The 72,089-nt window shown below is 33.4% G+C and overlaps 1 protein-coding gene, 4 long non-coding RNA genes and 1 pseudogene across 8 annotated transcripts in view; 4 read left to right on the top strand and 2 right to left on the bottom strand.

The window, feature by feature from the left end:
* Nucleotides 1-10,399: 10,399 nt before the first annotated feature.
* LOC128292852 (uncharacterized) lies at nt 10,400-12,615 on the top strand. The gene is made up of 3 exons (XR_008282807.1): nt 10,400-10,528; nt 11,446-11,487; nt 12,371-12,615. It is a non-coding gene; the product is annotated as an uncharacterized LOC128292852 (long non-coding RNA).
* Nucleotides 12,616-19,039: 6,424 nt separating this feature from the next.
* Nucleotides 19,040-25,826, top strand: LOC108451667 (tabersonine 16-hydroxylase 2-like; annotated as a pseudogene).
* An 8,203-nt stretch (nt 25,827-34,029) lies between these two features.
* LOC108450719 (uncharacterized) lies at nt 34,030-36,276 on the top strand. The gene is made up of 2 exons (XR_008282806.1): nt 34,030-34,126; nt 35,682-36,276. It is a non-coding gene; the product is annotated as an uncharacterized LOC108450719 (long non-coding RNA).
* A 3,667-nt stretch (nt 36,277-39,943) lies between these two features.
* LOC128292853 (uncharacterized) lies at nt 39,944-41,432 on the bottom strand. Its single transcript, XR_008282808.1, has 2 exons — nt 41,035-41,432; nt 39,944-40,032 (listed from the first exon to the last, which is right to left on the bottom strand). It is a non-coding gene; the product is annotated as an uncharacterized LOC128292853 (long non-coding RNA).
* A 1,381-nt stretch (nt 41,433-42,813) lies between these two features.
* Nucleotides 42,814-44,639, bottom strand: LOC108452828 (uncharacterized). The gene is made up of 3 exons (XR_001866456.2): nt 44,539-44,639; nt 43,984-44,068; nt 42,814-43,021 (listed from the first exon to the last, which is right to left on the bottom strand). It is a non-coding gene; the product is annotated as an uncharacterized LOC108452828 (long non-coding RNA).
* A 19,558-nt stretch (nt 44,640-64,197) lies between these two features.
* LOC108453688 (E3 ubiquitin-protein ligase DA2L-like) overlaps nt 64,198-72,089 on the top strand; it is an 8,081-nt gene continuing 189 nt past the window's right edge. The window contains exons 1-12 of one of the 4 annotated variants that reach the window (XR_008282803.1): nt 64,198-64,365; nt 64,558-64,618; nt 64,777-64,840; nt 64,934-65,254; nt 65,454-65,505; nt 65,589-65,634; nt 65,735-65,816; nt 65,906-66,050; nt 66,152-66,242; nt 68,042-68,108; nt 68,589-69,315; nt 70,569-70,690. Coding sequence is in view for 1 of the 4 variants with exons in the window: in XM_017751950.2 (XP_017607439.1) it covers nt 65,063-65,254; nt 65,454-65,505; nt 65,589-65,634; nt 65,735-65,816; nt 65,906-66,050; nt 66,152-66,242; nt 68,042-68,108; nt 68,589-69,185 (1,272 nt within the window). In the remaining 3 variants the exon portion in view is untranslated. Of the gene's footprint in view, nt 64,366-64,557; nt 64,619-64,776; nt 64,841-64,933; nt 65,255-65,453; nt 65,506-65,588; nt 65,635-65,734; nt 65,817-65,905; nt 66,051-66,151; nt 66,243-68,041; nt 68,109-68,588; nt 69,907-70,568; nt 70,833-72,089 lie in introns of those variants that run through there. The other 3 variants (XR_008282802.1, XR_008282801.1, XM_017751950.2) reach the window with 3 other exon arrangements.

Here is a 72,089-nt window from a genome sequence, read left to right on the forward strand (position 1 = left end):
ACACATCTTCTGACTTGCCATTCAATCTTCTTTCCCCACTGTGCTCACATTCCCTTCAGTATGGTTAGGTAACGGGTTCCCAGTTGCATTACTGGCACTATCAAATCGTAGGATACCCGCATCAATTAGTCCTTGAACTCTCCTCTTAAAGGCTAGGCAATTTTCCGCGGAATGTCCCTGGTTTCCCGCATTGTATGCACAACTAGCGTTTGGGTCGTACCATTTCGGGTATGGGGGCCTCAAGGGTGCCATATAATGCGGGGATATCAATTGCTTCTCCAAAAGTTTTGGGTACAGTTCCCCATATGACACAGGAATAGGGGTAAATTATGGTATCTCGGAATTGGGTTTTGCTGGCCTCTGCTCGTTTTTGGGTTGACCTTGGGTGGGTATTGTATTTTGTGGGAATGTGGCGGTTGGTCTCAGGCTACTTATGGCGTAAACAGGGTAAGAAGAGTCAGGAGGTGGTGTTTGGTTGTAAGGGGTTTGAGGAGGATAATAGAAATTTGGAGGTGGATAATTTCGAGGTCGGGGTTGGTTTGGATACGGATTAGGGGTATAACGGCTTCCCATTCCCACCATGTGGGCTTCTGGTTCTTTCTTCTTCATGGGCGCTACCCTTATTGAACTTTCTTGACCTTCTATTCTACCGCTCTTGACGGCGTTCTCTATAAGCTCACCGGATATTACAATATCCGCGAAGTCCTTTGTGGCGCTTCCCACTAGTTTGTCATAAAACAGCGTCTTTAAGGTGTTGATAAAAAGGACGGTTCTCTCCGTTTTCGTCAGTGGGGGTTCCACTTGGGCTGAGACGTCCCTCCATCTCTCACAAGATACTGCCTAAAAGTTTCTGACGGCTTTTTCTCCATCATTTGTAAAGTCATCCGATCAGGCACCATATCTGATACATGCTTGTACTGCTCACAGAATGCCGACGCCAAGTCTTTCCAAGATCGGATCCTTTCTCATCGAAATGGTTGTACCACCAAGAGCCGATCCTACTAGACTATCTTGAAAAAAATGTACAAGTAGCTTATCTTCGTTCACGTAACCGGTCATTTTTTGGCAAAACATGACAAGATGTGTTTTTGGACATCTTGTCCCATCGTACTTTTCGAAATTAGGTACCTTGAACTTCGGAGGCAGGATTAGGTCAGGTACCAAACTGAGTTCTTTAGCACCTAGTGTAGAGAAGACTTCAGTACCTTCTATTGCCTTAAGTCTTTTCTCCAAGCTCCTATACCTCTCTTGAGCCTCGTGATCATCTATTTTCAATTTGGCTATTTCGGCCGGATCATCTAAATCTGGAACTACAGGATTGGCAGGGGTTGCTCCGGGATTTGACATAAATGTTCCTTGCCCTAGATGAGCAAATGGCATAGGTCGTTGTTCCAAGCCTGTGGATTCCCCTTGAGTATACCCTCTTTGTGCTACGCGGGTATGCGGTGGAGCGAATCCTGGGGGATAGAGTGGATCCTGGTCATGATTAATTCTTGATTGAGGTTCCATACTATCAGGGTTCTGCATGGGTCCTTTTCCTTTGACCAAAACCGACATCATCTCCATCATTCTAGCAATTTGATCCTTCTGTTCAAGTGATTCCTCTCGAGATCTTACTATCAAATCCCTCATTTCTTGCTGTGACTTAGCCAGTTCTTCTTGTAATTCCCTCTGGATTCTTTCCATCCTTTCGATTCTTTCATTGAACTCAGCCTCCATTGCTCTAGCTTGTCGACGCGTTTTATACGAATGGCGTGGTTCCATATTTGAAGTGTAGCAACTGCGAATTATATGATTCTAACCTTAGTGAATGATTATGGGATATGTATATACAATGAATGAATGAATAAATGTTGAATGAATGTCAGTCACGAAAGAAATGTGAGAAATTGGTGTTGATCTCGAGATAGTCCCTATTAGGCATTTCATTCATCAAAAGAGTTCGTTACAAAACATTTCGCCATTTTTTATTCGGCCATTACACAAACTTCTTAGCTATATCTCTATATTTCTTTACTCGCTCTAAGAGCTCCGATATGCTCGATTGTTGGCTCGGCAGGAATTGGCAACTAAGATCCTCTGCTTCATCTAATAGTTGTACCCGAAGGGATAGCCTAAGAATTAGCTATAAATCCCTACTTCTATTAAAAGTTCATCAGAAAAAGGCTCTTTAACTAGGAGTGTTAGGCGCACAAGCAATGTGCACAGCCGCTTGATGGATTTTGTTGATCAAAAAGCCAAGCTGCATTTCTCTTTCTTGGAGGTCCGTTTTATAAGCATGAGTATTTCTATCATACTGATCATTCTTTTCTTCCAAGGCTTTTAAGAGAGTATCCAATTGTTGCTGACGGGCTCGCAATGCATCTTCTAGATCCCGTACTCTTTCTCTTAAGCTTTGACGTTTAGATTGACTGGTTGTCCATTTGGTAGACATAGCTTCGTATTCAGCGCTTTTCTTTCTCAATTATATCATAACCCGCGCAGCCTTTTCCTCCTCCTTCTCTGCCCTCTTTTTCCAAAATTCCATCCTGCCTTTAGCATTGTTTAATTCTTCTCTCCACTCTGTTGACGACTTACCCAACCCACTATTCTTGATAGTGACTCTTAACTTTTTATTTTCCAGATGAAGGTCCCTTAAGTCATTTCTTACGACTTCGACTTCTTTTTGTACTTTCTCAGTTTTAGACCTTTCGATCTGGACGTCGATCTTCAACTGGTAATTTTCTTCTTGAAGAATACTAATGTCCCGCAACATTTTGACCTTTTTGCGCTCAAATTCCTGTCTTGCTATTTCTAGCTCGGATGGCACTTCTGCCGAGAAAGGATTCTGGACGGTGTAATTTGTCGACGAGATTTGCTGGCTGTTCACCCGTTGCTTTCTCCATATGTCGTAATCTTGGGTGAGGGTATCAGCATACAGGGCCAATTCCATGCGATGAATTCTCTTCGAAGACTTTGCAGTATCTCGGACCCTCTTCATATATCCTTCACCCGCAAAAGCAAACTCTGATTGTGCTAATCCTCCGGTGGCGGGTACGAATTGTCGTGAAGAAAATTACCTTTGGACCATTAACGGAACATATCCAACTCCTCCCCATAACCCGAGTAGTGGCACCCAATCTTAATCTCTGACCTTGTATAGCAGAACTGACGGGCGTATCCATGGGGCTCTCCAAGTTACGTCATCGGTGCGAAGATTCTAAAAGACTGAGACCCAGTATTGTTCGGTGACCTCCTTCAGCCATTCTTTCTTGAGATAAGCTTCTAACGGGGAGAATGTTTTAGAAAACATATGGAATGGTGTGTGCTTTACTCTCCAGAAGTGGCTCAGAATCCAAACATTGAGTAACTACGCGCATCCGATAAAACGACCTTCCCCTTTCTTCCTACAGCTACTTAGTGATCTGAAGGTTTTGGCCAGGATAGTTGGGACGGGGTTGATTCCTTGTTTTAATCTTTCGAAAAAATCTACCACCGCAACTTCTATGTGTCCAAGGACCTTCGGGAAGATGATCAAACCGTAAATGGCCAGAGCGAATAGATTTACCTTTTTCAACATGTCGGGATAGTTCAGAACCAAGTCTCGTAGGGAAGACCATGAAATGCAAATGGTTTCATTCTTCTTCTTTATCTGTTTTTCAGCCACGCGTCAGTCATGTCTGTCAATCTCACTAACTTTTTCTTGAAGGTCATTGGCTTAAGTTCTTTCACATATATCTTATAGGGTTGTACGTTTTCGACACGAAGCAAAGCAGCGTACTCTTCTATAGTCGGGGTCATGTCTTCCTGATTGAAAGTAAAACATTGGTAGGCCGGATCCCAAAATTTGACCATGGCTTGGATCAATAGTTCGTCTATGTTGACAGTAATCAAGTTGGCTACGTCCCCATATCTTTCAGTGAAGATACCCCTAGTGTCCAAGTCCCACTGATTCCAAACCCGAACCAAATCTTCAAGGTTATTCTGGAGAACATTCACAGTTACGTGCTCGGGCAAATTGGTAATACATCCCTCCACTAGACTATCTCCTCTTTCTTTCTGAGTCTTTAGAGACCAGTCTCGAACCGTGGCATTCCTCTCGGTTGTTTGTATAATTGACTCTTCCATTAGAAACCCGTTTTTTGGCAACCGATCTCTAGTCAACACCTTCCTAATACGATGCCTATAACGCATGATGGAAGAAGAAATAAGGCAAAGACAAACAACCTTGATTAGTAATTAAGTATAGGTAGAAAAACATGGAAAATTTAACAAATCGAACTACCCAAATCTAGTTTATTAAACAGACCCAGTCCCCTTGTAAGTGAAAATGCAAAAGATAAGAGGCGTTCCTCACGTGCACTTATTTTGGTGACTACTAAACGGACGGAGGTTTGGCATGGCTCTAGTTAAGTGGCTCGTACGGTTCACTGTATGCAGTTTTGGTTCTAGATAGGTACTCGAATTGTCCGTATTGTCATCTGCTAAGATTAGTACGACGCTTCGGCCATAGCCCATCACAGGCTCACGAGTTCGATTCGAGGGGTTACATTTACTTATGCCTATGCGGAGGGACAAGTTAACTCACGAAAGCATAAGTCATATGTAACCCGAAAGTATTCACTAGCTCTGACGGAGGGACGAGTTAACTCACGAAGGCGTAGCGCTTATTTTCACTTAAACGGACGAGGCCCGGGTAGAGAGCTCATGTTATGCAAAATGCAAGTGCACGGTGTGTGGGAGAAACTCACAAACCTTTACGTTTTATTTAAAAAACTAGACCAAAACTAAAACCATAGAAATTTAATGCTGAATAACAATCGGATAAAACAAGTTGGGAGAATATATCCAACACTTCAAAAACCCAATTTTGGGATCACGACTAAATATTAATTCGAACAAGGAATTTTGAAAATTTTGACAACACGCATTTAATTCAACTCGACTCTCAAAAATCGTCCCCAGTGGAGTCGCCATCTGTAGCGACGTAAAAAATTTTAACTTGGTCGCTAATTGTGGCGATTTATTAAACATTTAAAAACCAATTTTTGATTTTATTAACAAAGGGAGTCGCCACCGATCCTTTTTATAGGTGTGATCGGACACCTAATAAATTTAGTTTTAAAACAAAAAGAAGGCCGAGTTTAGGTTTATGTTAAAATCCAGAGAAAATTTAGGGTTCGAGAGTCGGTTACGCGCGAGGAAGGTATTAGCACCCTCGCGAGGCCCAAAATTGGTATCTTATAAACAAGTGTTGTCTTAATTTTCAAAATTGCAAGTTCAAAGTAACATTGAATCGTGACCGAGTAAAACACGAGAAATTTCAAGTTTCGTTTTCTTTTGAGAAGGATATACCGTTTTAACACGAGTCGATTGATATTCACCCAACATAGCGATGAAATCGATGACATAGTGTTTAAATCGACGCGTTGCCTTGCTTATTGAAATAAATAAAACACGAATAAATATGTTCAAAACAATGTAAAGCAAATTAATAAATAAAAATAAGCAAAAAGATGATCTAGAAGCATATTGAAGCAAATATAAGTGTGACAATAATATTACAAACAATGAAGATACATGTAATACTAGAATAAAACATGAAATAGAAATAATGAATGTATACACATGATATTAAGAGTATGTATGTAAACTCTATATAATGTTTGGAGTATATACCTAAGATAGTAAAAATATAACTAGTAACAATAAAATATTTACATAATATATACACATATATATATATATAAAACAATATTTAAAAGGTATATATATATACGTATGATAAAATAAATGTATTAATATTAATAATAAATATAATAGGGTAAAAATAAATATATATACATAATATATAATGTAATATAGTACTAAGAATATATATATATATATACATATACAATATAGTATTTAAAATATATACATAATATTTACATATATATGAAATAAATATTGAAAAATGTATGCACATAAGAAATATATACACCAATATATAATAATATAAAAAGGAAACAAATAATACAAAATATTGGAATGAAATGATGAAAACTACTATATATACATATACACGTATATAATAATAGTATTAATAACAATAATAAGGATTATATAAAATACATACATGAGATAGCATGAGAAATGTACACATAAATTAGCATATAAAACTAACTAATAGAGTATAGACATATACATATATAATAATAAAAATGTATGTACATAACAAAATAAGAAAATTATACATTTATAATAAGTACATGAAAATATCTATACATATATGTAAATAATAACAATAATATTAAAAGTAAGTAATAATAGTGAAAATAATAAGAATAATATGGTATTAAGAATATAAGAATATAATATTGAGAGTATATATACATATAATAAAACACACTAATATTAATACTAATCATAAGGATAATATAGAAAATATATATATGAAATAGTACAAAATGTATAACTAATGGTATTAAAATATATACATAATAATAGTATTACAAAGTGTACACATAGCATTAAAAATATATACATAATATGGCAATGAAAATACATACATAATATAGTATTAAAATATTTACAAGCATGTACATATTAGAAATAATAATGTTAAAAGTACCTATTAATAATATTATATAAATATAATAAATAATAATAATAATAATAACAATAATAGAAATAATAATAATAATACAAAAGAAAATATTACATAATAATAAGGTAAGGAAAGTAAAATATAATATATTAAATATAATAAGTATAATGGTAAATATAATAATGTTAAAAATACCATACATAAGGAGTATATATATACATATATAATAAAATATACACTAATATTTATAAATGATAATCAAATAATATTTAAAATGAAATAAAATAACGAAAATACTACTAAAATAAACTAAAATCTAAAAAGGACTAAATTTTGAAAAAAAAAAACAAAGTTTTGGGGCAATTTTAAAGAGAAATAAAGAAAAAGGATCAAAATGTCATACGCGCATAACCTAGGAGGACTAAAGTAGCAAATATTCCTTCCCATTAAAACACAAAATTAGTGGGGACTAAATTGAAAAGCATGACAACTTCTTGGGGCAAATTTTAAAATAAAAAAACTTGATTGCAAAGGCTTGAAAAAGTGGAGGGGCTAAAAGTGCAATTAGCCCCTCCAATGAAAAACACGCGGATCCTTGGAGCGGGTCGGGTCAACAAACGGGTTAGGCCAAAACGACGCTGTTTTGGGGTTAAAGAGCAATTTCAAAACGACGCTGCTTACGGCTATATAAGGCCTAAAATTAACAAAAAATCATTTGGTAAGGAGAAAGAAAAAAAGAAGAGAGAAGGGAGAGAGAAAGGGGGGGAAGGAAACTTCCCATTAAGGGTTGGCCACCTATCCGATCGTCGGACCGTCATTACCACACACAAGACTGGCCTGAAAAGGTAATTTTTTTAATATTTTTTATTATTATATTTTTATATGTTTTAAAATATATAGGTGAGAAAACAAGCTTAAAAAAATGAAAATAAAATAGGAAAAAAAAAGAAATCACCTTCGTTCTTTGATTTCGATTTTTGTTCTCTGTTTCTCTGATTTTGTGTTTGATTTGGTGATTATTCTCTTCAATATTGATGGAATCGCTATCTTTTTGCTTAAAAAATGAATGCTTTTCTTTGTATCATTTTCGAGTTGCCGAAAATAGGAGAAGAAAAAAAAAGCCCCTTTTTACATTTGATTTCATGGCTCTTATAGCCTTACAATTTTATTTTCTATTACTTTCTGTCTCTTCATTGCTGCTTGCAGGGTACGGAGGTGCCAGGCATGCGGGGATGGTGTTGGCAAAAGCATGGGCGATGGCTAGGTATGGGGGTGACCAGGGATGGTGCTGGTGTCAGAGGAGTGGAGGAGACTGAAGAGGGGAGAGCGGCTGAAAACTTTGGTGGCTAGGGTTTGCTGCTGAAAATTTTTTTAGATAGTGGGCTTAGGTTGTTAGGGTTTGTAAATTGGGTTTGGGTATTGTATTATTGGGCTGATCTGGTTTGTAAAATGGACATTTATTTGGGTTATTTGGATTTTATTTTCTGCTTGTTTACTTGGGCCAAAAATTGGCCATTACATATATCAAATTTCAATAGCAAACCAACCAATTGATAATTTAAACATTTAAAACCACTATAACTCCATCTTACCATCTTACTATTCAAACATTTAGATTAAGTTCTTATAATTTATAAAGTTTATAAAGTTTACATTTTAGCCCTTCCTAATAAAAACACACACAAAATACCTATGTAGATTCCATTCTAACCAAAAATTTAAAAGTCTTACTCTTTTGGCCTCGGGATGTGATGGGACGAACAGGTCTTGAACCACTTCTAGCTTCCTTTTGATCTAACCTATGCGTTAAAAGAAAACATGTTAAGCTAAAATAGCTTAGTAAGTATTGCAAGAATTTAATCAGAAAACTACACATTATAATATAAATATTCATAAATAAATATCCATAAGGGTAATATTATTTGAAGAAATTGCACTTACTAATTATGATTTATTTACATGGCCCAAAGTAGATGAGATGAAATATATGAAACAAAAAAAAGTATGGGACATTGTCAAATTGCTAAAAGGTTCAAAACAAGTTGGATGTAAATGGATACATGACTCAAATGGCAATATTGAACAATATAAAGCTAGTCTTGTTACCAAAGGTTACACCTAGGAGGATTTTATTGATTATAAATGGATGTGAAAACAACTTTTCTAAATAAAGATATTGAGGAACAAGTTTACATGGACCAACTTGAAGGTTTTACAGTTGAGGAAAAGTCATATGGTGTATAAACTTAAGAAGTCAATATATGGACTTCAACAAGCTTCACAGCAATGATACATCAAGTTTAACGATACCATAAAGTTTTTTGGCTTTCAAGAAAACATTGTTGATCTATGTACATACCAACAGATCAATGGGAGCAAGCTTATTTTCTTAGATAATATTTTGCTTGCTGCAAATGATTGTGTATACTGCATGAGACAAAAGTTTTCACTTGAATAAATTTGAAATGAAAGATATGGGAATGGCATCCTATGTGATAGGAATTGAAATCATATGTGATGGATCACAGGGATTGTTCGGATTTTCTAAAAAATAACTATGCCAAAAGAGTTCTAGAGAGATTTAATATGCATGATTATTCAGCAGGGATTGATCCTATATAAAAAAGGAAATAAATTTGGTTTTATTCAATGCCTAAAAATGATGTAGAAGAGAAAATGAATAGAATCAATTTGTAATGCTCTGAAAAATATTTTTTTGCCTCTGTGAATATCTGACACAAATGTGTATCTATTTCAGTGGCTAAGAGTTTTGGGTGTGTTTGAGAGGTCTTGGGTTCAAGTCTCACCTTTGTTAATTTTGTTATTTTTGGAATCAAGCCTTATCACTGATCAGAGGGTTTATATTTAATTGCTTATAATTTCATATCAGAATGAGCATGCTGGTTCAAGTGGTAAGGGGGTATATATGTGGAGGTCCTGTGTTTGAATCCCTGCGAGAATGTGTGTATTATTTTTCGCTCGATTTTGTGAAAGAGTTTCGGTGGAATTTAAATTCTGAAGTCGTTGGGATTGAGATGTAAGTGGAAAGTTAGGGAATGTCATATTAGTTTTATTTTATTTTGTTTTCCCCAAATATCCATTTTATTTTTTTCTTTTTGACGTTACTGCTTCCCTATCTCCTCTCATCATTTTTCTTCTTTTTCCTACCCTCTTTTCAGCTTTTCTAAATCGATTCTTTTCATGCAATCCTTGCTGTGTTCGTTCGGTAAGTTGTGCTTTGTTTAATCATAAACGCTTTAGGCTAAAGGTTGATGAGGGGTTTTGTTTGTGATTCTCGATTTGGTTGGGGCTTCTGCAACGATTTAAGTGTTTGGGATGTAACGCCCCAATTTTCGGGAATTCTGTGAATGTTGGCATAGGTTTAATTATGTTAGTGGGCCTCTAGAAGGCCCAACCTTAGGATAGAACCCGGCAATTTTAGTTAATTTTTGTTCCATAAGAAAAAGGGGGTGAAATTATGAAATAAAACCTATGTGAAAATGTTTGAAAATGCTATAGGCTAAATTGAAGTGGCCAAATAAATAGGAGTGCAAAATAGGAGGATTTGCATGACAAACCTCCCATTTTACATGAAGTGGCTAGCCATCATGTTGTTGTAGACAATATGAGCACTTGATATCCATAATTTATGGTACAAATTGATACAAATTGATAATGGGTTAGGTAAATGTTCCATGACAATGGATTAGGTAAATATTCCATGATAATGGGTTAGGTAAATGTTCCATGATAATGGTTTAGGTAAATGTTCCATGATGGGAATTTCATGTCTTTTGTATTAAAGAATTAAATGGATGAAATATGAAATTTTATTAAAAGAAAAATGGGTGAAAAGAACAAAGTTTTGTCCATCTTTGTTCATCATAGCCTAAAGCTAGAGAAGAGAAAGGAGAGGAGAAAGCTCTTAAATGTTTGGTCACTTGGGGAAGAAAATTGAAGGTAAGTTCATGGTAGTTTGCTTCTATCTTGATGTTCATGAGTTCTTCTTGATTCTACCTTAACTCTTGAAGCATATTTTGGTTTTTGGTTGTATTGTGAGCATTTGGTCATGAATTAAAATGAAGGAAATGGTTGTTGTTTCATGTTCTTTTGATGAAAAATGGAAGATAGGTGAAGTTGAGCCAAACAAATGAACATGCATGTGCCTTAGATGCTAAAGGGAAAAATCGGCTAACATGTTGTGGTTTAAAATGATGAAATGGAGATTATACTTAAGTAAAATCATAGATATGTGATGATTGATTGGTGATATGCATGTTTAAATAACATGCATGCAAGTTATGTGTGAAAGAGTGAATTTGGTAATAAATCTGCTTGAGACAGCAGCAGTAACGTGACTTTGGAAAATCACCATAAATTATGGGAGATGAATTAGAAGCTGAATAAATTATGTAATTAAAGCTTGTTGAGTCTAGTTTCAAATGAAATAAACGAAAACATATTTTGAATTATTTACAATGAGAAATTTGATTCGTAATAAAGAGTGATCAGATTAGTCAAACAGTGAAACATGCGAAACTTTGAGAAAAATCTGGTATTGATTGGCCAAACCAAAAATTCTAAAAATTTTATGGATAGAAGATATATGAGTCTATTTTCAAGGAAAATTAACGGAACTTTATTTGGAGTTTCGTAGCTCCAGTTATAAATGATTTAGTGACTGTTGCTCAGGAAGACAGCTTGCAGTGAAATTATGATTATGTGGTAAACATTGACAAAAAATTGTTAATGAGTTACTTATTGTTTTCTTATAAGCTTACTATGATCTGTAGGTGTGGTTGGCCGAATATTGTAAGGGGTTAATACGTAGTTTGTATTTGAATAGTTAGATTAACGTGTTAGTAATCCAATTGTAGGCGGTTCGTGTGTGGATTTCGTCAGCATATCGTTGCAAACAGGTGTGTAACTAACACCCTCTTTCTTAGTCTAGATCGGCAAAAGTCGAAAAGCCAAAATGTCGAAAACCGCTATTTTGTAGATTTGTGAGTGTGCGAATGCTCGTGAGGTAAATCGATTAATGTTTTTGGTAAGCTGCAATGTTTGGACCGCAAAGTGCATGATTTCGTGCCTCAATATTTTTGGGCTTAATGGGCCAAAATTGAATGATGGGCCAATCTGCCCAATTCGTAAGAACCCTCAGTAGTGATTCTCATTAGTACGTGAAAAGTAGGAATATGCATGAAAACCCTAAAATAGATAAATTACTGAAATACCTTTAAAAGTGGAAAATTTACGCTTACCCCTAGTAGATAAATTACCAAATACCCCTAGGGTTAAATTGACCTAAATGCATGTTTGATTGTTGTTATTTACGCATGCCATGTTGTTATTATCTCGATGCATGGGATTGGGATATTGACGGAGGAAGTACTAAAAGTGGCTTGTCCACACTTGGAGGCTTTGCCTCAATTTATCGATAATCGAGCAAAGAAAGGTCAGAATCAGTGAGTGTTAAATGGGTGGGTTGAGCTATTCCCCACATGGAGTGTATGGCTGGTACGGGTGGAGTGTAGTGGTTGGTGGGTTGAGTAGTCTCCCCAAATGGGCTTGCATATGTTTACTGATGTTGCATGTATTTTGAAATGGGCCTATGGGCCATACTGTTATCTGAATAAGAGGCTAAGGCCCAGTTTATTGTAATCTGAAAAGGGCTCTGGTTCAGTACCACTGTTGCTTGAACGGGCTTAGGCCCAATAGGCTTGAGCTGACTTAGGCTTTGAATGGGTTTTCCTTACACACTGAGTTTCCCCAAACTCACCCCTTTTATTTGCATCCACGCAGGAAATCCCCAACCATAGTGGGCTTGGAGCTGTGAGGGAATTTGGAGTGGCCACCCATTCTGAAAGTTTGATTTTCTTCTGGTGAACTGGACATCCTTTTATTTACGTTTGAAGTTTTTGGGCTTTTAAATGTAATAAGGCCGCTTAATTATTTTTGATGGTTTTAATATGTATTACTAAGATAGGTAATACTTATTTTAACTGTTGAAATTGGATAGCTTTAGGGCGCGTTTTCAAAAACAACAATTGATTTCAAAATAACACGACAACAAGCAAAGCTTCCGCAATGAAAGTATTTTCCAAAATTAATCACTTTTCCTAAAAATGACTTAATCAAATCGGTTTCCTAGAAATATCCATGACGTTAAGGTGTGGCAATGGTGGTATGCATGTCTAGGATTGGATCCAAAGGGAGCTTGGTACTTAAGCAGTCCGATGGACTCACCACAACTTCCATTCACTTTAACCTTTAATGAATTAATCTTTTGAACATCAAGTACGATTTTCTGGACTTAGAATGGAAATTTTTTTTTTTTACATTTTTGATGTGGCATGCCGGATCCGGCCATAACTTCTGGGCCGGGTTTGGGGTGCTACATGGGATCTCTGTTTGGTAGCGATACGTTTTCGCGTGTGTTGTGTGTTGTAAGGTTTCGATTGTAATATTTTGATTGGGTTTTCGTTAGTGTTACTAAATTCGGGCTCTAGAATGTCAATTTTTAAGTCTTGCAAGGCTCAAGATAGTTCTCGCATCAAATTGATACCAGGTGTGTACCCTAAACACAGAAAACGAGCTTTCAGCAAAAGCCAAAAAACTATACTGTCAACGTCACACGGTCGTCCCGTGTGGAAGGTCGTATGCGAGACACAGTCGTTGGATCGACGAAGGCATGGCTGTGTGTAATGACCCAAATTTTTAGGTTATCGTAAAAGTGAATTTTCAGGTCTTCGATTCTGAAAATCTAATTCGTAAATATTTATTAGAAATATTTAAGAAGATGAGTGAAAGGTTAATTAGACTTTAATTACGTAAATTTAGCTTAATTAGGGCTAATTTAGTGAAAGGACTAAATTGAATAAAGTGTGAAGGTTTAATTATAAATCATAGAAAAAGTTAAGGGACTAAATTAGCAAATAAGCCTTATGTGACAAGCGTAGTATTTATGAATACATTTGTATTATTTTAATTGGTACAAATGTATGTATAAATATGTATTTACTTATTAAATAAGAAATAATAATTATAATTTAAAATATAATAATAATGATATAATATAATAGTTATAATAAATAAAAGAAATAAAACATAAAGAAAAAGGAAAAAGAAGGGCACGAATAAGCAGGGAAAGAAAGAAGGAAAAAGGGAAAGAAAAAGAAAAGGGAAAATTAGGGTTTTAAGATTTCAAGCTTGATTGGTAAGTCAATTTGATCCCTTTTCTTGTAATTTTGATGTCTATGGAATCCTAGGAAGAAATACTATTGAGTTATGTTGAAATTTAGAAAGTTATTGGATTTTTAGATGTTGATTAAGTTGAATAAATGGAAGAATTAAGTGTTAATTTGATGGAAATTCAAGTTAGAAGTGGGAGAAGGATTAATTTGTAATGAGAGATATAAGTTTTGTCATAGTAGGGACTAAATTGTTTAAATTGAAGAATTGATGTTTTATATTGAATATTAAGAGTTGAAGATTGTTTAAAGTAGGTATTAAATGAAAATATAGGATTTATTTGAAGAGAATGAATGGTTATAGTAGAAGGACCTATTTGGAAATTAAGTAAAAGTTACATGGAAATAAAAGAATGTGTTAGTAAATAACTTGCATTGATAATTTTGAATGTTAAATTTTATGTAGCCAACATAGCACCGAAAACATCATCGAAAAAGGGAAAAGAGAAAGTAAACGAGGATATCGAGTACACTCGAGAAATTCGGTTTGTATTTTTATAAACTATGCTTAATGATTTAATACAATGTAATTGCTATTTTTAGTAGTTAGACTACATAATGAATGATATGATAGAAATTATTACTACTTTTGTATTGAAATGTAACGATTTGTACACCCTATTAACAAGTGTCGGGCTAGTCGGATATAATTGGCATGCCATAGGATTGGAAGTGTTCAGGAATATTCCGACTGTGTGTCGATGAGACACTATATGTGTCGACTCATCGTGACTATTTCAATTGTTCAAGAGGTACTTTGTACCGACCGTGATCATATCGCTCTCATATCGTTAGCCTAAGGTGTATTCTGGTTTCAGCCGATGAAACACTGTACATTATCCCCGGTGTGTGGGTTGGATCCGTGTATCTGTTCAGGTCCAAGTCATGTTAATGGGGTAAATAAAGTACTGAAGACTGAATGTTATCGTTTGTATAACTGATTTACGATGTTGAATGACATTGAATGATATGAAATATTTATGAATTTCTTTTCTACATGAAAAAGATACTAAATGAATTTGAAAGACGAAGTTACTAAGATTATGAAAGTAAAAGTTTAAGTTAGAATGTTTATACAAAGTTTATTATTTGTTTAAGTATTAGTTTATAGAAATATCACTGAGTGCATGCTCAGCGTACGGTTTGTTTCTGTGCGCAGTTAGGTGCAAAGTAGATAAAGTCTCAGCATCCGAGCCAACTCCAGAACTCAATACTTGGTGATGTACCTATCTTTGATGAATGGCATGTACGTAGGTTGTTTAATGTTATTTTGGTTATAAGCTATGTTAATGAAGAGTGATAATGGATAGTTAATAGTTGTAAGGAGAATACTATAATGTGTAATCTTTTGAATTGAATACAATGGCACATGGGTGCAACTTTGAATAGTTTAGTTTAAGGCATTATTGAGTATATGTGTTAGATTATGAAATGATAGTTTAATGAGTATTAAGTGAGTTTAATCATATTTGGATTGGTTGAATAGAGAAATTTTGTAATACTTGTTGTTTACAAATTGCAGGGTTGGTCAACTTTAAAATACAACATTCATTTTGAATCCACATGGTTTGTCACACAAGCGTGTGACCAAGCCGTGTGAGACACACGGCTTGCACATGGGCGTGTTGTTAGGTTGTGTGTCCCCTGCACCTAAATAGTTACAACCAAGTTAGTCCACGGGAGTGTGCCTTGGTTGTCAGGCCGTGTCTTAAAGTCAGTTTAGTATACGGGCAGGCTACATGGGCGTGAGTCATGGCTGTGTTTAAAAGTCAATGTTACACACGAGCTGAGAACACGAGCGTGTTAAGTTGGCCACACGAGCGTGTGGTATTGTTCAAAGGAGGAAAAATTTAAAATCGAATGAGAAATTTTCTAAGCCTACAATTGAGCCCCGGTTTATTTTAATTATGTTTAATAAGTATTGAGGGCCTATGAAAGCTAAATTTAGATGTATAGAATTGCATTTACTCTTATTTAAAGTGCAAATGTACTGAGATGACTGGTAATACTCTATAATCCAATACCGACAATGGGACGGGGTTAGAGGTGTTACACTGTGCACAAGACACTGCTGTGTGGTAGCTCAAGTGTGGCCGTGTGGGCCTCACGGGCTTGGCTAAGTTGGGTGTGTAGGCCCACACGGGCATGTGGGCCCAAATTTTTTAAAATTTCTCCTAGAGTTGCACGGGTCGTCCCAATCAACTATGAGCCTACCGTAAGGTCGGTAAGGGCTAACTAAACCCTAAAATTATGTTATCTGTTAGTCTGTAACATTGTTCTGAGTATGATTATGCATGTCTGATTACTATGCTACTTGCATTTCTAATATCTGTTTATATATAAGCATGTTAAGCATGTTTTAATCTGATAACTCTGTATATGTGCTCTATATTTGTTATGTATATGATTGTGGGTTGGGATTTGTATTGATGGAGGAAGTGTTCTGCACGGCGATGTATCACCTAATTTTTGGCAGCTTGGTTGCATTATATCTGATATGTGTTATATTGGCACAACGTGGTGTGTAGGCATGGATGGGCGTTATAAACCCCACATGGTGTGATGGGATGGTCAGAGATGGTGTGTAGAGGACGGGGTAGGATTCTAATTTTTCTGATCTATATATCTGTATCTGAAATGGACATGAGTTCATATCTGTATTTTTATCTGTTTCTGATTATGTATATGATGTTGTATGCTTGCATGCTTAATTCTGTTGGGTTACACACTGAGTTTACATAAACTCACCTCTGTTTGTCTGTCTGTCTGTCTGTCAAGTAATCCACATTTTTAGGCGAATCGGTGCGGCAAGGACTCAGCGGTGACCACTTTTCCATAAAATTGTTTAAGTTATCGATTTATGGTTTTATTTAATATTTTAGGTTATATTTTGAGAGTTTGTAATTTCTAGGACTCTTTGGACTATTTGGTTTTAACTTGATTTTGAACTTAATTGCTCAACATGATTTGCATGCTTGATAAAATGTTTTATGGAAATAGACTTTACTCCAAAAAGAGGTTTTCTAAAATATGAAACGGATTTCTAAAGCGAATTGGTTTTGTTTAACTTCCGCTATAATAAGTGTTTTGACAAATGAACTGTTAAAATAACGTTTTCTGTAATAAATCTGAAGGAACGAGAGTTTTAATGGTGATTTTTTAATTGAATCAACTTGTTTTCAAAACCTATTCTTTGTGGCACATCTGGATTCGACCATAACGTCTACGCCGAGTTTGAGGTGTTACACAATTCCTTATAATTATGTTGTGTGCGGTTTGAATAAAGAATTACATGTTCATGTATAGAAAATCCAATTGGTTGAAACTGATGATCTTTTTTTTTCTCATGTGGCATGTCACTTGACAGTAGAATTGTCCATGGGCCAGATCATTCGGCCCAGCCCAAAGGCCTGCTTGAAAAGTTGGAGGGTTTGGGCAAAAATATAGGCCCGAAAAATGGGTTTAGGCAAAAAATTAAGGCTTATTATTATCACTAGTATGGTTATTTTACGCTTTAAAGTAAAAATTTAAATATTAAAAAATATTCTAAGTCAAATTTTATAATCAGATCGATGGTTGAATCGATCAAGTTACTGGTTGTATAGTTTGATTATATAAAACATTAAAAAAATAATCAATTCAATAGATTTTTATCCTATCAATTTGCAGGTAAATTGGTCTGATGTCCTCTTCGAACTGATATTTCAGCCAGTTTGATCCGGTTCAAACAACCATTACTCTAAGTCTCTACACTTCATGCATTTGAAATTTAATCCTCCTACTTTTATTTTCAAGTGTTTAATCCCTCAACTTTTTGGATTTAGAAATCCACTTTTAAATTATTTATAACATAATAATTTAATTGAAAGTTAAAAATATTAACTATTTAAACTAATTAATAATATCATAAAAACATAGAGAGCAATTTAAAATTAAAATATAAAGATTAAAGTTCAAATTTAATTTTATCAAAGGGACTAAAATTGAAAATTGTCCATTTTATAAAATGCAAAAGGAAATAAAAACAACATTGTGGGCGTGTGAAGGTAGATCAACCCTTCTTAATACGATAAAGTTGTCATGACTTTAATAAAATTAAAATTGGTGTTGGGATCGACCCAATTAAGCAACAAGTAAAAAAATAGCAGAATAAATTAAGAAATTGAACACACAAATTTAACGTGTTAAAACCCCTCCAAAGAGGATAAAAAATCACGGGCAAAGATAATTTTACTATAATGGCAAAAGAACGAAGAGTACAAAAGATGAAGATAAAAATTAATCCCCGAAAACAAAGAACCCTCAAAACGTAAACACAAAATTCTCTAAATGCGTTATGAGTTGTAATCTCTAATGATTGTAAAAGAGCCTATTTATAAGCTAAATTCATAGGTCAAATAATAATAAAATAATATAAACTAATCGAGTTTGATTGAAACAAATAAATAGAGTTTAACGAAAGATTATTTCTCAAATTTGACTGAAATAGAGTCATACTCAACAATTGGACTATTGAAAATTAATTTAGTTAATTTGATTAAAATATAAAATGTAGAGTTAAAAGTTTAAGAAGTAATACAAGAGAGACTTAAAAGTCTTGGAAGCACATATAAATATTATTTGTATGTGTTACCCTTAATCAAATTCTTCTAACTAGTAGAACTCTTTACAGCTTTAGCACAAGTTTCATATATTATTATTCGTAAAAAATAATGAGAATTTATTTTTAAGAATAAATTTTATTTTTATGAATAACAATTTCTATTGGTAATAAATTTTATTACTTGCTTATTGATAGTGATTAAATCGTTTCTAATTATATGTTTAGTTCAGATTGCTCAAGTCCATACTCAAAGAAATTTGAGGTACGAAGATAGCGGAGAAGATTGTCCGGTTGAAAGCTAGGAATGATACAAATCAATCCCGCACAAAACACAAGTTAATTTTTAGAGAAAACTAAAAATTTTAAAAGTTCCATTAGAAAAAGCAAATAAACTTTAAAATATTCAACAAAAAAAAGTGAGGACTCCAGTTATTGTTGTCAGTGGTTTAGTGGGAAATCCCGCTATTAATGCTTATCTTATTCATAAATAATTGTTTAATGGGTTTAGTCGCCGAGCAAAGTCAAGTAAAGTATGAGGTTCATTAAGAAAAGAAAAGAAAAATCACTTCTTTCAATTTCTTTCTTTGGAAACTCGGCTTCTTTAAGCTATTACCAATAATGGAGTTCCAAATATCCTTATTCCAGCTCCTCATCAGCCTCCTCCTGGTTTTGTTTATGGTAATCACAAGTGTAAGGAAATCAAAAGCTAAGAATTTAACTCAAAAGTTGATTCCAGGCCATGGAAATTACCATTGATAGGAAATCGCACCACTCGCAGACTTCGGTCTACCCCATCGCACCTTACGTGACTTGGCTACGAAACATGGTGACTTCATGCATCTGTAACTCGGTCAAGTTTTCACCGTGGTCGTTTCTTCTCCAAAAATGGCTAAAGAGATTATGAAAACACATGATATCGTTTTTTTTCTAATAGGCCTTTTTCTCGTTGTGGCCAAGATGACAACTTATGAGTGCACTGATATTGTCTTTGCACCATATGGAACCTATTGGAGAAATCTGTAGACAATTTGCACATCGGAGCTTCTGAGTATAGCTCGGGTCACTTCCTTCCGATCCATAAGAGAAGAGGAAGTGTTGAATCTTGTCGAAACCATAAAATCAAATGAAGGTGTTACGAGTTGGGAAGTAAGTAGAGATTTTAAACAGTTAGCTTTAATGAAACGGGGCGTATTGGGGGAATTAGTTAAACGATGCGTTTAGATTTTAAAATAGAAATTGCCACGCTGTCTTTCTTGTTATTTATTTTCCTTAAAAACGTAAGTTGTATGCAGAAGGTGGTTATTAAAATACAGGAAGGAAATTTCAGATTTCTCTCATCTTCTTCATTCTCTTCTCTCGTCTTCTCTAATTTTTTTACTCAAAATTGTCGAACGTAACAAAAGTATCAGAGCTTTTACGATCCCACAATAGCTGGCGACGGTGTGTCCACTCGTTTGCCGAAAGAGGTCGGAGGAATGCAACAGGAAATTTCGAAGATCCAGGACGAAATCGTACGTTTGGAGACCAAACTGGGGACCCAGCTACAGAAATTCAAAGAAGAGTTTCGGGGAGACTTGCAGCCCTTACTAGGCCAGTATTTTGGCCCTCCTCCGAAGGGACCTTCACCAAAAGGGGCCTTGGATAAAGAAAAAGGGGTCTTAGGAGCTCCTCCGGGGTTTTTGCCTAAGAACTTTGAGTTACCACCTGTTCAAACAGAGTCACTCACAGCAAATGCGGGTAGTGTGCACTTCCGAAATCATTCATATGGATTGGGAACTCCAGTGAAAGTTAGTAGACTTGAGTGTCTGAAGTTTGATAGCACCGATTTTCGTGGGAGGTGGACCAAACTGGAGCAATACTTTGAGGCCGAGGGAATACCAGATTCTAGCAAAGTTTGTATAGTGATACTGAACCTTGAGGATCGCGCTTTGGAATGGCACAAATTTTATTCGCAGCGAAATATTGGTTTACAACTGTTATCCTGGCCAACTTACTTGAAGAGCCTCCAAGATCATTCTGGTTTTAGGCAGTTTCGCAATCCGATGAAGGAGCTAGTAAACCTGAAGCAGCAAGGTACGATTGAGCAGTATCAAGATATGTTTGTAACTCTACTGAATCAATTGCATCTTCCTGAGTCTTATGCCCTTAGTATTTTCCTCAGCAACTTGAAGGTCGAAATAGGTCACTATTTGGATTTGTTTGAAACCTCTACTTTGATGGAAGCTTTTCAATTAGCCAGGAAAATTGAAGTACTCATTTCTCATTCTGCTAAGGGGGCTGCTACTTCTGGGGTTAGCTCACCTAGAGTTTTCTCTCATTTCCTATCACTTCAAGATATTCTTCTTCTCGTACGCGGGCTGTCTCGATTTCCCAATCTATTAATAACTCATCCACTAACAAAACGGGGTCTAAAACCATTTCACCAGTGTTGATGGTTGAAAGGAAACAAAAGGGTCTCTGTTTTTGGTGTGGGGCTAAATATCAGGCGGGGCACAAAGGTATGAAATCCCAATTGTATCAATGCTTGTTGGAACCTCCTTCTGACGCCGAGCTAGAAGATTTTCAAGAGTGTTCCGAGAAATTAGAAGAGAGTAGTGCTGAGGATGAGGTCCCCAAATCTCCTATGATTTCATTACATGCCCTTACGGGTTTACAGGGACATAACACCATGAGGGTGGCTGCTCGGGTAGGGACATGTTGGGCTATTATCTTAGTTGACTCAGGGAGCACCCACAATTTCATTGATGCCAGATTAGTCAATAGATTATCCTTACCGGTGATGCCCCAAGAACAATTGAAGGTTTTGGTGGCAAATGGCAGTTGTTTGTTCACTAGAGGTATGTGTAAGAGTGTATCGTGGGAGGTGTAAAATTACAAGTTTGAGACAGACTTTCTAGTTTTACCATTGAAGGGTTGTAACATTGTGTTGGGGGTACAATGGTTATTGGCCCTAGGGGATATTATATAGAACTTTAGCTCTTTGACCATGCAGTTCTAGATTAAAGGGAAATCATGTGTTATCCAAGGCATTGTTCCGGGTTCGTTGGCAGAGGGTGATGGGGAGCTGCATCCAAAGTGTTTTGTAACCATGGGACGTTCGTTGGGCCCTTATACAGTAGTGTTGAGTTCACCTGATCAAGTGACAATCTGAACCACGGGAGTCGAGGCTCATAATATTCAACTACAAGAGCTGCTAGTAGAGTTTGATGACATTTTTCAAATTCCGAAGGGTCTACCACCGCATAGAGTACAAGACCACAGGATTCTTTTGCTGGATGAAAGGGCAGTGGTTAAGATACGACCCTATAGGTATCCTACCGTCCAAAAGAATGAAATAGAAAATATCCATGACATGCTTCAAGCTGGAATAATTCGAGATAGCACTAGCTCATTTGCCTCTCCTATAGTAATGGTCAAGAAGAAAGATGGGAGTTGGCGGTTATGTATGGATTATAGGTAGTTAAACCAGAATACGATCAAGGATAAGTTCTCTATTCCTATCATCGAGGAGCTGCTGGATGAGCTAGGGGAAGCGAGAGTGTTTTCTAAGCTTGGCTTACGGTCCGGATATCATCAAATCCACATGTGGGAAACCGATGTTCACAAAACCGCTTTCAGGACACATGAGGGGCATTATGAATTTCTCGTGATGCCCTTTGGCCTCACTAATTCCCCTTCGAGTTTTCAGGCTCTCATGAACTCCATCTTCAAGCCATTGTTGCGAAAATTTGTGTTAGTCTTCTTTGACAACATACTTGTTTATTCAATATCGTGGTCGAAACATTTGTAGCATTTGCAGTCTGTCCTTCTCATTTTAAAGGAACAACAGCTATATGCTAAAAAGTCTAAATGCTGTTTTCACTCCACTCAAGTTCAATATTTAGGACATGTACTATACGCAGGAACTGTTTCTATAGATAGTACTAAGATTGACTGCATATCAAGTTGGCCGATTCCTTGTTCAGTTAAAGAGTTATGCAGCTTTCTTGGTCTCTCGGGTTACTATAGGAGATTTATCAGGCATTATAGAGTCATGGCCAGAACGTTAACAGCACTCTTGAAAAAAAATGGTTGGGAGTGGTCAGAACAAGCTACTGAGGCTTTCCAAGCGTTGAAGAGAGCTTTGAGTTCAGCACCTGTCTTAGTACTCCCTAACTTTCAGCTGGAGTTCAAAGTAGACACAAACGCCAATGGTTTTGGAGTTGGGGCGGTGTTGCAGCAGCAAGGGAGGCCGGTGGCTTTCTTTAGTAAGGCTCTTGGCGTGCGCCATCAAGCCTTGTCCATTTATGAGAAGGAGATGTTGGCGGTTTTACTGGCTGTTCGGAAATGGCATACATATTTGGTCGGGCGGCATTTCAAAATTTGAACAGATCATCAAAGTTTGCGGTTTCTGTCCGATCAGGTAGCAGTTACTCCATTCCAGCAATGTTGGGTAGTTAAAATGTTGGGCTACGATTTTGAAGTTTCTTATCGAAAAGGGATCAACAATAGGGTGGCGGATGCTCTATCTCGACAGCCACAACTGGACCAATGTCAATACTATCAACTTTCGACTAGCACCATTATTTCAAGCCTCTTAGCAAGGGCACGGCAGTCATATACAATTGATGACAAGCTACAGCGAGTTATATAAAATATTCAACAGCTTCAATGTTCTGACCAGAAATATACATGGGATGGTCGATTTTTGTTCAGAAGAGAGAAGATTGTTGTGGGAAAAGATTCACTACTAAGGCATGAGTTGTTTCTTCATTTCCATGATACTGCGGTTGGGGGGCACTCCGGTGTGCATGTTACCAGAAAGCACATTTCCAGTTTACTTTATTGGAAGGGCCTGTCGACCGATGTTAAGAAATGGATCCGTAAATGTGTGGTTTGCCAGCGATGTAAGAGCAAGACAGTAGCTTCTCCTGGCCTCCTACAACCATTACCAGTACCGAATAGAACTTGGTCTATGGTCAGTTTAGATTTTATTGAGGGCTTACCCACCTCAGATAAGAAGAATTCCATTCTTGTGGTGGTGGATCATCTAACCAAGTATGGCCATTTCTTAGCTCTGTCTCATCCGTATACTGCCAAAGATGTGGCTCGAGAGTACTTGAATCATATCTACAAGCTTCATGGCATGCCTGACTCACTCATTTCGGACAGAGACAAAATCTTCATTAGTAGTTTTTGGCAAGAGTTATTTCGGTGAGCTGGCACTAAACTTCTTTTATCTACAGCCTATCACCCTTAAACGGATGGCCAGACCGAGGTTTTGAATAGATGTCTTAAGAATTATCTACGTTACATGTCGGGTGAAACACCTGCGCATTGGTTTCAATGGCTGCCACTTGCAGAGTGGTGGTACAATTCGTCGTTCCATTCCTCAATTCAGCTCACCCCCTATGAAGCCTTGTATGGTTAGTCTCCACCTGTACATATGCCATACCTTACAGGAGCATCAACAGTGGCTGTAGTGGATCGCAGTTTACAAGCTCGAGAAGCTGTGAGGAAGTTATTGCAGTTTTGTCTCACGAAGACTAAAACTCGTATGAAGCATTTTGCTGATAAGCATAGGTCCGAGAGAGCCTTCCAAGTTGAAGATTTGGTCTATTTGCGGTTACAACCCTATCGACAGCAGACAGTTAGGAAGATTCTCAATCAGAAGTTATCCCCTAAATATTATGGACCCTTTCCGGTGGTCAAGAAAGTAGGAGCGATGGCATACACTCTCCAGCTTCCTTAAGGGTCTCGTATTCATCCAACCTTTCATGTTTCACAGCTGAAGAAACATATTGGTTCAGCCCTAATCAAGCTCAACTTCCACTGGTGGATGATCATGGTGCACTGCAGAAAGAGCCAGCGCGAATTGTGGACAGAAGAATTGTTAAGAAGGGGAATCATGTTGTTACAGAAGTGTTAGTTGAATGGATAAATTCGTTTCCAGAAGATGCCCACGTGACGCCACGTGGGAGTCGTTAGCCATGCTGGAATCTAAATTTCCTCATTTTCATCCTTGAGGATAAGGATTTTATTTTAGGAGGGAGATTGTTACGGGCTGGGAAGTAAGTAGAGATTTTAAACAGTTAGCTTTAATGAAACAGGGCGTATTGGGGGAATTAGTTAAACGATGCGTTTAGATTTTAAAACAGAAATTGCCACGCTGTCTTTCTTGTTATTTCTTTTCCTTAAAAATGTAAGTTGCATGCAGAAGGTGGTTATGAAAACACAGGAAGGAAATTTTAGATTTCTCTTATCTTCTTCATTCTCTTCTCTCGTCTTCTCTAATTTCTTTACTCAGAATTGTCGAAGTAACAGAAGGGTTGGCTGTGAATCTGACCGAGAAAGTTTTTTCAATGAGTTATGCAATAACAGCGAGGGCAGCCTTTGGCAAGAAATGCAAAGATCAAGAAGCTTTCATATCAGTTTTTACTGAGGAAACCAAGGTGAAGTCGGGTTTCTTTACTTCCGAATTTTTTCCTTCACTTAAATTCTTGGATGCTGTTTCTGGTCTAAAGCATAGAGTTGAAAATATTCATGGAGAAACTGACAGGATAGTTGGGAACATTCTTAATGATCACAAAGAAAGTAGAGCAAAAGGCAGAAGTGAAGATGAAGACAAGGAAGATTTGGTTGATCTCCTTTTAAGGCTTCAAGAGGATGGCGAATTTCCCTTAATTGACAACAACATCAAAGCTATCCTCTTTGTAAGTCGATTTCCTTTCACCACATTGACTTGGAATTTGGTAGTTGTTCACAAATGTTAATAGCCATAATGTTATTTATTACATTGTTTTAGGACGTTTTCAGTACCGGAAGTGAGACAGCAGCAACAACCATAGAATAGGAAATGTTGGAAATGATTAAAAACCCAAGAGTTATGACAAAAGCACAAGCAGAGGTAAGGCAGGTGTTTGAAGGCAAAGGAAATGTGGATGAAACAGGCGTTCATCAACTTAAATATCTCAAGTGTGTTATAAAAGAAACCTTAAGACTGTACCCTGTTATACCTTTATTGATTCCACGAGAAAGTAGCTGTGTGGTTAATGGATTTGAAATACCTGCAAAGACCAGAGTCATTGTGAATGCATGGGCAATCGGGAGAGATCCGAATTATTGGATTGAGCCTGAAATGTTCGAGCCTGAAAGGTTTGTAAACAGTTCAGTACATTTCATGGGGACAAATTTTGAGTTCATCCCATTTGGGGCAGGAATGAGGATATGTCCAGGCATATTATTCGCACTGCAAAATGTAGAGCTGCCACTTGCCCAACTGTTGTTCCATTTTGATTGGAAATTTTCGTGGGGAATGAAGCAAGAAGATATGGACATGACTGAGAAGTTCGGCGTGTCTATGAAGAGGGAAAATGATCTTGTCCTAGTTCCTGGTCCTTACCATGCTTCCATTACAATTGCCTAGAAGCACACCTTTATGCTGCATTATTATATGAGCTTGCAATATGTATTTGTATATTTGTGTGGTGCTTGCAACTCTTTTTATGTATCATGTGTATATATTTTTCTCTAAGAGCTGGATGTGATTTGGGAGTTTATTTCTGCATCGTTGAACAATTTGATGATTTCAATGCTATTGATTTTCATTTTCACACTATTCTTATTTCCAGTAGTTCTATGTTAATAGGTTGGTGTTTCCTATAATGTGGTTAAGTCACGGAATTTAATAAAAATTTATTATAAAATTACTAAATTAAAGGCTAACTTACCTATAAAGTTGATAAAAAGAAAATAAGCACAGATTACATAAACTAGTTCAAGCCCCCAAATAGGGACACTTCAAAAATTTGCAATCCATGGCTTCCCCATGTGCCTTTTTAATCAAACTATCAGTTTCTTGATTGTCCTCTCTAAGAATATGTGAAATACTCCAATGTTCAATCTGTTATAGCAACCAGAGAATCCTCCTTATTAATGTCGAGTTAGATCCTCCCATAGGTCTCGTCTAGATAGCCTTAGCTACCTCAATGCTATCTACTATCTATTTGGATTAACACATGACCATAGCCCTGATAAATTAGAAGGCCTAGATTATCCAAAATTTTAATTATTATTAATTTGCTATGATAATTGATAGCACCATTTGAATCTTCACATATTCAAAAAAATTGGATTTAACTTAAAAAAATTGAATTATTTTAATTAGTTATACTGTAATAAGATTTTAATTTGACATGTTTAATTTTTGAAGTTAACTCAAACAATTTTACTCAATTTCAAAAAAATTCAAATCGAGTTAGAATGATGAAATATGTTAACTCGAAAATTTTTCATTCGATCTAATTAAATACTCACTCTTAAGAACAAATATTTGATACATTATCAAATAAAATTTTAAATTTTAGAGTTAGGTTTACAAGTATGGTGTATAAAAAAAACAAAACAGTCAACTTGTCTTTCGTTGGAAACCTACCAAGGAAGCTAGTCTCCCACAGCTTCCTTCCATTGGAAAGCTACCAGGGAACCTAATTTGTAGTGCTGTCATTTGTATAGGTGACAATGTGTTGTTCCCATAATAAATAATAGTTTTTGTGTAAATTTCAATCCATTACATCCGTATGTATTAATCCATTTTGGCTGGTATTGATGCAATGATGGAGCCACGTCGCTTTAGGTTGCGGGGCTAATCGGCATTGATGCAAGAATTTGATGTCACAAAATATTTCTAAAGTCGTCGATCTGAATTTATTAGGAAAATCAAAACAAAGCGAGTTTTGACTTTAAATTTTAAAATTGAAAGAGGAGAAGTTGGATTGTTGAAGTGAGATGAGTTGGAAAATATAAGTATCACATATACAATAAAAGTAATTATATGTTATTATTTATTATCATTATAGGTTAGTCCAAATTAAAAGTAATTTAATTTGGTTAGAATTTTATTAGTTTTAATTATTAAATAAAGTATAGGTCAAATATGTGTAGATACTCTAATAATTAAGTTTTAATTAGATTTTAATTAATAATGGGTTAATTAGGAATTAGAATTAATATGCCAAAGTTATAAATATTAGGTTACGGTTCCCAAATCATACATAAGATATCTTTTCTAATATCTCATCCTTAGAAAAGAAAAAGTAAATTATTGTTTTCTTTTCTTTTCAATCATTTTTATAAATTTTATTAATAGGTGTTTTTAAATTAAAACTCAATTTTTAATTTCTTGTTGAAAACGAGTTTAGATATCTAAACGAGCATAAATAATGAAAGTCAGAACCTTAGCTAAAACGGCAACGAGAACATGTCAATTAAATCAACACTATTTAGATCATCTATAATATGTCTCACCACAAAATATTTTATAAAAATTATATTTTAATTTTAAAATAATAATAAAATTTATGATAATTATTAGTTAAAAAACTTTGACATGAAAGAGTTATGTTAATTTTACTAATTTTATTAATGTAAAATAGAATAATTCTTTGAATAGATTTTTAATTATCTCAATTATTGTTTAATTAATATTAAAATTATATACCAATTAAAATTTATAAATAAGGAAATTTAGTCTGCTCTTGTGGCACATCTTTGGTTCTTTTTCATTTTTTTTTTTAGTCGCCGGTGTTTGATCTGATATTCTGTTTCATTCTTATTGGGATTCACTAGTTCTAGGTGTTTGGATTTGTTTTTGAAGCCTCCGGTGGGAGGAATGGAAAATCTGAATATTTACAATGGTGAAGATGAGGCTTGGAGCCTACCGAGTGATGTGAATACTCAACACTTGATGTATGAATTCTGTTTGGTACTATGTTTTTTAATAGCAAGTGTTATCCATTTCCCAACCAATAGAAATACAATGGCGAATTTATGGCACCCTCTTGGGGGGTTCAGATTACAGATCTAGGGGGAAAATGTTATATGTTTAAGTTTTATCATGAAATTGATGTGGAACGAGTGGTTAATGGAGCCCTGTGGACATTTAATAACCATCCCTTAGTTATTCATCGTTTGCAAGAAAATGAGGATCCAATGTAGATCCCATTAGTTTACTCTTTCTTTTGGGTTCAAATCCATTATTCACCACTGGGTTATTTTTTGGAGAACGTGGCAAAGTAGTTTGGGAATTTCATTGAGTATGATGCAAAGCAAGGGAGTAAAGGTTTTCAGAATTATTTGCATATTCGAGTACAATTGGATATTCATAGACCGTTGAAAAGGAGGAAAAAAATTATGATTTATCAGTCTAAATTCATTTATGCAAGTTTTCGTTATGATAAACTCACTCTCTTTTGCTTTTTGTGTGACTGTTTAGGCCCTGGTGATAGTTTTTGTCACATTTGTTTGAATAAGGTAGTAAGGAATTAGAGTGTGGATGGGATCTCTCGTCGAAGGCGAAACCGTGAAGGGCCACTACAATGACCAGTATGTGGCTCCAAGAGGGAGATGATTCAGAATTTTCGGGTGCAAAATAGGGGCAGCAAGCAATTGAGCGGAATCTATAAGCTAAAAAAAAGGTGAGAATAGTGGCAAACCATAAATCCAATCTTGGGATTTAATTTGGAAGGATCTTCAAATAAAAATGAGGTGGGAGTGGCGGGATCTTCAGGTGGGCTAGCCCAAGTTCAAATGTAACATGATTTGGAGGAAAGCCCATTGGAAAATATTGATAGGAAGAAAAGATCTCGTTCGGTTAGGTCGGATTCCAATTTTTCTAGAATTTCTAACTTATTGGAATCTAATGATGAGCATGAAAGTGCTTATTTTAAACAGATATCGATGGTTGCTAGTAGGCAAGCTGACCGGAAGTAATGAAAATTTTGAGTTGGAACATTCATGGTTTGAGGAATTTATGGATAGTCCAGAGAATTTAGCATATTCTAAAATAGATGGTCCGCAAATTGTCTTCTTAATGAAGATGAAATTGAATGCTAAGAGGATGGAGAATGTTCGGAGAAGCTGGGGTTTTCATAATGGTATCGATGTTCTCACTAATGGGACAAGATGAGGTTTATGTCTTGCTTGGATAGGTGATGTTACTATTCAACTTCGTAGCTTCTTGATAAATCATATTGATGTTGAGATTAGTGAGGAGGGAGATCAGAAAAAATGGCATATGATTGGTTTTCACGATTCTCCAATTTCACGGGATAAAATCAGTACTTGGAACTTATTGAGAGGACTTGGTAGAAATCAAGATCTGGCTTGGATGGTATGTGGTGATTTAACCAAATCTTATATACTAATGAAAAAGTTGGGGGTGTGTCGAGGGATGAAAGTCAAATAGAGGAATTTCGTAGAGTGTTATTGTTGGGAAATGTGTTCATATTGTATCAAACATGTAATTATTTTCTATGTATTTGAATGATGAATAAATAAATTCCACATTTCACTATTATGTCTTTTGTACTTATATCTTTCATATTTCGCGTGCGTAGTGAAATTGTGACAACCAAATATTAGCTCATTGATTGTCTAAGTTCAAAATGATGATAAGTGGCATTGTAAAAATGTTTACATTACAAGAAAGACAACTTACTTTAGTAAATAATCTAAATGAGCCCGTAATCCCATAAAAGAATCAAAGCGAGCATTTAATTCATATATTGAGAAGGATTATTATGTTGTCTACAATTCCAACTGAGGAGATGGTTAGTCTTGGCTATCAAAACAATTGACTCCACGAGTAAAGACATAGATGTATTCATTTGCAGAATGATACATTGGATTGAACCTAAGATGAATTAATTATGAATTCGTTTGTGAATTAATTCACTTGTGACATTCATGGTGTGATTTACCAAAATTCTGAGTTAGTCACTGACCATGCGTATGAAACTCATGTGCTTTGATATAAGTGAAGGCTTATGTTCTAAAGATGATCGAGCTGATAGCTGGTATGTTGGGTACATAACTTGTGTATGGCATGGCTTTACTAGCAACAGTGGAATTCATAGCTCAATTAAAGAGTTAACGATATCTTCTCATTAGCATTGTGTAGATTGATAAATATAGAGCGTGACCACAGGTTGCTTGTTCTCGAACGAGCATTTTATCATAGTTATTTGTTAATGGTGTTCATATTGATCATTAAGAGACAATGGTAACAATGGGATAATATAAAATTGTATTGAGTGAACGAATTTAACTCAAAGGAATCAAAGATATCATACGAGGGTAACATACACATGACGAGGTCATTGGGAAAAGTAGTTGGATGAATTGCTTTCGTAAAGAGTATACAATAAGGAGTTTTCAATCATAGTACTTCTTATGGACTGATTCCATGATTAAGTAATTGCGAATTATCGGAATGATGCTTCTGGATATAATTGTAATTACTAGAGCCTAATTGTATATGTCTGATTGGTTCCTCCATTGGCTCAACAAAAGCTCGATCAGACTGCATTTAAATTAGAAGTAAATTTAAATTCTACTACTTTGGAAATAATTTAATTAAGTCGATTTATTCGATGTAGAATTAAATTGAGCGGTCGTAAGAATTGTTCAACTAGAGAATTTGATTAAATAATTTTCTTGAAAAATTAAATTGGAAAATCTAAGTGATTTTTTGGAAAATTAATTTAGATCAGGTAAAATTAAATTAATTAAAATTAATATGATATTTTTAGAAATTAATTTTCAAGTCAAACGATAGGTCCAATGGATAATTAAACTTGAAAATTGGACTTAAGATGGTAAATTAGGCCCAAGAGCCCAAAACCGAGACTAAGACCAAAAAATTGGTCAAACAGGCCTGGTACGTACAATCGAGCCGACGGTCCAATTGATGGCTAGATTGGATTAGTCGGACCATCACTGCCTGAATCAAACCAATAGAAACTGAACCAGCTGGAGGTGCCGACGACATTCTGATGGCCGAAAAATGGTCGACGACGGTGGTTCTTCAGTGGTTGAGCAGTGAAAGAATTACACTCTTATTAGGACTCTACTAGATAATTTGATTTCATATTAACTATTCTAAAATAATATTTTTAATAGATTTAATATTAAATTAAATTCAATACTTATCTTAATAGTATTTTATTAATTTTAATATTAAAGTGATTAAGTTTAATTATAGTTGAACTCTAAACTCTCCCTATATAAAGAGAGTCTTAGGTCATTTTTTACATACACTTGAATTCAAGAGAAAATTGTAGAGGGAAATTTTTCGAGGAAATTATTTTAGAAAATTTCTAGAGATATTTTTATTATTTACAACTTGACCCAAAAGTTTAGAGAACTTGTGAAATCACCCTACTAGTAATTTTTGTGATTTTTTTATTTGAAGCAAGCCCACACTCAACAGACATGACCTTGAAAATAGCGAAGAAGATTACTCAGTCGAAGCGTTCATCCTAGACGAATTGAAAATGTACAATTTTGATTAAGTGTTTATTACTTTAGATATCATAACCAAGTTCTTGTTTTGGAATTTTTTTTTAAAAAACTCTGATTTTCCCTAAATTTATTTTTCATTGCATTTTCCAAACCCAATTTTTCAACAGTTATATGATTGTCAATTAAATGATATTGAGTTTTCGAGGCCTTAGTTTACATGGGAAAGAGAAAATTTGCCAAAAACAAACATTCATGAAAGGCTTGATAGAGGGTGGCAAATTTTAATTGGATTGATCTTTTCTCATAGTTCTCTTTACGTCATTTGGCGTATTTGGTATCATATCATTGTCCCTTTTTATTGTTACAAATAGGGAAAAGGTGAGGGGCAGAAAAAGAAGTTTCGATTTGAGGCTTGGTCGACATTAGAATAATCTTGTGAACAAAGGGTGCGTATTTTGTGGGAGGAAAGTAAGGGAAATATTTTAGAGTGACTTGTTATCCTATGCAATGGTTTGAAGGATTGGTTTGAAAAGATTAAAAAGAATACGATTGGTCTCTCAAGGCATCTTTCGAGGAGACTTGAAGTTTTGAATAATTGTAACAATAATGAAGAGGTTATTGCTGAAATGCTAGAGGCAAAACTTCACCTTAATATGGAAATGGATAAAGAAGAAATTTATTGGAAGCAAAGAGCGAAGGTCAATTAAAGAAGCAAATGAATCGGATCTGTGTGTTGTATAACATGAATGGACATAATGTTTCGAATGATAAGGAAATAGAGGAGAGTGCTAAAAACTATTTCATTGATCTCTTTTCCATTAGAGAGATCAATGATCCGAATCATATTCTCATGAAGATTAATAGTTGCATTTTAGAGGAGATGAACCAGGTTTTAACTGCCGCATATTTGGAAGAGGAAATTGTTTTGGCAATAAAAGGGATGGGACCTACTATATAAGCACTTTATTAGAAAATATATAGGCACTTTTTGTCTTTAAATCTTAAACAGAGGTCAGTCCTTGGAAGCATTGAACTGTACCCATATTGTGCTCATTCCTAAGGTGATTCAACCTATTAATTTGATGAATTTTCGCCCTATCAGTCTATAATTTCTAAGACTATTGCTAATCGCCTCCAAAAGGTTTTGGATGTTTGTATCGATAAAGCATAAAGTGCTTTTGTGCCAGGGAATTTGATTACAAATAATGTTCTAATTGCATATGAAATACTCCATACTTTTATAAAAAAAGAATAACGAGGAAATGTTTTATGGCTTTGAAACTAAATATGAGCAAGGCTTATGATAGAGTGGAGTGGGCCTTTTTTAGAAGTGTGATGCTTAAAAATGGGGTTTACTAGATATTGGGTGGACTTTATTATGCATTGCATAAGTATGGTGTCATATTCTAATGTTATTAATAGAGAAGAAGAAAGGAATTTTAAGCCTAGCAGAGGATTATGGCAAAAGGATCCTTGGAGTTCCTATCTCTTTTTATTTTGTTGCGAAGGTCTATTATCACTCATGAGAATAGAAAAACAAGAAAGTTTATTACATGGGGCTAAAGTTAGTCAAAGGGGACCTCTTATTTCACACTTGATGTTTGCAGATGACTGCATTTTGTTTGGAGATGCAACAAAAGTTGGGGCACAAAACATTAAAAAAATTCTTAAATAATATGAGGATTGCTCAGGATAATGTGTGAATTTTGAAAAGTCCACAGTCTACTACAACACAAATGTTTCAAACCAAGACAGAATGTTAGTGTCCCAAAATTTGAATGTACAAAGTTCATCAAATCCAGAAGAGAATTTGGGATTGCCTAACATGGTTGGGAGGAGGAAAAAACAGGCATTTCAGGTTATTAAAGATAGGATGAAGAACAAAATTAATAGCTGGAACATAAATCATTTGTCTCAAGGAGGGAATGAGGTGTTTATTAAATTTGTGTTGCAGGTTATTCATACATATTCCATGATATGTTTTTTACTTCCAAATTCATTTTGTTTGGAATTGGAGAGCATATGTGGCTCCTTTTGGTGGTAGAAAAACCACGGAAAACACTAAATCCATTGGTGTGAATAAAGACATTTATGTGAGCTAAAGAAAATAGAGGAATGGGATTCCAAAATTTAGCAAAATTCAATTTAGCTTTACTTGCAAAATAGGGTTGCGCTTAATTAATTATCTGAATTTCTTGTTACCGCGTATGTTAAAAGCTAATTGTTAAGTCTAACACCCTATTTGGTTTAATGTAATGGAATAGCCATTACAATTCAATTCCATGGGCCCACCATAAACCCTTGTTTGGTTGACTAAAATGTCTATTACGGATGTTGCTGTTTAGTTTTCTATTCCCACTAAACACTGGATAGAGGCTGAATAGCATTCTTTGCCTTACCCTCTGAATGGCCATTCAGAGCACGGTAGGAATGCAAAAATATTTTTTTTTCATTTTTGCCCTCATTGTTTCATCATCATCTCCTTTCTGCAGTTTCAACTATAGCCTCCATATTCACTACGTTCTCCATTTACAAAGCCCTAAACACCATTGCCCCTCACCAACTCTCTGCAGTTCTTTTACTTTGTTTTTCATTTTCTTCGTTCCTAAAGTTTAGTTTAGTAACTCAAGTTTTTCTAGATGTGATGAATCAAAATCCTCATCTACTTATTTTGTGATCGACTTTTGATATTGAAGAAAGCATTACCTCTTTTTCTTCTTTTTTTGAATTTTATTTATTTTCTATGCTTTCATTTTGGTTTCTTTATCTTTGATCTAAGCCTTAAATGAAAAGCCATCAGGCATCAGTACTGCTGAACCCTGTTATATGTGCAATAAACTGTTAGATTCGTGCTTGAGACATCTTATGGAGGTCAAGGAACAAAGTCCCGTAATGCTTGAGTTCAGTTAGGTTTTCATTTCAATTTCCTTTTTTAGTAGAACTTGTCTAGAGGTAGCATGGAATTTATTCTTTGATTTCTTTTTCCCCTTGCTATTCAAAGTCATCTGTGACTGCATTTTGTTTTATTTTGTTGTTGGCACTTGTGTTCAAGTCTTATATTTTACACCTCCATTGGCATATTTTTGGTGAATCCATTCTTCACCAGGCCAAGGAAAGGTCTTAGTTTCCTTAAAAAAAAACTTTTAATTTTTAATTTGAAGTATGCAGTGGAATATTTATGCTTGTCTTATTGCTTTTTTCTTTATTAAATTTCAATTCGAAAAAAAAAATCAAAATTACTTAATTCCTGACTTGGTTTTTCTTATGTATCAATCGGAGTTTCTTTTTTAGCATGTTGTTTCTACTTGAATCTTCTTTCATGGAATCCAATCGATGCATGTTGATATAAGGTTTTGACCTAATGATTGGAACTTTAAGCTCTGGTTTGATTTCTGAGGGTTTATTATTATTTACATGATCATGGATTTGCAGGTTCATTTGCTGCCATTGCCACTTAACAGGCCTTTTGCAGATCTCTTTTAGCTCACTTTAGTAACTATGTTGTTTGTAGCCAATCTCCTCAGTATAGTCATATGCTTTAACACCGTGAATTGTTGGGTCCTCTTCCTATATGCTCATGCTTGAATATGAGATTATTTTTCGTGGAAGAAGATTTTGATTGCGGTATGGACCTATGGATAGGTTAATTGGTCTGTGGAAATTATCTTTGTTAATTATACGGCACATTTTTTCTTGTTGGCAAGAATTTTATATTATATGAAGTTTCCTTTTCTTTTTCTTTTACCTCTGATTGTATGTGTCTGTGCTTTCGGATTTTGCCTTTGATAGTTGTTTTTATTGGTTGTATGAATGCTATATTGTGAAATTTTTGGGGAAATAATTCATCTGTCTATGAGTTTATTTTTTACGCCAAATTTCTCTCCTCTCACTCTTTTCTCTCTCTTATTTTCCTGGTATTATAGTTTATTTTGTTGAATTTTACATTGTTTTGATGTTGTCTATGGAAATGATTTAATAGCGATTGCTGCAAGAGGAGGGATGGAGACTTTGAAGCCTGCTTTATAAAGCTTATACATAACAAGGGCTTCTGCATATAGAAATGCTCTTAAGAGTTTCATAGAAGAATATCAAGAAGGTATCCAGTAGATCATGGGTAAAAAGGAAGATTCTTCTAAAGTACAGCAAGAAGGCAATACTGATAAAAAGTCAACTTGATAGTTGATAAGTGCATAATTGGAGATGCATGTGAGTACTTCTCCAGCATACCTATTATAGATACAAGTTTAGAGATTTGGTGGAGCTGGGTTGGCATGAAATCACAAGAATGATATATGTCCTGAGAATTTTCCTGTATGGAGAAAGTGAGCTTTAGAAACTACAAATATAATGGGAATCTCCATTGACAATGGTGATGCTCTTTCATTCTTGTCATTTCATGTTTATTAATTTTTGTTATAGTTTAGTATTCAACATGCTTGAGCTTGGAGAAATGTAAAAGAACCTTAATGCTTTATGTCTTTGTTAAGTGCAACTGAAGAATTACTTAGATATCTGCTGCCAACTGCTTGATGATCGAGTTTGATGAATGAGTTACAATCTGTTCATTTTTGCTACTTCTAGTTTCAATACATTAACTCTGTTAATCTTAGTTTGAGATGATGTGAATATGGTTAGTTATTTCTTTGCTGCTTGTGGGTTAGTAAAATAGCTTGATCTATTAATTATTGATGCTCTTGAGTAAATTTAGTTTGGTAAATGGATAGTCTTGGATCAGAGTAGCTCTTGACCATCTTATATATGGTATGGTCAATGAAAGCAAAAATGCTAATATCATCGAAGCGTCTTTACTAGATTTAGTTGGTATTGCTGTGTGTGAAAAGCTAGTATTCTAATAGTCTAGCTTCCATGTTTTTTGTTCTAACTCTAATGAACTTAGTTATGTTGGTGAAAAGCTAATTGCTTAATAGATTAGCTATGAAAAGCTTATAGCTTAACACCCTAGCTGTCAAGAAAAGGAATTAAAAGGAAATTATTTAGATTAGCTATAAAAGTCATGGAATTTGATTTGAAGTAAATGTGCAGTAGCCGTGAGTTGTAGACTTCAAGGTTTAATCCTACATTGGAGACTATCACTAACATGGATATGATATGACAAGTAATACATCTTTTTGTTGATTCTTTCCCACTATTTAGCTCTTTGTAAGCATTTTAACAATGAAAGATGATGGTATTCTGTGTTATTAACATATAAAAGGGTATCAAAACATGGTTGTTCATTATGTTTTATCATTGAATTTAATTGTCAAGGCTGTTCATTTTACAATATTATGTATTGAGAATACGGCATGTGAGCTGAACATTTGACAATAGTTCCCATTTCTTTCTTTTGGGGGCCAGTATATAAATAAGGGTTCTCCAGGGGCTTTCTTAAAGTTAGATTGTTGTTAATCATTCATTCATCTTATTTCTATAATGATATTTATATTTTTATAATTAAATTTAAATGTAATGTTTTTATTAAATGATCACACATATTCCCATTGATTTGATGAATTAAAGTAGAATAGTTTATGCATATATGGTGTTTAACATATTTTCTGTCACAATTTAAATGAAATGAGAATGTGAAATGTAACATTATAATGTTTGTTATATGTAACAAAGTATCGATTAAAATTATTACTTAACTCATAAATTAACATTTAAATTATATCATTATTTTTATTTTAGTGTCTAAATTTTTTAATCACAGGTTATTTATTACTTCTATTACTTTGTTTTTTATTGTAGATTAATTAAATTATTTGTTTCACTAATAATATTTTAGCACATTAAATATGTATTGCAGTTTAAAAATAATAAAGTAGGTTATATATTATTTTTATAATATTATATATTATGAATTTTAATTCATATAATAATAATTATATTAAGAATGTTATTAAATTATATATTATTTTATTAAATTGTATTTAATAATAATTATATTAAAATATGATTAAATTATTTATTTTATTTTATTAAAATATATTTTAAAATAATTTTATTAAAATTTAATAACAAGAACAATAATTATCTACCTAAACAAATTTTGCTAAGGGTACTTTGGTCATTTAAACATTTTTCTTTATACTATTACAACATCTATTCTATTTCGTTTAACCAAACAATGGAATTACTGATTACAGCTTTATTCCATTACAATTCTATTCCATTACAGCTCTATTCAATTACAGTGAACCAAACGTACCCTAATAGTCAACTTCAATTCGCATTAGGTATTTTTTATATTTGTGAAAATTATATTATTTTAAAGATCCTAAATAATTATTTATATACTATTAAAATTTTATTTTTATAATATCTAGATATTAAAAATTTTACCTGAGGAGTATATAATATTTCATTAATTGATATAATTTTATTATACTTATAGTATATGCTATTGAAGAGTTATACAATTAAAAATCAAATTCTTTGAAGTTGCAGCATTAAGCTACCATGATTCTTTTACAATAATAATATTGAAGTTCCTAATTAGCATTAAGTTTCGCCGAATGATAAATTCGTTGCATGATCACGATGATCACCACCATTATCATCGGGCGAAGCCAGAAAATTATTTTAAGAATTAAAATTAAATTTTAATTTTAAAAATTAAATTAATTTTTATTATTTTTAGGAGTTAAAATATTATATTTATTAATTTAAAATTTTGAAATTTTAAAAATTTAAATAATAATTTGTCATTTTATAAAGGGTGAGTATCTCTACTAACTGCTAGATACGTGACAATTATGATTATTATTATTAAGAATTAATTTATGTGACTTTTAATGGCGTTAGGTTTTATAGGTTTTCAAAATTGGCTTCTCTCGTTGAATTTTTTTTTCATGGTCTGATTGATGTTTAAGAGAAATCCCCAAATTAGCAAACATACAACACGTGAAATCATTCTTATTAGAGGTAGGGTTATTCGCTAAGGTCTAAAAGTCTATTTAAAAAATGAGAGAGTTTAAATAAAAATATAGGATCGAAAAATTGGCTTAGAAAAAAGTAAGGTCCTTTTTTTAAATAGACCAAGCCTTGAGTATGATTTTTAGCTTAAGCCTGAGTTTAGCCCGACCCGAGTCAGCTTAAATTTTTTTTGTTGTTGTTTTGCTACCATTTCGCTATTATATTCTTACTATTATATTGTTATTATTTAGATATTGTATAATTATTGTTTTATTGTTAATTTTGCTACTATTTTAAAATACTTGCTAAGTTGTAACTATATTAGTGTTATTTAAGTATAAAAGCTTTTTTTTAAATTTATTTTCAAATTTGAGAAACATATTAATGCTTTTTAGTGTATTTGATGTATTATATTTTTAATTTTATTTTTATATAAAAATAATCTAAAAAAATTAATACAAGCAAGTCGAATCAGACTCAGATTTAATATTTTTAGTCTGAACCTAAATTTAGAAAAACGTACTTAAAATTTTGTATCGAGCCGATATGACCATGATTAGTTGTAATTATGAGTTTTGAGTTAGGTTGATTTTTTATTTTATTTGTTTGATAATCATAAATTTTTACATTAGAGTTGGGGATGATGGATGCATTACAATATTCCATCGCATTGCATTCAATTTCCTCTTAATTGTTAATAACGATTGTATTATTATTTTAATTTGATGGATGGATGATTGTATTGTATTTGCTCATATTTGTTAATAAAGTAATATTTTAATTATTTATATTATATAATTAAATTATGTTTGAAATGTTGTTCCAATAGGGTTGGAAGCGTGTAAATTATTGTACTAAAAAATCACACAAAGTTCAATTCTTAGGAAAGAGAGGTGAATCACAAGGATCTTTTAAGTACCAAGTCTTTCCTTAGTCAGAATATCCCTTTTATCATAATTTAATAGCACAATTAAATACTACTATTATACCCTCAAATATTGAAAGAAAAATATGACAAGAAAGAACACAAGAATTTTAACGAGGTTCGGTAAATTATTCCTACGTCCTCGGGTACTAACACCAGATGATAACTTCACTATCTCCAAAATATTAGAAACAAATAGAACTCCTTAAGAATTCTCAAATGGGAGAAGAGAGAAAACTAAAAGAGAAAGAATAGTTGAGATTATTGAAATGAGAAATGGGAAGGCGCATTTATAGTTGAAGTCCAAGGATCAAACTATAAATAGCCCATTATCTCAAGGACCAAAAAAGAAATTGTCTCATGCCAATATTTCGAGTCAATTTTCGGTGCAAAACCTGCTCCTCCTATTTATTACATTGTTAGTCAATATTAATGGCTGCCATTTAATTGTCATGCAATTGTCAACAATCTGCCATGCAATTTGATGCTGCAAAACCATGCAATCGTCAACAAGAAAAAGTTTATTATTCCTTTAATTTATATTAGTGAAAATTTAGGATTGATTAAATTATGAGATATAAGTATTTTATATAAATGGGCTTTAAAGTTTTTGTTGTTTAAAATCGAATATTTTAATTTGATACATATGGATGTTGTTGTCTGGTGATTACGTGCAAGTGTACATGATTGTAAAAGTAATAAGTAGTGAGTAAAGAGTACCATTTTCACAGGACTGTTGAGAGAATTGTTTGCAAAATTAATTTTAAATTGATTTTAATCAATTTAGTTAAAAATAAAATAAAGAAGGACTATTGTTGATGAAATTTGCAATTTAAATTATGAAAGTAATTAGAATTCAAACACCCACAAAATAAGACAATATGTCTTGCAGAAAATAATCACAGCAGGAAATAAACACAAGGAATAATACAACATAACATGAATAGACTAAAATAAAATATTTCATTTCAACAAGAATTCAATAGTAGTCATAAAGAGAATATCACGAATGGTTCATGGCAACATGAAAATTCATTAAACCCATTTAATTAAGGCATAGGCTCTTCCTGAAGTCCTATTTTGTTCCTAAGTTAATTAGCATATCCCTATTTCAAAGAACTAACTTAGAAATCACTCTCCCAGACATTTACACAGTTTATGCATACAACAATTATCTTTTGAAATTGACATAATATGCACCACTTAAGTTTTACGTCTATTACCTATTACCTATTACCTCTTCCCAGATTAAATATTTAATTCAATTACCTACAAATGTTGATCATACATTAACAAGTATAAACATTAATTAAACCTAAATGAATGAAATAATCATTTGCACAATGAACTCAAATCAAGATTCATATCCATTTTGTATTAACAAAAATAAGTCATGTCATATTAAACTGAAAATATAAAGACGAGATGCAATCTTGTCTCTCAAGATATAAAACAATAATTTAACAGTAAAGAGAAAGGTAAGAAAGACCAATCGATGGAGGCTATCCACGACCATTTCACAATGCGAAGAGTAAACAGCTGAATGTAGGGGGCTATCCACGGCCATTTCACAATGCAAAGAGTAAACAGCTGAATGTCGGGGGCTATCTACGGCTACTCCTTGCGAGTTCCCGTAGTGGCTTTCCTGTTCACCTCAAGTTAAAATCATCTAAACATTTTCAAGTCAATCGCCTAGTTGTTCTCATTTTAGCAAGTGATTGCCTTATTTTGTGAAACTAAGTGTTTAGCAAGCCATGAATAGGGAAAGAACACTTAAGAAAGAATATGGAAGATGTTGATGTTAATAGTGTGTTGCAATGATGAATGGAAGTCTCCTTTTCTAACCTAAGTGCCCATGCCAAAAATAGCAAACAAATCTTCCATAACCTCCATGATTTGTGTCATCCCTTATATGATAGTAGACTAAATCTTCCTTACTAAATTTAGCAAGGAAGTTTCCTTAATTCTCTCTTCCTTTGGTTGTCGTCCCTTAGTCGCTATTTTTAGCAAGGAAGTTAGCTTTGCCTTCTCCTTTTGAGGCCGACCAATATGTGGTCCAAATACAGTGGTTTTTAATTGCTATTTTTAGTAGTAGGTGGATGGTTGAAGGCCTTTTAAGAAATTTTTCATACTGGTTTTATTTGGTGCAATATTGGGTCATATATGCTATATTTGGGAGTTTAAAAGGTTGGTTAGGGACTACTAATTTTAGCAATGAATTTTGCCAACTTATTTTCTCGTAAAATTGGGTAAACGGAATTGGATTTGGGCTTCTTATTTAGACAATCCATGCAATTGCATTTATCATTGTAACTCCCCTAATCCGTATTTGACGACGGATTAGAGTTACGAAACATTATCAAAAAAATACACATTACACGAATAATTATAAATATAAATAATCACATGTCTCATAAGCAAAGATATTCAGCATATTAAAATATACATGTCATACGCACATACCAAGATTTATATAAATATTTCATTCTATCATTCAAACATATGTCATATAAAAGTAATTCTTTCAAGGTACAAATCATTTAAAACAAAATGATTTCCAATCAACACAAAATATAAATATACATGCATATGTACATTCGACTACTACTCCAATTACCATCCCAAATTTAAAGTTTATACATGAATAAATACTTTAGCCAAACTTATAAACCAAATAATCATGTCAAAACATGCTACTCGTAACATGATTTAAACACATGAAATTGAATACTATTCATGGCTAATAATAAAAATTTCTATTCATTTGATAATTCTACAAGTCTTAACCGAATATATTTATTCATGCTTACTATTCATGCCATTTCAATATTTACTTTAATAACCATATATTCGGCTAAATATCACATTAAACAATTTAAACCAATTTAACTATTTAGTCATTAATCAAACATAACCCTCATCTAATTAATACCTAATATGCCAAATACGTCCAGCCAAATTTCACTTATATAATTCAATTAACTTGTTTTAAACATAACTCAAGTATGATTTATATACATAATGTACACTTCACTACCGAACATGACTATGCCACAACCAAATACTTACATCCATTAACCATAAATACCCCACATAAATCAAACCACAATTTCACCTCATATCATTTATGCCATTCATATATATACCTTGACCGAACTTCCTCACCTTTACCACTTATATTTCTATCACCTAAATTAATCACATAATCAAATCAGCAAGGTCACATTCAATTCAATCCATCATCATTCATGCATAGCACACTTAAAAATTATACTTGAAATAGCATAAATTCATAAATCAACTTCGCCATTTTCGCATGGCTTTAGTTATACATAACTAAAGTTCAACATTTCATATCAAAACATAATTCAGCTTATACATGCCATACTTCAAGTTCGATTATTTAAATACCAAAACTGTAAATAGTGTGATGAACTTTGCTGACGATCCCCGAGCTTATAACATGAATCCAAAATCTATAAAACAAAGTAAACATGAACATACAGAATAAGCTATCATAGCTTAATAAGTCATAAGCAAATAACAACTCAATAATATAGTCAACTCCTTAAATTTAAATTAAACCAATTTACTATATCAATACCATATTTAATCTCAACTTATACATTCCATAACCACACATGTTTAACATAGTTATCACTTTGGCCGAATACTTATAAAGTTAAATTTTACATATTTTCATTCAACTTTCAAAGCCAAATATCATTACACATTCAAATATACTTCCACCCATTTACACAAGCTCACAAAACAAGATTTAACTTCATATTCAAACATCACTTATTTGGCCGAATACACAAGATCATATATAATATCACATATATACATTACCTATATGGCCGAATATACATGCTAAACTTACATATGCTTTTCATTTCTATCATACATGATTTAACATAAATATTCAAAGTACTTACTTACCTTATCTCACATAGGTAACAAGTTAATTCATACCTAGCCATTTAGCTCGATTTACTCACTCAAATAACACATCAGCATGAAGTCTTTTAGGCATAGATTTATATTAAATCACCAGCATAAAGCCTGCTAGGCCTAAGCTTGTATCACACACTGGCACAAGGCCTGCTAGACAAGTCTGATTTTATACACCAGCAATAAGCCTGCTAGGCATAAAGCCCGATTTAATTCACCAGCACAAGGCTTGCTAGGCTCAAAGCCTGAATATCATTATTATAAAGCTGTCTCTTAAACAATTCATCTGCCGAACAATTCAAATATTCCACATAATTCATACGGACTTTCAAATTGTTATAACTCAATCGAATTAAACTCAAATACATTATTTCTATGCTTTATCATATTCGGCTATCTTTACTATAATTCCAGGAATTCCAAATCAGCATATTAATCTTAATTACATTCAAAATATACGATGTTTAATTGCTTAAAAACTTACCTCGGATATCGACGACCAGTATTAATTGATTACTCGACTATTTTGGTCTTCCCCAGATCCAAATCCGATTTTCTCTTTTCTTGATCTAAATTGATATAAATTAAACTTATTTAATCAAATATTCAATAAAATTCATCCAAAAACACACAAATGGGCAAATTACACTTTTACCTCTGATATTTCACTTTTTCACAATTTAGTCCCTATTGCATAAAACACAAAATATGCAAAATCTCACAACAACATAGTTAGGCCAAATCTTCCTTATACTCATACTAGTCCATATATTTCATTTATTTCACATTTTAGTCCCTCAATTTATTATTTTACAATTTAGTCCTAATTACTCAAAATCATCAAAAACTCCAATACAAAACATGTTAATCTAAAACATATCTTTCATATTTCATCATCAAACATCACAAAACACAAATATTCATCAATGTCCTAACTCAAAATATTCATCAAAATCAAAAATTCTAGCATGGGTCGAATAGTATACGAAGTAACGATCTCAAAAACGTAGAAATTATCAAAAACCGAGCAAAAACTAACCTTGAATCAAGCTTGGACAAGGCCGAATATTTGGAAGCTTAAAACCCTTTATTCCTTCTCAAGTTTCGGTCAAAAGTATGAACAAAAATGCATGGCTTTTAATTTATGTTATAATATATCATATATATAATTTATTATTTTACATTTTTAACCTTAAAATTTTAATTATTAAACCATATAAAACATGCCTACAACCGTCCACTCATATAACCAATGGCCTAATTAATACATAAGTACTTCCATTTAAAAAGACAATAACAATTCGGCCCTTATACATTTAAACTATCAAGTTTTCATTTTACGCAATTAAGCCCTTTTATTTAATCGGGCACTCAAACGATAAAATTAAATCACGAAAATTTCACAAACATAAATTCACACAAAATAAACACAAAAAATAATTTTTAAATATTTTTTTAACTCGGATTCGTGATCTCGAAACCACCGTTCCGACTAGGGTCTAACTCGGGCTGTCACAATCATCCTTTCAACCTGTACTTGTCTAAGATCCAAATACAATCAAAATTCTACCATCATTTCTCTTAGCCCAATTAATCAACAAAAATAACAAAATAACATGCATTTAGCATAAAATTAAGTAAACTTAACATATTCCTATGGAAATAACAAAATATCATAAAATTAAGTATAAAACCACAAAAGTATTATATTTTTACTAGGAATTAGCATAATTAATAAATAAAAGAATTTGAAATATCTATATATTTTGGAGTTTACAGATGTATATAATTTGTTAGTCATCCAAGTGGTCAAATTTGAAAGTTTTCATAGATATCAATTAAATCATGCATATAAAATTGTCAATATCCATGTAATTAATTAAATGCATATGATGAAAATTGGATAATTGACTTCCACTACTTATTAGAACTTTAGAATTTGCCTAAAGGAAAATTATTTATTCTATGAATAGTGAAAATTATGGTGATAAATTAATATTTTTATTAGATATATATATATTTGAATGTCCAAATACAATGGGTATATTTGATGAAAATTATTTATTTGTCGAAAATTATTTATTTGTCCATAAAGTTTGTTAGCATTTATTTATGATGGTATATTTTAGTATCTACTCAAAAGAAAACTTGGATATACTTGGATTATTTGCAAATCTGAATTCAATATTTGAGCATTTATGTATTGTTTTCCTTTTATGTATTATTTTGCAGCTATTTCTCTTCATTTGCAAGTTTCATCTGTTACCTTATTTAATGGGTTAAACTTTTTTGAATGGAGTGAATAAGTCTATTTCCATTTAGGTGTCTTAGATCTTGAATTGGCACTATTATAAGATAAACTTGTTGTTATTACTGATTGAAACAACGAGGAAGATATGTTATACCATAAATAATGGTAATGATCAAACAAATTGAGCCTTATATTTTTGTGAATGATTATTGCCAATAACATTAAAACTACAATTCCACAAACTGAAAGTGCGAAAGAATATCTTATGTTTGGGGAAGAATGTTTTTGTTCTATGGATAAACCACTTGTTGGTACTTTAATGGCACAACTCATGACCATAAAGTATGATGGATCAAGGGGAATGCAAGAAAATATCATCGTGATGACTAATATTGCAATAGGGCTAAAGACCCTAGGGATGATGTGGATAACTCTTTTTTAGTGCAACTCATATTGAACTCATTACCTTCGAATTATAGATCATTTCAAATTAATTGTAACATTATTAAATATAAGTAGGGTGTGAATGAATTGACTCGTAAGTACAATTAGGAGAAAGCAAGGTTAAAGAGTCAAAGAAGTAATTCCATCAACCTTGTGAATCAAGGAGCTGACAAAGGACTTAAAGCAACAACCAACAAGTTTAAGAAGAAGAAAAACTTGCCTGTCAATGTTTCTAATGGCGATAAAAAGGAACAAATGGCAGATAAGTGTCACTTTTGTAAGAAAGGACACTATAAAAAAGATTTCCAAAAACACAAAGCTTGGTTCAAAAAGAAAGGTAAATTTTATGTTTTTGTATATTTCGTGTAACGCCCCAATTTTCGGGAATTCTGTGAATGTTAGCATAGGTTTAATTATGTTAGTGGGCCTCTAGAAAGCCCAAACTTAAGATAGAACCCGACAATTTTAGTTAATTTTTGTTCCATAACAAAAAGGGGGTGAAATCATGAAATAGAACCTATGTGAAAATGTTTGAAAATGCTATAGGCTAAATTGAAGTGGCCAAATAAATAGGAGTGCAAAATAGGAGGATTTGCATGACAAACCTCCCATTTTACATGAAGTGGCCAGCCATCATGTTGTTTTAGACAAAATGTACACTTGATATCCATAATTTATGGTACAAATTGATACAAATTGATAATAGGTTAGGTAAATGTTCCATGATAATAGGTTAGGTAAATGTTCCATGATAATGGGTTAGGTAAATGTTTCATGATAATGGGTTAGGTAAATGTTTCATGATAAGAATTTCATGTCTTTTGTATTAAAGAATTAAATGGATGAAATATGAAGTTTTATTAAAAGAAAAAGGGGTGAAAAGAACAAAGTTTTGTCCATCTTTGTTCATCATAGCTGAAAGTTAGAGAAGAGAAAGGAGAGGAGAAAGCTCTTGAGTATTTGGTCATTAGGAGGAGGAAAATTGAAGGTAAGTTCTTGGTACCTTGCTTCTATTTTGAGGTTCATGAGTTCTTCTTGATTCTACCTTAACTCTTGAAGTATATTTTGATTTTTAGTTGTGTTGTGAGCATTTAGTCATGAATTAAAATGAAGGAAATGGTTGTTGTTTCATGTTCTTTTGATGAAAAATGGAAGATAGGTGAAGTTGAGCCAAACAAATGAGCATGCATGTGCCTTAGATGTTAAAGGGAAAAATCAGCTAACATGTTGTGCTTTAAAATGATGAAATAGAGATTATACTTAAGTAAAATCATAGATATGTGATGACTGATTGGTGATATACATGTTTAAATAACAAGCATGCAAGTTAGGTGTGAAAGAGTGATTTGGTAATAAATTTGCTTGGGACAGCAGCAGTAACGTGACTTTGGAAAATCACCATAAATTGTGGAAGATGAGTTAGAAGCTGCATAAATTATGTAATTAAAGCTTATTGAGTCTAGCTTCTAATGAAATAAACAAGAACATATTTTGAATTCTGTACAATGAGAAATTTGATTCGTAATGAAGGGTGGCCAGATTAGTCAAACAGTGAAACATGGGAAACTTTAAGAAAAATCTGGTATTGATTGGCTAAACCAAAAATTCTAAAACTTTTATGGATAGAAGATATATGAGTCTATTTTCAGGGAAAATTAACGGCACTTGATTTGGAGTTTCGTAGCTCCAGTTATAAATAATTTAGTGACTGTTGCTCAGGAAGACAGCTTGCAGTGAAATTATGATTATGTGGTAAACATTGGCAAAAATTTGTTAATAAGTTGCTTATTGATTTCTTATAAGCTTACTATAATCTGTAGGTGTGGTTGGCCGAATATTGTAAGGGGTTAATACGTAGTTTGTATTTGAATAGTTAGATTAACGTGTTAGTAATCCAATTGTAGGCGGTTCGTGTGTGGATCTCGTCAACATATCGTCAGCAAATGTGTGTAATGACACCCTCTCATAGACCGATTGGCAAAAGCGAAAAGCGAAATGCTTAAAAGTCGATATTTTGGGAATTTACGAGTGTGCGAATGCTCGTAAGATAGTTGGGTTTGTATATTTGGTAATCTAAAGTAATAAACTGCGATGCAGCGATTTCGTACATTTTGATAATTTGAACTTAATGGGCCAAAGATCGGGTTCATGGGCCAACGGGCCCAATTCGGTAAGTATGGGCGGTAAGTGTTCTGATAGTACGTAAATAGTTAGGATATGCATGAAAACCCTAAAAGTAGCTAAATTACTATAATACCCCTATGTATGGAAATTACTGTTATACCCCTAGTTGCAAAATTACCGTTATACCCCTAGGGTTAATTTTGACTGAAAAGCATAACGATCTGATTCTGTATGATGTATGTCATGATTATATATCTGTTGCATGGGGACATGGGTTATATTATGGAGGAAGCATCTTGGCGGCTATGCCACAATTATCTGATCTGGTGGCTCTGCCACATATATCTGTTCTGGCGGTTGTGCCACAAATATCTAATCTGGTGGCTCTGCCACATATATCTGTTCTGGTGGCTCTGCCACGAAATCTGTATCTGGTGACTTCGTCACAATATCTGACAGCCTCGCTGCGATTTCTATGGTGTGTAGCGGTTGGGTGGGTCGAGTAGTCTCCCCACATGGTGTAACGCTGGTACCGGGGTGTTATGGATGAATCTGGGTTGGGTTTCGCATAAACATGTAATATCCGTTACGTTACATTATGGGCCTATGGGCTTTATTACAGATTCATTTCTAGGCTAAGGCCAACTTATTACATTTACGTGGGTTGAGCTGATTTAGACTATGGTTGGGTGATTTTACACATCGAGTTTCCCCAAACTCACCCATTTTATTTTCATCCACGAGAAATCCCCAACCATAGTGGGCTTGGAGTCGTGAGGGAATTTGGAGTGGCCACACATCGAAAGTTTGATTTTCTTCGGTGAATGGACATCCTTTTATTTACGTTTGAAGTTTTGGGCTTTTAAGCGTAATAAGGTCGCTTAATTATTTTGATGGTTTTAATATATATTACTAAGATAGGTAATACTTATTTTAACTGTTGAAATTGGATAGCTTTAGGCGCGTTTTCAAAAACAACAATTGATTTCAAAATAACACGACAACAAGCAAAGCTTCCGCAATGAAAGTATTTTCCAAAATTAATCACTTTTCATAAAAATGACTTAATCAAATCGGTTTCCTAGAAATATCCATGACGTTAAGGTGTGGCAATGGCGGTATGCATGTCAGGATTGGATCCGAAGGAGCTTGGTACTTAAGCGATCGATGGACTCACCACCTCTTTTTCGGTTTCCTACCTGGTGCACAGCTTCCATTCACCTTAACCCTTAATGAATTAATCTTTTGAACATCAAGTACGATTTTCTAGACTTAGAATGAAATTTTTTTTTTACGTTTTTGATGTGGCATGCCGGATCCGGCCATAACTTCTGGGCCGGGTTTGGGGTGTTATATTTAGTGGTATCAGAGCCTAAGTTGCAACAACTCGGTTGTGGAATAGGTTTACAAAAACAAAGATTTTTGAAAGCGAAAATTTTATAAAGAATGGGAAAAACTTGATTTTCAAAATTTAGATCTTTAGAAGGTGGCATTCCGAATCTCCGGCTCAAGTCTGTAAGTATTCTGAATTTTTCTGAATATTTTTCTGAATTATCTGTCTGTACTAAAATCCTGCTAGGATACTCTAGATAGGATGATACTGAAACCACATGAAAATCTGATAAGAGATGAAAGCGTAGCTAGACTTGATTACGTGAAAACAAACTCGAACTCTTTATGCGATTCATAAAACATCGTAATAAACACTGGAATATTAATTGATGCATAAAATTAAGTAATCAAGATAATACGATATAAGTACAAGAGGCCGTGGGCGGGCCGGGAAGTGCTCGGCGAGATCTTCGTCTTCGAGACATATGCCGGCGGTGGATGCACCGATACCACTGGCAATAGAGGTAGAGTCTCATGACCACGGTGCCAAGGATGATACCCTGTCATAGGCAATGCTTCGTGTTCTGGAAAGGGTTGCCGGGGTAAGTACGAGCAATGGAGTTCGGGGATCTATTTCTGAACGACTTCGGACTAACGGAGCGGAGATCTTTAAGGCGTGTCGGTATAGCCCGAATGTGGCGAAATATTGGTTGGAGGCCACGAGCGGATTATGGACAACTTGGACCGCTCGAGGAGATTGTGAGTGGGGTATCTGTACTAAGTCCCTTGGGTCACTCGATTAGGGTAGACAAACTGTATAGGAATGTACCATTAGAAACTCAAGGCAAGGTTTTCCTAGAGATCGATGGAGTTCTTGTTCGGAGAGTTTGACCTCATTCAGGAATGGATTGGCTTGTTAAGCATAAGGCGACTCGGATTGTCTTTGCTAAACGAATGGTGTTAAGAACTACAAAGGATGAGGAGGTTATGGTGATAGGTGAGAGAAGAGATTATTTGTCCAATGTAGTGTCGGCATTAAGAGTTGAAAAGTTGATTCGGAAAGGTTGTGAGGCCTAATTGGTATTTGTAAGTCAGTCGGAAGAGGAGGGACTGACAGTGGATAAGGTTAGGACCGTAAAGGAGTTTCAAGATGTTTTTCCGGAGGAGCTTCCAGGATTGCCTCCGAATCGAGAAGTTGAGTTTGGAATAGACTTGTTGCCTTGAATGGCGCTTGTGTCTATCGCACCGTATAGGATGGCACCGAATGAGCTAGTAGAGTTAAATGCTCAAATTCAAGAGTTGTTGGATAGGGGCTTCATTAGGCCAAGCGTGTCTCCATGGGGAGCACCGGTGCTATTCGTGAAGAAGAAGGATGGTACAATGCAGATGTGCATTAATTATCGCCAGTTGAACAAACTGACGATTAAAAATAAGTATCCACTGCCAAGGATTGATGATTTATTTGACCAACTTAGAGGAGCTTCGGTATTTTCCAAGATTGTCCTTCGATCTGGATACCATCAGTTAAGGGTAAAGGAAGTGGATATCTATAAGACAGCATTCAGGACTCGGTATGGTCATTACGAGTTTCTGGTTATGCCATTTGGACTAACGAACGCTCTTGCAGCATTTATGGATCTGATGAATCGCGTGTTCCAACTATTTTTAGATCAGTTCGTAGTCGTTTTTATTGACGATATCCTGGTATATTCTGAAACTGAAGTGAAACATGATGAGCATCTCCGTATAGTGCTACAAGTGTTAAGGGAGAATGAACTCTTTGTGAAGTTCAGCAAGTCTGAACTTTGGTTGAGGGAGGTAACCTTCTTAGGACATGTGGTCTTTGCCGAAGGGATAAAGGTGGACCCTCGGAAAATTGAAGCGATTTTGGAGTGGAAGCCGCCTAGGTCAGTGTCAGAAATACGGAGTTTTCTAGGACTGGCAAGATACTACAGAAGGTTTGTGGAAGGTTTTTTCTGTGATGGCAGCACCTTTGACAAAACACATAAGGAAAGGAGTACCATTTGTATAGACTAAGAAATAGCAGGAAGCTTTTGAGAAGTTGAAAAAAGTTCTGACTGAAGCACTTGTATTAATTCAGTAGAGTGCAGGAATGATTTTACGATTATACGATGGCGCATCACACGTGGGTTTGGGCTACGTGTTAATGCAAGAGGGTAAGGTGGTTGCATATGCATCACGATAGCTTAAGCCTCATGAGGGAAACTATTTGACTCATGATTTAGAGTTGGCAGCAGTGATATTTGCACTTAAGATTTGGTGACATTACTTGTACGAAGAAAGGTGTATTATATACACTGACCATAAGAGTCTTAAGTATTTGTTGACTAAGAAGGAGCTGAACCTTAGGCAAAGGAGATGGATTGAGTTGCTTAAGGATTATGACTGTTCGATCGAGTATCACCCAAGCAAGGCTAATATGGTAGCCGATGCTCTAAGTCGTAGAGTCAGATGTCGATCCGAGAGCAATGTTTGCTCGTCGAGTCTGTATGATGATGGAAGTCTATTGGCTGAGTTGCAAGTGAGGCCAACCTGGGTGGATCAGATTAAGGAAAAACAGTTGAACGATGAGTCTTTGGTCGCTCGTTTTCAACAAGTTAAGGAAGGGGAAACTTCTGAGTTTGGGAGCCAGAAGAGACGATGCAACAGCAATACCCTCATCTGTTTGGATTAGGTAAATTTCGAGGACGAAATTTCTTTAAGGAGGGTAGAGTTGTAACGCCCCAATTTTTGGGAATTCTGTGAATGTTGGCATAGGTTTAATTATTTTAGTGGGCCTCTAGAAAGCCCAAACTTAAGATAGAACCCGACAATTTTAGTTAATTTTTGTTCCATAACAAAAAGGGGGTGAAATCATGAAATAGAACCTATGTGAAAATGTTTGAAAATGCTATAGGCTAAATTGAAGTGGCCAAATAAATAGGAGTGCAAAATAGGAGGATTTGCATGACAAACCTCCCATTTTACATGAAGTGGCCAGCCATCATGTTGTTGTAGACAAAATGTACACTTGATATCCATAATTTATGGTACAAATTGATACAAATTGATAATAGGTTAGGTAAATGTTCCATGATAATAGGTTAGGTAAATGTTCCATGATAATGGGTTAGGTAAATGTTTCATGATAATGGGTTAGGTAAATGTTTCATGATAAGAATTTCATGCCTTTTGTATTAAAGAATTAAATGGATGAAATATGAAGTTTTATTAAAAGAAAAAGGGGTGAAAAGAACAAAGTTTTGTCCATCTTTGTTCATCATAGCTGAAAGTTAAAGAAGAGAAAGGAGAGGAGAAAGCTCTTGAGTATTTGGTCATTAAGAGGAGGAAAATTGAAGGTAAGTTCTTGGTACCTTGCTTCTATTTTGAGGTTCATGAGTTCTTCTTGATTCTACCTTAACTCTTGAAGTATATTTTGATTTTTAGTTGTGTTGTGAGCATTTAGTCATGAATTAAAATGAAGGAAATGGTTGTTGTTTCATGTTCTTTTGATGAAAAATGGAAGATAGGTGAAGTTGAGCCAAACAAATGAGCATGCATGTGCCTTAGATGTTAAAGGGAAAAATCAGCTAACATGTTGTGCTTTAAAATGATGAAATGGAGATTATACTTAAGTAAAATCATAGATATGTGATGATTGATTGGTGATATACATGTTTAAATAACAAGCATGCAAGTTAGGTGTAAAAGAGTGATTTGGTAATAAATCTGCTTGGGACAGCAGCAGTAACGTGCCATTAGAAAATCACAATAAATTGTGGAAGATTTGTTAGAAGCTGCATAAATTATTTAATTAAAGTTTATTGAGTCTAGTTTCTAATGAAATAAACAAGAACATATTTTGAATTCTGTACAATGAGAAATTTGATTCATAATGAAGGGTGGTCAGATTAGTCAAACAGTGAAACATGAGAAACTTTAAGAAAAATCTGGTATTAATTGGCTAAACCAAAAATTCTGAAAATTTTATGGATAGAAGATATATGAGTCTATTTTCAGGGAAAATTAACGGCACTTGATTTGGAGTTTCGTAGCTCCAGTTATAAATAATTTAGTGACTATTGCTTAGGAAGACAGCTTGCAGTGAAATTATGATTATGTGGTAAACATTGACAAAAATTTGTTAATGAGTTGCTTATTGATTTCTTATAAGCTTACTATGATCTGTAGGTGTGGTTGGCCGAATATTGTAAAGGGTTAATACGTAGTTTGTATTTGAATAGTTAGATTAACGTGTTAGTAATCCAATTGTAAGCGGTTCGTGTGTGGATCTCGTCGATATATAAATGCAAGCAATGTAATCGACACCCTCTCATAGACTAGATTGGCAAAAGCCGAAAAGCCGAAATGCCAAAAAGTCAGTATTTTGGGAATTTGCGAGTGTGCGAATGCTCGTAAGATAGTTGGGTTTGTATATTTGGTAATCTAAAGTAATAAACTGGAATACGCGCGATTTCGTACATTTTGATAATTTGGGCTTAATGGGCCAAAGATCGGGTTCATGGGCCAACGAGCCCAATTCGGTAAGTATGGGCGGTAAGTGTTCTGATAGTACGTAAATAGTTAGGATATGCATGAAAACCCTAAAAGTAGCTAAATTACTATAATACCCCTATGTATGGAAATTACTGTTATACCCCTAGTTGCAAAATTACCGTTATACCCCTAGGGTTAATTTTGACTGAAAAGCATGACGATCTGATTCTGTATGATGTATGCCATGATTATATATCTGTTGCATGGGGACATGGGTTATATTATGGAGGAAGCGTCCTGGTGGCTATGCCACAATTATCTGATCTGGTGGCTCTGCCACATATATCTGTTCTGGTGGCTGTGCCACAAATATCTGATCTGGTGGCTTTGCCACATATATCTGTTCTGGTGGCTCTGCCACGAATATCTGTATCTGGTGACTTCGTCACAATATCTAGCAGCCTCGCTGCGATTTCTGTGGTGTGTAGCGGTTGGGTGGGTCGAGTAGTCTCCCCACATGGTGTAACGCTGGTACCGGGGTGTTATGGATGAATCTAGGTTGGGTTTCTGCATAAACATGTAATATCTGTTTTGTTCTGTTATGGGCCTATGAGCTTTATTCAGATTACATTGCAGGCTAAGGCCAACTTATTCATTTACGTGGGTTGGTGATTTAGACTATGGTTGGGTTATTTTACACACTTGAGTTTCCCCAAACTCACCCTTTTATTTTCATCCACGCAGAAATCCCCAACCATAGTGGGCTTGGGCGTGAGGGAATTCGAGTGGCCACCCGTTCGAAAGTTTGATTTTCTTCGGTGAACTGGACATCCTTTTATTTACGTTTGAAGTTTTGGGCTTTTAAATGTAATAAGGTCGCTTAATTATTTTTATGGTTTTAATATGTATTACTAAGATAGGTAATACTTATTTTAACTATTGAAATTGGATAGCTTTAGTAGCGTTTTCAAAAACAACAATTGATTTCAAAATAACACGACAACAAGCAAAGCTTCCGCAATGAAAGTATTTTCCAAAATTAATCACTTTTCCTAAAATGACTTAATCAAATCGGTTTCCTAGAAATATCCATGACGTTAAGATGTGGCAATGGCGGTATGCATGTCTAGGATTGGATCCGAAGAGAGCTTGGTACTTAAGCGGTCAGATGGACTCACCACCTCTTTTCGGTTTCCTACACGGTGCATGACTTCCATTCACCTTAACCCTTAATGAATTAATCTTTTGAACATCAAGTACGATTTTCTGGACTTAGAATGAAATTTTTTTTTTACGTTTTTGATGTGGCATGCCGGATCCGGCCATAACTTCTGGGCCGGGTTGGGGTGCTACATTTCGAATTTTTATGTTTTTGTATATTTCGAACTAATCTTAATTGAAGTTCATAATAATACTTAGTGATTAGATTTTGGTTCTACTACTCATGTATCGGTACAGGGATTCCTTTCAATCTAGTCCACAAACCCAACTAAAGATTTCCTATATATGGGGAATTGTATGAAGGCTTCAATTAAAGGCATAGGGACTTATTGTTTGGTCTTGGTTAGTGGTTATCACTTAAACCTATTTTAGGCTCTTTATATACCTTCAATTCCTAGGAACCTTATATTTATTTCAAAACTTGATGTTTCTGGAATTATATGTTAAGTTTGGACATGGTTGTTTCAATTTATTTAAGAATAATATTGTTTTAGGTTTAGGAAATATTGTTGATATAACACCCCTGTACTTAACCTAACAATCGGATCAAATATAAGAATGCTACATTAAATATCATAGTATTAACCGATCAAAATTTAACATGCAAAGTTTCATTTGGAACTTATTAGTAACTTATCGAGTCATTAATTAACCAAAATCAATTAAAAGAAAGAGCTCGATAAGTTTCTTAAACATTTTAGTATTTAAGACATTGTTTTAAAGTGAAAAATGAACTTTTGTGAAAAACAAGGCACATGACCTTGTGTCTAGGTCGTGTCTACCACATGGCCATATGGCCAGGCCATGTAAGTCTCTGAGGCCATATGGTTCAAAAATTTCCCAATTTCCAGCACTGACATAGCCTTGTGAATAGACTGTGTAGGTTACACAATCATGTGCCTAGCCTATGTAACTTACTGACCCCATGTGGGCCAAAATTGAAGGAAATTTAGCAACTTTAAAACTTTTACACCTTAATCCATGCATATCAAATTTCAATAGCAAACCAACCAATTGATAATTTAAACATTTAAAACCACTATAACTCCATCTTACCATCTTACTATTCAAACATTTAAATTAAGTTCTTATAATTTATAAAGTTTATAAAGTTTACAATTTAGTCCTTCCTAATAAAAAAACACACACTAAATACCTATATACATGCCATCCAAACCAAAAACGTAGAAGTTATACTCTTCTGGCCTCGGGATATGATGGGATAAGCAGGTCTTGAACCACTTCTAGCTTCCCTTTGATCTAACCTACGCGTTAAGCTAAAATAGTTTAGTAAGTATTGCAAAAATATAATCAGAAAACTACACATTATAATATAAATATTCATACATAAATATCCATAAGGGTAATATTATTTGAAGAAATTGCACTTACTAATTTATGATTTATTTACATGGCCCAAAGTAGATAAGATGAAATCTATGAAGCAAAATAAAGTATGGGACATTGTCGAATTGCTAAAAGGTTCAAAACAAGTTGGATGTAAATGGATACATGACTCAAATGGAAATATTGAACAATATAAAGTTAGACTTGTTGCCAAAGGTTACACTTAGGAGGATTATATTGATTATAAATGGATGTGAAAACATTTCTAACGAAGATCTTGAGGAAGAAGTTTACATAGACCAACTCGAAGGTTTTACAGTTGAAGGGAAATGTCATATGGTGTATAAACTTAAGAAGTCAATATATGGACTTCAACAAGCTTCACGGCAACGATACATCAAGTTTAACGATACCATAAAGTTTTTTGGCTTTCAAAAAAACATTGTTGATTGATGTATATACCAACGATCAATGGGAGCAAGTTTATTTTTTTAGTTTTATATGTTGATAATATTTTGCTTGCTGCAAATGATTGTGGTATATTACTTGAGACAAAAGTTTTCTCTCGAATAACTTTGAAATGAAAGATATGGGAAAGGCATCCTATGTGAGAGGAATTGAAATATTATGTGATGGATCACAAGGATTGTTAGGATTGTCTAAAAAATAACTATGCCAAAAGAGTTCTGGAGAAATTTAATATGCATAATTATTCAGCAGGGATTGTTCCTATTTAAAAAAGGAACTAAATTTAGTTTTATTCAATGCCTTAAAATGATGTAGAAGAGAAAAAGAATAGAATCAATTCCTTATAATTGTGTTTTGTGCAGTTTGAATAAATAATTACATGTTTATGTATAGAAAATCCAATTGGTTGAAATCGATGATCCTTTTTTTTTCTCATGTGGCATGCCACTTGATAGTAGAATTGTCTATGGGCCAAATCATTTAGCTCGGCCCAAAGGTCTGCTTGAAAAGTGGGAGGGTTTGAGCAAAAATATAAGCTCAAAAAATGTAGCACCCCAAACCCGGCCCAGAAGTTATGGTCAGATCCGATATGCCACATCGAAGCGTTCAAAACATTTTATATTGTTGATCCAGAAAAACTTACTTAGTGTTTAAAAGATAATTTCATTATAGGTTAAAGTGAATGGAAGCTGTGCACCAGGTAGGAAATCGAAAAAGAGGAGGTGAGTCTATTGGACTACTTAAGTACCAAGCTCCCTTCGGATCCAATCCTAGACATGCACACCGCCGTTGCCACACCTTAACGTCATGTATATTTCTAGGAAACCGATTTGATTAAGTCATTTTTAGGAAAAGTGATTAATTTTGGAAAATACTTTCATTGCGGAAGCTTTGCTTGTTTTCGTGTTATTTTGAAATCAGTTACTGTTTTTAAAAACGCGCCCTAAAGCTATCCAATTTCAACAGTTAAAATATAAATATTACTTATCTTAATAAAACATATAAAAACCATCAAAAATAAATAAGCGGCCTTATTACATTTAAAAGCCCAAAACCTCAAACGTAATTAAAAGGATGTCCAGTTCACTAGAAGAAAATCAAACTTTTAGAACGGGTGGCCACTCCGAATTCCCTCACAGCTCCAAGCCCACTATGGTTGGGGATTTCTTGCGTGGATGAAAATAAAAGGGGTGAGTTTGGGGAAACTCAGTGTGTAAGGAGAACCCATTCAAAGCCCAAGTCAGCTCAAGCCCATTGGGCCTAAGCCCATTCAAGTAACAGTGGTACTGGGCCAGAGCTCTTTTCAGATTACAATAAACTGGGCCTTAGCCCCTTATTCAGGTAACATTATGGCCTATAGGCCCATTTCAAAATACATGCAACATCAGTAAACATATGCAAGCCCATTTGGGTAACAGTGGTACTGGGCCAGAGCCCTTTTCAAATTACAATAAACTAGGCCTTAGCCCCTTATTGAGATAACAGTATGGCCCATTGGCCCATTTCAAAATACATGCAACATCAGTAAACATATGCAAGCCCATTTGGGGAGACTACTCAACCCACCAACCACTGCACTCCACCCGTACCAGCCATACACTCCATGTGGGGAATAGCTCAACCCACCCACCCAACACTCCACAGTTCCACCTTCTTTGCTTTCGGTTAACGATAAATTGAGGCAAAGCCTCCGATCGTGGACAAGCCACTTTCAGTACTTCCTCCGTCAATATCCCAATCCCATGCATCAGATAATAACAACATGGCATGCGATAAATAACAACGATCAAACATGCATTTAGGTCAATTTAACCCTAGGGTATTTCGGTAATTTATCTACTAGGGGTAAAACTGTAAATTTTCTACTTTTAAAGGTATTTCAGTAATTTATCTCTTTAGGGTTTTTCATGCATATTCCTACTTTTCACATACTAACAGAATCACGTACCGAGGTTTCTTACCGAATTGGGCCCGTTGGCCCATCATTCCAATTTTGGCCCATTAAGCCCAAAAATATCGATGGCACAGAAATCATGCACTTTGCAGTCCAAATTTTGCAGCTTACCAAAAACATTAATCGATTTACCTCACGAGCATTTGCACACTCGCAAATTTACAAAATACCGGTTTTCGGCATTTCGGCTTTTCAACTTTTGCCGATCCAGACTAAGAAAGAGGGTGTTAGTTACACACCTGTTTGCGACGATATGCTGACAAGATCCACACACGAACCGCCTACAATTGAATTACTAACACGTTAATCTAACTATTCAAATACAAACTACATATTAACCCCTTACAATATTCGGCCAACCACACCTACAGATCATAGTAAGCTTATAAGAAATCAATAAGCAACTCATTAACAAATTTTTGTCAATGTTTACCACATAATCATAATTTCACAGCAAGCTGTCTTCCTGAGCAACAGTTACTAAATCATTTATAACTGGAGCTACGAAACTCCAAATCAAGTGCCGTTAATTTTTCCTGAAAATAGACTCATATATCTTATATCCATAAAATTTTCAGAATTTTTGGTTTGGCCAATCAATACCAGATTTTTCTCAAAGTTTCGCATGTTTCACTATTTGACTAATCTGACCACTCTTCATTACGAATCAAATTTCTCATTGTACAGAATTCAAAATATGTTCTCGTTTATTCCATTTGAAACTAGACTCATTAAGCTTTAATTACATAATTTATGCAGCTTCTAACTCATCTCCCACAATTTATGGTGATTTTTCAAAGTCACGTTACTGCTGCTGTCCCAAGCAAATTTATTACCAAATCACTCTTTCACACCTAACTTGCATGCTTGTTATTTAAACATGTATATCACCAATCAATCATCACATATCTATGATTTTACTTAAGTATAATCTCCGTTTCATCATTTTAAAGCACAACATGTTAGCGATTTTTCCCTTAGCATCTAAGGCACATGCATGCTCATTTGTTTGGCTCAACTTCACCTATCTTCCATTTTTCATCAAAGAACATGAAACAACAACCATTTCCTTCATTTTAATTCATGACTAAATGCTCACAACACAACTAAAAACCAAAATATGCTTCAAGAGTTAAGGTAGAATCAAGAAGAACTCATGAACATCAAGATAGAAGCAAACTACCATGAACTTACCTTCAATTTTCTTCCCCAAGTGACCGAGCATTCAAGAGCTTTCTCCTCTCCTTTCTCTTCTCTAACTTTAGGCTATGATGAACAAAGATGGACAAAACTTCGTTCTTTTCACCCCTTTTTCTTTTAATAAAATTTCATATTTCATCCATTTAATTCTTTAATACAAAAGACATGAAATTCCCATCATGGAATATTTACCTAAACCATTATCATGGAACATTTATCTAACCCATTATCATGGAATATTTACCTAATCCATTATCATGGAACATTTACCTAACCCATTATCAATTTGTACCATGAATTATGGATATCAAGTGCTCATATTGTCTACAACAACATGATGGCTGGCCACTTCATGTAAAATGGGAGGTTTGTCATGCAAATCCTCCTATTTTGCACTCCTATTTATTTGGCCACTTCAATTTAGCCTATAGCATTTTTAAACATTTTCACATAGGTTCTATTTCATAATTTCACTCACAAATGACAAAGTCAAAGCATGAAATTTTGCCAACATTCACAGAATTCCCGAAAATTGGGGCGTTACAAAAAATGGACTTGGGCAAAAAATTAAAGCCCGTTTTGGAAATGGGTCAGGCCTCAAGTAATTTTTTTGGGCTTGGGCCCGATCGACTGCAAAAACAAAAACAAAAAAAACCTTGTTATTTTTTTTTCCCCACTATTTTGCTATTATTTTTCCATTATTTTGCTACCATTTCAGTATTATGGTGCTACAATTTTATTGTTATTGTTTGGATATTGTATAACTATTGTTTTATTGTTAATTTTACTATTATTTTAAAGGCATTTGCATATTAAGTTGCACCTATCTTAGTATTATTTAAGTATAAAGATTTTTTAAATTTGTTAGGAAACAATTATTTTAGTGTTTTTTATGTGTTATATATTTTTAAATTTTTATATAAAAATAAATTAAAATTTTTAATACGAGTGAATTGGGTTGGACCCGAATTTTAGCATTTTTTTTTCATGTCGCACTTGAGTAAAAATTTAGTCCCATTTTGGGTTAGGTTAGGCCCAAACTTATTGATTGACTTAGAATTTGTTAAGGCCCGGTCCGACCCGACCTATGAACAATTCTACTTGAAGTGCCAAATATGCAGATGACTTGGAAAATGTTTTTTTTTTAAAACTGATGTGGATTAAAAAAAAAACCCTTAAAATTGAGCTAGAAAAACAAACCCAAAGTTCAGCTTTTGAATTGTAAACACTAAATGAAATTATCTCTATGATGCATAAACAGATCTTTTCAACAAATTGGAATATCGTAATGGTATGGGTCAAAATTTGTAGGTTCCAATTTCGTGGTTGCCATGGATGGAAAAATGTGGCTTTTCAAACATTGTGAGTTGGTCAAGAATTGAGTACGCGTATACAATGGCGATCAACTTATGTGTTACTGCAAGAAACACATCTTGATCTTGGAGTGATTTAAGTCCAGGTAGAAGGTTTACAGGCGTTCAAGTTCCCCCTAATTTGGTTGTTGGTTGTTTCTTAAACAAAATTAGGGTTTGATAATATTTGGGTATTTGTTTGAATCAACATTGGGTTAGTAAATATTCCATTAATCTATTCTTCTTTGATGCTGTAAGTCACGAGGACTTACCGCTTTGTTTGAAAATTTTATACATATTTCTAATATAGAAAAGTCTATAGTAAGTTTATATATTGAAGTTTTTTAGTTAAGGTTTTGTTATTCTCTTGAAATTCATAAAATAAAAAAAATTGTGTACGGGTTAGTTTGACCATAATAGTCAATAAATTGACTGTAATAGTTAATAGTTAATAAATAATATATAATGGGATAAATATTAAAATTATACATGAATTTCGATTTAATATGTAATTATATACATGAATTTTAATTTAGTGCAATTATTAACGTGAAACTCTAATTGTAGTTCAAATGTATACTTGAAGCGATTTAATCATGCATATTTAAAGAAATAAATACATCAATTTATTTTTATATTAAATAAACATAATTATGTATATATGCAATGTATAAATAAAAAGAATGTTATATCAATAATTATGTTAATAATTTATAAAAATTAGATCAAATCAAAATTTTATGTATAAAATTACACAAAATCGAAGCTCAATTATACAATTACACATTAAACCATAATTCATGTATAGTTTTGGGATTTATCCCATATATAATTAATATAAATATACTAGTTTAAATTATATAAATGTATTATTTATAAAAATTATATATGAAATATAAAATTATTATTATGTAAATAATTAAAATTTACTATTTAAAACTGTACTATATGAAAAAAAAGATAAAATACCATATGTATCGATTTTAAGGTATGTTTTTGGTTTTATTTGTAAATTTGATCTATTATCTACACTCAAATTCAAAAATTTGTGTTTGTATTTACTGATTTTTATAGATTTCTTTAATGTTTTTATAGAATTTTTAAAATTTTAAAATTTTCAATGAGACCTTGGTACATTTGGTAATAGGGGTGAACGTTTGATCAAATAAAATCAAATCAAGTGAATTTTTTTTTAGTTAATCAAGTTCACTAGTCTTATTTTATCATCCTAACTCAATTTGAAATTTTTTCAAATCGAGTAAAGTGAAATGAAATTGAGTCGAGTTAAATCGAGTGAAATTATTTGAGTTAAATTTATAAAAATTAAATATGTCAAATAAAAATATTGTTACTGTATATATAATTCTGTTAGAGCACATAAATTGAAACCATATATATTTGAAATTTTTTAAAGCAAAAATAAAATAAAATACTTGAATATGTTAAATTTGAATAATTAATTAGGTCTCTAAAATTATTATTTTAGAAAATTTCAAATTTTTATATATTTTTAGAATTTATATATTTTTAAAATATAAATTTTAAAATTTTATAAATATTTTGAATTTTAAAATTATTTTGAATTTTTTTTGTAATTTTGTTGAGAGAAACTAATTTATTTATTTTTAAAGTTAACAAAGGCTAAAAGCGTATTTACACCAATTTATTATTCAAATTATTTGAGTTATTTGAATTATGAAATTTAACTTGGCTCAAACTCGAATCGAGTTATTAGAGTTGACTTGAATAAATTGATTAGATTAACTCGAAATTTGAAATTTTTTTTCAATTTTTTCGAATTGAATCCAATTTTGCTCACCCGTATTTGGTAATGTGAAAGCCTTGGATGTATCCAAGTTTAAGACCCATTATGTACAATTAAATGTGTAGGTTTCCAAGTCTCATAATGTGCTATTGTCACGTGTGAGTTTTAGTTCAATTAATCAGTTTTAAGATTGTTCCAATTCTTAATTTATTTATGTTGTAATAGTTTGATTCTATATTTTATGATTGCTTAGAAATATAACTGCATTTATACTTTAATTATACTTGTAAACCTTTAAAAGAAATTATTAATAATTATTAAACCAACGATTCAATAGATTAAACTTAAAAACAATATTTACATTGATTCAAATTAATAGTCGGATTAGTCAACTAATCCAATTAATGAGTTTAATTTAATTAATAAATTATTAAAATATTATTAAAAAATTATTCAACTAATTTAATTATTTTTTAACTTAATTCAATTTATAAATATATATATTTGGTATGGAAGGAATTCTTAATTCAGTAAGACATAGAAACATAAAATGTTACAACATTGGGCCAAAACAACATTGGTCCAAGACCAGTATAAATAGTAAATAAATTTAGTAAGTTATTAAAAATATACAAAAATAAATATATGTAAATATACCATAATGGAATAGAAACACGAAAAATACAGGGATTACTAAATTTAATACATACTTAAAAAGAAATTCAAAAACTTTAAAAGATAAAGCAATTACGTGTATAAATGTATAAAGAAAGATAACGATAATATAAAAAAATTTTAAACAAAATCTCACCTTTTTTTCTTTTCTCTGATTATATAATCTCTCCTTTTTTTTTTTCTTTAACTCTCCAATTTCACATCCCCAAATCCCTTTCAGGATTTCAAATTTTAAGGTCAGTTTCTTTTAATCTCATAATTTTTTTTTATTTAGTGAAGTTTTCGTTTCTTTCATTCGATCTTTTTTCGGGATTAACTTTGTGTTTTATTTTTGTTCTACAAAAATTATCTGTTTTTTAATGATTTTACTTTTCCTTCTTAGCTTTAGTGCTAACTTTGTTTTTTTTGGTTGAATACATGAATTGTAGGTATGGAAATGTTTCTGAAATGAATACGTTGTTGCCAATTCAGCTATGAAAATTGGACTTTGTAAGTTAATTGTTTTTACTAATCCGAAAGTTAGGTTTTTTTTAATGAATTCTTGGTTATTAAATTCATATTTTTGAATTTGGGGGCATGTTTTCACTAGTAATTCGGATTTCTGTGTTCAATTTTGAGCATTTTTGTTGTTGTTGGTTGATTTGCAGGATTCTTCGGGCATAATTTCATAAACTGAAATGTTGTCAATTTCGATCAGGATTCAGTTTTCCAGTATGATTTCTATGTTGTAAAACTATGAATTAGGGTTTTAGATGGTACTGGAGTTTTGTGTTTATAATGTGTTTGTTATTTTGTGTAAACCAGATAATCAAAACCAAATGTGTTGCTATTTTGGTTGGTTTTGATTTTAGAGAATTCAAAGAACAAGCAAATTGTAAGTAGAAGTAGAAGGACAGAAAACAGTTTTGTGAACCTAATTTGGAGATATTTTATATGGGTAATAAGTTGGGAAGGAGAAGGCAAGTGGTGGACGAGAAGTATACACGCCCCCAAGGATTGTATGTTCATAAAGATGTGGATGTTAAGAAGCTAAGAAAACTGATACTTGAATCGAAGCTTGCTCCATGTTACCCTGGCAATGAAGAGTGCTGTTATGATCTTGAAGAATGCCCGATTTGCTTTTTGGTTTGTATTTATACTGTTGTGTTGCTTCTTAAGTTTATCTCTCCAGTTGTAATTTCATACTCTTTCATTCTTTTTTTTTTTTTATCTATCATTGCATATTTGGAAGCCTATGCTATTTACTTGTATTTTTAAAATTAGTTGTTGTTGAATGTAATACCTTGTGGTTACCTCAATATATTTTTTTCCCATTGTATTTTAGTATTACCCGAGTCTCAACAGATCGAGATGTTGCATGAAAAGTATTTGCACAGGTAAACTATATGTGCATTTTCTGACTGATTCATATTGATATTGCTAGTTTTATGAAATTTTGATGGATTTTTATTTGCACCAGAGTGTTTTCTACAGATGAAGAATCCAAACTCGACCCGTCCTACCCAGTATCCTTCACATTAATGAAATGTTGACTGTAGAACTTTTTAATTTGATTAGTTGACTCTGTACATGTATTCAAATGTTTGCATTCCTTGACATTTTGAGGTGTCCTTTCTGCAAAACCTCAAACTATGCTGTGGAGTACCGAGGTGTGAAAACAAAGGAGGAAAAAGGGATCGAGCAAATTGTAAGTTCCCACTCTTTGCAAAACAAAGAAGGTTTTTAGACCCTATGATTATCATTTTAATATTTGTTTCTGCTATTTAAAACTTGCAGGAAGAACAACGTGTCATAGAAGCACAAATTAGAATGAGGCAGCAGGAACTTCATGATGACGAAGACAGAATGCAGAAAAGACAAGAATTCAGTTCTTCAAGCACCGCTGTTTCACCGGGGGAAGTTCAATACGGTTCAGCTGCAGGTATCAATTTATTGTGATATTTTATTGTGTATAGTGATTCTTCGTTCCTCCGACATTGTTCCATCTAAAAATTTTTTCCTATACATTCTTGATTTTTGCAGCTCAATCCTCTGTTGACGAGGAACTAGTTTCTTCTCAAGATTCGCAGGCTGCCATGATGATTCAACAACCATCACATCCTAGGACAAACAGGTAGGCAGTGTTTTATTTCTTACAGTCATATGTTGAGAGAAAAAAAAGTGCATAGAGCATGGTTGCTAGTTCGTATTGCATTTCTTTTTTCTATTCAAAATTCGGAGCTCATCTTGCAACATTGGTCTTAGCATTTTTATTTCAAGTTGTGTTGAGGTGAGGATAAAAAGTATGCTAATGCTATATTTGTTCAGAAAAGTTTTGTGTAGTCATATGTTCAGAGAAAAAAGAAGTGCATAGAGCATAGTTGCTCGTTCATATCAGTGTTCATTTTTCTATTCGAATCTCAGGACTCGTCTTTTATGATTGGTTTAAGTGTCTTCATTTCAAGTTGTGGTGAGGTGAAGATAAATTATGTTTATGCTAGATTTGTTCAAAAGAGTTCTGTGCAGATGGTCCTCAAACTACAGCTGTGACTGATATTTGTTGTGGAGTTCAAAAGGGATGGTAAAAGGACTGATGGGGTTAATGTGAAAGTGTGTTTGAAGGTGAATTTTTAGTTGAAAGTTGTGTTGCAATGATTATTAATAGTTTCCACTTTCCAGTTCAGCACCAAAGTTGTCTCTTGCTTAGCTCATGGTTGAGAAAAAATGTCAGATGACAAATAGTTTGCCATTTCACAAGTGTTTTTGGGATCAAACTATTTATTTAGATGTGTGGCACACAGGAAAGACGAGATTTTGGATGAGTGCTTTAAGGAATGAGTTACACTTATTGGGAACAGAATTGAGTGAAACAAATTTTAGGGGAGACTCATAATTTCAATAATGAGAACATTTGAGTTAATGGAAGATATGACATGATCGAAAGTTCAAAGAAGATGTGGATGAAAACTGTAAAGAAGCCTTAATTTTAATAAGTTCAATGAGGATCTACCTTAATTTGCATCGGTGGTTCAATCTAGTCATATTTATTTTTGTTGTTGTACCTTCTCTTTTTGTGGGGAAAAGTCATTTATCAATATTAGATGGCACAAGCCAATGAGACATTGGCTTAATAACAAGAGGCCCTGGGAACTTTAGGGTCTCTGGTTCAAGTCCCACCAATGCACGGGTTCTTTCCATATTTATTTTGGTTCAAGTTTCACCATATGTGGGTTTTGTTTAAATTTATTCTAGTTTAAGTGTAACCATGTGTAGACTCTGTCCAAATTTATTTTAGTTTAAGTTCAGATATATCTTCTGATTATCGGTCTGATTGTGCATTTTAATGATTGATTTTGATTGTAGTTATTCAAATGTATTTATTGTAATTGTAAGTGTGACTGTATTTGTAACTTCTCCTCCAAAAAGAAAAAAAAAAAAAAAAAAAAAGATGGCTAAAGGAATTCAGCAATGTGCTAACTTGCTGCAAAGTATGATACAGTCCTTGGTTAATGGAAGTTCTGTTAATTACAAAAATAACTACAGTACATAGCAGTGAACCTCTATTTCTTTTCTTTTTTGATGGGAGACAATGGAGTCTGGTCTGCATATGCACAAACTGCTTCCATTGGGTAGAGAAATGATGCCAATGATTCATAGTTTGTTGATTATAATCCTATTTTCTATGAAAGATGCTAAAGAAAATAACAATTTAAGAAGAAAGGTATCACTTTGGGTGCATTTCATTGTGGTGAACTTTCTACCTTATATTCTAATATGCTTTTGAATGAAAAAAAAAGTTGAGACGGTATTTTATTTTCTGCTGCATAAGTACAATCAGTCTCGTTCAGGCCTAAACAAGGTTTTACGCTATTGGTCTTAAATGATCAGATTGAACACTGTTTCACTATCTTTTATCAAATGCTTAAATTGTAGGGATGATGAGTTTGACGTAGATCTGGAGGAAATAATGGTCATGGAAGCAATTTGGCAGTCAATTCAGGTATGGAACTGATTGTAGAATTTAAGCATTTCCAGCAGTAAGAAAACTCGTATTGTCAGTTCAACCAAGTGTGCTTTTCAAAATTGCCATTCTTTCTTTGAAGGTTTCCTTTTCTAGTTAAAGCTTGTTACTTGGACTCGGTGTGGGTGTCAGATATAGGAATGTGTCCAACACGTTTATGGTTAGATTCTTTTTAAAAAGTTTTTTCATGTATTTTGGATGATCCTTGGAGGTCATATTCCCATATCCATGTGTCAACATGGATCCTTAAATAAAAATTAAAAGTTAGAGCAACTTATTGAAGAACTAAGAGTAATTTCACATATTAAAATGTTCAATCCTTCTAATGCTTTTCTTTATTGTCATCTTGTTGTTTATATAAAGTCTCCACTTTACGTAATATATTACCTATAGGCTTTGTTTGATTTTGTTTTTCTTTAATTTTGGTCTATCTGACTGTTGATTCTTGGATTGATTAAGGAGAACAGCAGACACAGAAAGTCTAACAATGGAGATGCTGCTTCTTCGGTACATGTTTCAGTAGATCGCTATGTCTCACCAGCTATGGCCACAGTGGCCGGTTCATCATCATCGTCATCATCATCATCTCCTTCTGGTGGTTTTGCTTGTGCAGTAGCTGCCCTTGCTGAGCGTCAGCAGATCAGTGGAGAATCTTCTCTTGACTACAACGGAAATATACCGCCGTTCAATATGCTTCCTGGCAGCAGCAGGTTCTATAACAGGTTGGACCAAGTTTCTGAGAATCGTCCTGCAGAGAGCCCGGTTGACATGCCAACTGGTGGTCTGATGACACCTGCAAGATATGAAGGGGAATGGGGAGTAGATTTTGGATCGGAGGTGGCTGAAGCAGGGACTAGCTACGCAACTCCTGATGTTACAGAAGATATAGGAGGGATCTCAACAATACCACAACAAGATGAAATAAGGGGTAGCTTTCTAAATGTGCCCCGACCCATTGTTCCGGAAAGTTATGAAGAGCAGATGATGCTGGCTATGGCTGTATCTCTGTCTGAAGCTAAAGCTATGACAAGTAACCCTGGAGTTCCATGGCAATAGTTTTATGTCCAAGCTATCAGCGATTGTCTTTCTCGAACAGATAATGCTGACCATGGCTGTTAGCTTGTGGAGTCTCGAGCTGTGATGAAGTGCACCAAGTAGCTCCAATGCAACCAGTTTAAAGGTCAAGGTAGTGATGATCCCTTTCTCTTCCTCACACGATTATCATTCCATACATAGATATTAAAATTGGAAACTGATTATTCTACCAAATCCAAGGTTGCTTGTTTTAACCAATTCATAAATGTTTTTGGGGTCCCTTTTGCTACATTCAGTTTCATTTGTTAGCATGTTCATATCCCACAAACAAAACCACTTATGATGGCTTTCATTAGTACCATAGCATGCACGTCTCAAATGAAAATAGGCTTTTATAAAGTGTAGTCTCGAACCTTGAGTTTAGTTCGGTTGGCATTGGTATTTTGCAGGTCAAGGATGGCTTCTTTTGTACCAAAAAAAAAAAAGAAGATTTTGACTCTTGTCTTATATGTAGTCTCGTTCATTGACAGCTTACATTTTTATAGGATGCTCCTTATGTCCTGTTTTAGGAAGCTAGTCAAAAAGTTGTAGAATTATAGTTTCAAGGCTATCTTATGTATATATGATAACATATATCATACTTTGCCATGAACCAAGCTTTCTCGGCTTGGCCTTCTCATTAAATGATTAAAAATATTTAGGTCCACATCGACCTACATGTTTCAATTATTATAATAAGAAACCATATTAGTATCTCATTCTTATTTGTCTTTACAACGATAACAAATCGTATTATTAAGGGAAAATCTACAAGTTAAGTGGTTCCTTTTGTTAAAGAAAATATTTAAAAGATTATAGGTTTTGAGATTCTAATTTTAAATTTATGGAATTTTAATTTTTTTAAGGGTGATTTTATGTATCAATGGAGTTAGATTTTAGTTCAAAATTAGTATACTTTCAACATTTTAGTTTTTTTTATTAATAGAATTAATATTCTAATTTGATTTTGGGACGCTAAGAAAAAAAATTACTGTAAGACTTGAGTGTTGATATAGAAAATGATCATGGGTGCGAAAAAATAAAATAATAAGTACATGATGAAGCATGGTTTTGAAAATTATAAAATTGATTCATTTGTCAGTTTAGAGTAGTTTATAATATATACGATATTCAACGACATTTAGGGGTAAAACTGTATTTTAATCTTCTTAAAAACAATAAAAATTTAATTTGATCTTTTAAAATTATAAAAATATAAATTATTAAAATAATAAAATTATAATTTTACTATTATTAAAATTACAATTTAATCTTTATCTCCTAAATAAATTTTTAGCTTCGTCCTTATGGACATCCAAACAAAATAATAAGATAGATTCTGTACACTTTTCTGCTTCTGGTCAGGGAACAAGATGTCAAAACGTGCAACAAGGAGACGGGATGGAGAAACCTAATAATCAGAAGATTAGATGGAAGGTTTATCGAAAGTTGTTGTTAGCCTTCAAGGACATCACATGTTGAACTAGGTAATAGAAGAATTGTTCATGGGTCGAATTATTTGTTCAAGTTTAAAAGTCCGTTCAAAATTTAAGAGGGCTTAAGTAAAAATATTAGACTCGAAAAATAAATTTAGAAAAAATTAGAAAAAATAAATTATTTTTAAGTCTATAATTATTTATATTATGTTATTTTTATATATTATGTAATTTATAAAACATTAAAAAATAAATTTATTTTAAATATATAATATCACTCTAATGTAAATATTAAAATAATATTAAGATTACTATAAAAAATTTTAATAGATAAAAATAAAATTATTAAATATTAAATTAAAATAATATAAATATTTTTTAAAAAATAAAAATAATATGACAAGATTAAATGAGTTCGTGTTAATTATTTATAAATATGAATAAACTTTAATAAAATTTTAAAATTATATTTTAAACTAATTCAAATTTAAATAAATATAAAATATATTAATATTATACTTAAATCCAATCTAAACCCAACCCTAACCTATCACGGAGTAGGGATGCAATTACCAAGAAAGGGACAACTTCGGTCTCAGTTACTACTAAATATGTCTTTTTGTGGGCCTTTAACTTAACTTTAAAAAGCAGTTTCCTATCAATCTCTTAGTCAATGATTTAAAAATTTTCCATTTTCCATTTTCAACTTTTTCTTTTCTGTTTCTTAACTTTCAACTTTTTTATGACATCAATATTTTAATTAATATTTACAATTAATTCGTACATTCATAAAAAAACTAGTTATAAATAAATTGAAAGGAGATATAACATGTAATATTTTAATAATAAAACTAACAAATTATAAAAATAAAAATAGTAAAATTTAAAATATTACAAAATATCAAATAACTATTATATTTAAAAAGTATGCATTCAGCATTTAGTTATTATATGTTAATATAAATAACTTAATTATCTTTCACCAAATAAAGACATGAGATTAAACTATATAAGTTATATATATAACTCTTTTAAAATATTATAATAATTTAATTCACGATTTGAACTTTAAAATATATTCATTTTTTATTTTGATATCTAAATTCTTTTTGTTCCAATTTGATATTTAAAGCACAGTTAAATTCTCAATTTGGTACCCAAAATAAGCTTCCGTTATATTTTTAATCCATCATTTGACGAACGTTAAAAAAGTTTCTTATAGCTAATTACAAAGTGTCACGTGATATTTTTATGTAAAAAAATAAATATTTTTTATTAAATGAATATACACATTAAAAATATAAAAATATAAATATAAATATAAAAATTCAGAAAAATATATATAAAATCTAAATAACATATAAATTATAAAAATAAAAAATGGTCATCCCGAGGATATGAGATTGAAAGATAAGCCGCAAAATCTGTGATTGGTTTCTTCAGAGTCATG

The sequence above is a fragment of the Gossypium arboreum genome, chromosome 5, assembly GCF_025698485.1.
Source record: "Gossypium arboreum isolate Shixiya-1 chromosome 5, ASM2569848v2, whole genome shotgun sequence".
Taxonomy (NCBI): Eukaryota; Viridiplantae; Streptophyta; class Magnoliopsida; order Malvales; family Malvaceae; genus Gossypium; species Gossypium arboreum.